Genomic DNA, 72089 nt, shown 5'->3' on the forward strand with positions numbered 1-72089 from the left:
TTGTAAGTAGTCCTTGAAGGCTATGCACATCAACCGTTGAAATCTTGCTGGGGCATTGGTGAGGTCAAAGGGCATAACCTTGTATGCAAATGGTCCCCATATTGTATTAAAAGCTGTCTTGTGCTGGTCCTCGGGTGCTATGGACACATGATTGTAACCAAAGAATCCATCCAAGAAGCTGTAAGCTTCTTCCCCAGCCACTCTTTCCGAAACATGTTCCATATAGGGCAGTGGATAATGCTCTTTCCTAGTGGCTGTGTTGACCTTTTAAAGATCAACACATTTTCGATTTCATAGATGAAATCTGCAGCAATGAGCTTGTCTATTTCCTCCTTTACAATTGCCACGTACTTAGGATTCATCTGGTATGGTTTTTTGGTCTCGACCCTTCCATGATTAGAATCGTATGTTGTACTACCTGAGGTGGTACCCCCTTCATCTCTTTGTAATTCCAGGTGAAACAGTACTTAAATTCCTTAAGAAGAAGATGATCTCATCTTCTTCAGCCAAAGTCAAGTCCTTAGCAATGTATACGGGTTGGGCTTCCTCCCCTAGTCCCGAAATATCCATTTCCTTGACTTCTGTCAGGCCATCGTATGATGTGGACATCCCATCCTCCTTAACCCTTGTTGCCGTCAATCGGACCACTTTCTATTCGCCAACAATATAGGTTTTGAAGTGGTCGGGTATTGAGAGCAAGTCTAGTTTGTCCTCATTTTCACTTTTGGTTTTAGCCATGATCTTTCTAGCCTCACATTCTGCTTCTGCCAAGGCTTTATTATGTTTTCGGCACCCAGCTTTTGTAAGCTTGGGTGTTTCTAGCTCTTGAAGGGTGACTTTCTCCTTGTGTCTTCCCTCCAGGGATATCTTACTCAACTCCTCACCCCAATCCTTGGAGAACTCATCATGTACCTTAGTGGCCTCAAGGTATCTCAACCACTGGTATTCGTGGGTTTTCTTCGTAGGGCATCTCATCGGGCTATATATCGTTTATGTTTTTGCCACCATCTGAGGCGTTGAGCATTGGTTACAGCCTTGTGCTATGGTCCCTTCTGTACTCGATGTCTCCTCGTCTGATGCTTCATTAATGGTTTGCTAATTAACCATACAGATAGAGGTCGTGGGGGGACGGTTCTAGATTCCACATACTGGGTCCCCTTGGGTTACATCACATTTATGGTGGCCAACACATGCATCCAGTTTTCACTGAAGTCCGGAGGAGGGAGTGACACATACATTTCCATTTCCTCTTCTTTCTTGGGATCTCCCACCGAGGGGCATATTTGTACAGAGGTGGTCTTTTCCATTGTGACCAAATCATTATCGAACAATTGCCCTTCCATGGGGTGTGCTTTCCAAGTTCTCAAATCAATCTTTAAGATTTGTGAATCCCTACGTACATACACGTGATCTAAGGCCCAATCATGCACCAATTTGGATTCCCTCATGAAGGGTCTCCCCAATATATTGTCATGTGAATCAGGTTGGCGCAGGAAGTCTATGACCACAAATGTATGATGGTAGTAGCGAAACGTAAAGAGTTTGAATTTCACATTCTTCAGAAGGCCAATGGGCCTCGAAGATGTTCCATCAGCCATTTTAATGATTAGATTTGCTTTTTTTAGATCAAGTTTCCCCCAGTTTTCCTAGCAATGTTTTGTGATGATGCTAACCCCTGACCCACCATCCAAGATAGCCAGTTCCTGGTGGTACCCATTATCATGAATCGAGATCGTAGCATTTATGTCATTGCTTTCATAGTAACGTCCCAGTTGATTAACCGGTATCTTAATGACTCGGGTTTTCCTTGTGTCTCAAGGTTCTTTCTACCAGAGGTGGCAGAGCCTCATCTATAGTATCGGCTGGCTTTAGTCCACCTTCTACCCATTCTTTTATATCTTTCCATAGGGTTGGTGACTTGCGTAACAATTGCCCTAATGGCATTTTTATGGGCGTGGACAACACAGCCCGCGAGACTTCCTATGTCTCTGGGTTCTTTGGAGATAGAGGGTTCTCCCCATGTATGTGCCTCATATTCCTCCATAGGAAAGGAATGGATGGACTCCCCCAATACATTTTCCTCAAATATTCTGGACAGTGTGTTTGCTTGGGACCCCTCTTCTGTTTCTTCTAGAATTGGGGTAGGCATGTCCAATTCCCTTTCCATGGTTGGTTCATTTCGTGGAGAAACTGTATCCTTGACCCGATTAGCCCTTAGCTTGGCTTCGACTAGGCCCTGGCGTCTTCGAGCTTTCTTATTTCCTAGTTGGCATTGGGGTATCCACCGACCCCTTTAGGAGTTGTTGGTTGCTCCCTTTGCTCTTCTTGGTCCGGCCCCTTGTGATTGATCCTTTGATCCCCCTCTTCCCTTGATTGGGTGGATCCGGTGTCGATTGTCTTCTTCGGATCCATCTTAGATTGTGATCCTTGTGTTACCCTTACCCACTTTTTTTCACTCTTCTCCTACGGCGGCCAGTTCTAGAAACAGTCACATCTACTCGGTTCTTTCCATTGTCTCCTAATTGAGCTTAAGCTCTTGTTTTTAGGACGTTGAGTGGTGTGATATTTCCAGGTTGTACACTAATGGTCCGGATGGTGGCCTGATTGGCAGTAGAAGTCAAACCACTTGTGTGGTATGAACAATCCTTAATCAAATGATCAATCCCAGATTTGGTATAGGTGAGTACTGGCATATGTCATTGGGTGTAGCCACCACTTGTTGAGGCTGGTGCGTATGAACCATATTCTTGTTTGGGCACTCGGTGCCTCAATGCGGCCCTCTGCCAGCCAAAACATTGTAGCGGTCCTCCGCCAGCCAAAACATTGTAGCGGCCCTCCGCCAGCCAAAACATTGTAGCGGTCCTCTTTTCAGGTTCGAGTTCATGTCCTTGCCCTTCCATTGTACCGTGGTTTGAAACACAGGTACTGGCGTGTTATTCTGTAGGATGTAATATTTAGGCGTGACCTCTACCGTTTCCTCGTAGTACTCTCCGCTAAGTTCTACTTCATGCACCATATCAACATCTTCTGACGGCTCTTCAATCAATACTTGATTGATTTTAGCCTGCAGTGGTTGTGGTGGTAGAACTGGTGGTGGCAGAGGTGAAGCGTCTTGTACCTAGAATATCCCCCTAGGTAAGTAGGAAGAGTTGGGTTGTCCAGCAATAGTGGTAATCTGTATAGGTGGCACAGGTAAAGCCAATGGGGCTCTAAGTGCTGGTAGCTATGCAACATTTTGAAATCTTGGATATCTACACATTGAAGTGTCACGATTTCCTAATTTTACACAGTTGTGGGCACAATAGAGTAATGGCCTTGCTCTTAACTGTGGACACTCGATGGTAGTGTGAATCAATCTACACATAGATCACCACACCAATTCCCTGTTGCGAAATGGCCTTGCTCTTAACTGTGGACACTCGATGGTAGTGTGAATCAATCTACACATAGATCACCACACCAATTCCCTGCTGCGAGGGTAAAGATGATTATTCCCATGCCCAGATGTTTCTCTTCCCTCCTTTACTTTCAATTTCTCTAATATGGCATTACTGAGCTCATCCACCGTCATGTTTCCAACTTGCTTGCACCAAGTTCCAATTTCTTGGTGACTCAAGACACGCAAAGTTATAGGGACTGAAGATGTTTTGACATCTTCTGGTTGCGGCAATTCCAGCATATTATCTCCATATTCAATTGCCAGTTTACAACATGCATCAAGAGTAGCAGGTTGGGCTAGTACCAAGTAATCATGCATTTTGTGGTCTCTAACCCCTCTCTGGAAGCAAGGCAATAACTAATCATCAATTAACCTCTCCCAAAGTTTGCACCTTGAATTTAAGTGCTTAAGACAAGACACATAGTCTCTCATTGACTCAACTTCCTTTTGTTTGATATTAAGTAACTGTGCCACAGGGCTCCATCTGTCACCACTTCAGGCAAAACTGGGCACAAAGAACGTTCTTGAGTCGTGAAGTTAACCATTGTCACATCACTTGACAAGCCCGCAGGTTTCACATGTGGATTCAAAAATCTCTACATGTTGGATAGGATCTCCGTCCCCAGAGAATTCTTGGACGAGTTTGGAAATGATATGTGGTTTCATCTGGGAGGGTCGGGATTCTAGAGCAATGCCTAGTTCTTTGACCATTCCTCGGCCCATCTCTGCTGCCATATTTAGCAGGTCTATCCTTGTGGTTGCATTAAGGTCCATGGTTGGATCCATCCTTGGCCTTTGAGGAATTACTTCCCCCCTTCCTAGACCTCATCCCCTTCCTGTATTGGCTCTTCTAGGTATTTCTGGTCCATATGGGATGGTCCTGTACCTTGGAGTGGCTCATCATTAGGCATCTCCGTACATCTTTGCAAAATCAGAAGTTCCATGTCTTGTAGGAACGTAGGGTGATTGATCATCTACTCAATATCCTTTTTGGTGTACAGACGGTCCTCTACTTCGCCCGCCACTCTTGCTAGGTTATCCTCCTCTTCTATGTTAGTAAAACCTTCCTCCGCTCTGGATTCCTCATTTATGGGTTCCAAGTTTGGAATTTCTCCCTCACTTCTTCCCATAGCCAATTCTGGTTCCTTACCTCGTGATTGGAGTGGGTACAAACTTCCCGTTTCCTTTTGCTTAGCTCTCTCCCTTCAAGTATCGAGCTCTTGTTTCCTTAAGCTCAATTCTTGTAGTTGTCGTTTCACCTCGCTCCTTCTGAGATCTAACTCTACTTCCTCGGAGGTGGGGAAGAATATTTGACTCGTTCTGGCTGCACTTTCCATGTCCCGTCTCATTTGGGGGGGGTGCCGATATTCGACAGCCTAGAATTCGACGTTTGGATAGGCACTTCTTGTCATGGACCGAGTCCAGCACTAGTTGATAGACCCATGTCCGCAGATTGCGCTTCTTTGTCATGATTGGTTTGGAGACCAAAAAATCCTCGGGCGATATCAATGATACCAGTGGACCTGGTTGGGAAGGGTGGTTTCTCCTCTTCCCCAAACCCAACGTATCTTAGCCCTTCTTCCATGGACTCTTCGCTCTACTAGTTTCAACGCTAGTTAGGTTTCTTAAGACACTCAGGTGTGTGCTTGTAGAATGTCCTGATTCCACACTTCTTTGATAGGAAGATCCTGGGTGATTCGATGCACTATCGTCAGGTGTAAGATCATCTCCGATGAGTTTTTCAGATCTTAAGTGCATGTATATACGATTTGATAAGCTACTTTGTCGACCCAATCTTGATTTTGCTTCCGATTCTATCACTCTGTTTCTAAATGAGTGAAACTGCAGAGCATTGCGTGAAGTGTAAGAAAAAGGTTCACGGCGTGAACGTTATTCTACACTTTCACGTGCTCAAAGATTTTTGTTTTTTGGGTTAGACCCCCTCTCTTTGCTATAGGCTTCTGCCCTCCCTTACCGACCTTTGTGACCTTGGCCTAACTATTCGTTGGATTAGACTAAACCATCAATCTGTAGAAAAAGTTCATCGTGAACACAAAAGGGTTCACGCCGTGAAGATTTTTCGAAAAAGTTCACGGCGTGAACGTTTTTCTGAACTTTCATGTGATCAACGTTTTTCTGAACTTTCATGTGATCAACAATTTTGTCAGACTTCACAGTGTCAGAAGTGTCAGGATAAGGTTACCTATTTTTGGCAAGGCAATCCCATGATTTGCGACATTAATTGTGGCACTCTCTCTCTCTCTCTCTCTCTCTCTCAAGACACAAGGAAGAGCTCTCTATAGCACAAAGGTGATTGTGTCTTTTCATTATGAGAAAATGCCTTATATACATTTGGCCCTTATTCACACTTGGGTGCCCAAAACTTACTTACTAGGCCTTGGGTGGCCAATATCTCATAATGTACAACTTTTATAGTGCCGTTTCATGACACTTATTAATGCCTCAATTGGAAGATTATGTTTGTTAATCCAAAAAGAGATTAACACCTAGTTTACTATCCAGTCCTACTTATTAATGCCGTTTCATGACACTTATTAATGCCTCAATTGGAAGATTATGTTTGTTAATCCAAAAAGAGATTAACACCTAGTTTACTATCCAGTCCTACTTTACTACACAGTCCTAGTTTACTACCTAGTCCTACTTTACTGCATACCCATAGTCTATTACATAGTCCTAGGCAATGAACCACATGCACTTCAAGATGAGATTAACACCTAGTTTACTATCCAGTCCTACTTTACTACACAATCCTAGTTTACTATCTAGTTCTTTACTGCATACACATAGTCTATTACATAGTCCTAGATAATGAACCACATGCCCTTCAAGAACCTAGCTTACCTCATAGTCTAAGACATCTTATTGCTTTCCTAAGGCTTTGTTGTAGTGTACCCCTTAGAAATTTTAATACATATGGACCATGCCATGAAATATTGTAATCTTTTACTCGTGGTAGCAAATTCTCAACCCATGCTTTCTTAGCATGGAACCAACATAGGATGACATGCATGCAACTTGTTGGTGAGTTCCTTGCTCTTGTTGAACCCAACAATGGGGATCTTCGTCAACCACCTTAAGCAATGGCTCTAGTTCTTGTGGACACTTGTCCATGGACTAGAGTTGTAGGACAAATATCTCCCATTCTTGAAAAAACCATTTTCATAGTAATCTCCAAGGCAATGCTCTCTTGATGAGAGCCTGGGTCATTAGTGCGCATCATACACCACACTGGAATGCCAAATCCAAGTTGGTTTGGTAATACAGCTTCATATAATGGTAGGCCAAATTTATTTGTCTTAAAAGTACTATCAATAGCCCATGAGTTATGTAAGGAGAATCAAAGTGCCATTTGTAACAGCCATGTATCTTGAATAATAAGAATGAATGGTTTGTCCTTGTCTTCCTTTGCTTGAGGATTATAGGGCTGATAATATAGCACCTATATCCACAAATCATGCAATTAAGAATGTATGGTACGAAATGAATACCTTGATTGCATACTTGGTATGACAACATGGAGACCTCTTTTGGGATCATGAAAAATCTAAAGATTGTGCGATCTAGGGCTGAAGATTGTTCCATATGCAATCTCTCTTTTGAGAGGGACATCCTTGCTACATGGTGAGAGCTACCAATGTCAAACAAATCCTCTATACAATGCTCAATGACAATAGGATGGACCGGCAAATGATATAGATCATTTCGAGTTCCAGGAACATGTCCCTTATGAGAAGCATATAATGAAATAATTGCTTTGTCTTTTGCATTCAAATACTCCACTTGTACCTTAAATGGACAATGACACTTATTTGAGGTCCTCAATCTCCTTAGTGTCCCCTTTTGACTAGGTTCTCCACCTCTATGGCAAATGTAATCAACAACCCTCTTTGATGGCTCTGGTTTTTTGTTGAGCGAACTTTCACAAGCCTCACTTTGTGCTCTATCATTATCTCTATCAAATGCCTCTCCACATAAGAGATATCAATATTCAAAATGTTCATGGGTTCCCTTTTTGGGTTCTTGTGAAGCCAATGTGGAATAGAATCTCTATCAACTCCTTTTACCATGTTTTTGCAAGCACAAGAATTGATGAAGTCCTTTACATAAGAAATAGGGATTCCATGTTGGTGAATGTCAACACACCATGTTTCTTTAATGGTTTCAAGGATTTCATTTATCCCTCTATGATCTCCACACGTTGGGGAGGGTTTCAAACAAAAAATAACACTCTACAATGCATGTGTATTAGACATGGCTCATGCTTTATTATAGAGTGCAAAGCAAAATTCATACATGATGGGCAAGCATATCAGAGTAGGTCCAAGTCTTGAAAAGCTCATTGAGAGGGCAAATGCGCATACTCCAAGCCTAGCACAAGTTGTAAGGATAGTAAAGAGTAACACTGCAGGCACACTATGTACAAGGCCCTAACACCTTTGGCAGGTGATCGGGAATCAGCCCGACACAAGAGACAACAATGTAATGTAATTGATGTGGATGATGATGCTAGTCATAGACCTGAGTACAACGTGCATGTGAGAGATAGGAAGGCTGCACGACGTTGTAGAAAAATAGCCTTTATGGATGAAGATGTGGACACAAGAAATGAATCGAGTGACAAAATCATAAAGGAAGCACCCATACACAAGACATTTGGGGTAATTAGGAGAACTCCAAAGGGCAACAGAGTAAAGTGTTTGGGTAATTAGGAGAACTCCAAAGGGCAACAGAGTAAAGTGTTTGGGTTATATAGGTAGTAGTAAGTGTGGTCGCATGATTGTAGGATGTGCAAAAGGAGTACCTGCACCATCTTTCTTTTCAACAAGGTCCCATGCTGTTGGGAAAACTAATCAAATGATGTGGTTTTGTAATAATGACATCATGCATATATGGGTTGTGGACTAGAACATTAACCATCCCCCACACAATTTGCCTACTATATGGCCAGTGGGCCTGAAGACACAAATCTGGTAGTTGAGGAGGTAAATGCATTGGTGCTTGTAGGGTATAGCTTACAGAGTAAGCCATTGGGAAGGGAGCAACAAACTCCATTGATCTCAAGTCAACCAGAAATGCCTAGAGGAGAGACAAACACATTAAAAAATGATATGTCACGAGATGGTCGTCGCACAAGATACATAACAGGCATTTCAGAAGAAGCTGCAAAAAGGATCAAGAAAGCACTAGACATAAATGCATAGGTTACACAAGTGCAGGTGTTTCAATCTTCCAAACATGAGGCTTTCGAGAAGGGTCTCATGGGGGAAGTTATGATGTGCATATCAAAATGCATCCATCATGCTCATGTCCAGATTTTTTGGCAAGGGTCAACCAACAAAAACCGTACTTGGCATGCAAGCACTTGTACTTTATGTACATGAGAGTCATGGGATTGAGCCAAAATGAAAATATGTTTATTCACCAACCAATTTTGACAGAAAGGGAGGTAACCGAATGTCTATGTAGAGAATGAACCTACCTTGAATTGGTTTAGTGGACAACTCATGTTCCTAATTTAACTTCAGAGATGTATGGGATGTGCAAAAATGTTTTGAGGTTTCATTTTATTGGAACAATTTTAATGGAGTAATGCTTATTTGAGTTTCTCTCATTTTATAAAGATGTATCATTTTATTTGAGTAAATTTATTTTGCTATTCACAAAAATAGAGAGAGAGAGAGGTATAAAGAGAAAGAGAGAGACGAGAGATAAAAGAGAGAGAGAAAGAGAAAGAGAGATAGATAGACAAAGACACAGAAAGAGAGAGAGAGAGAGAGAGAGAGAGAGAGAGAGAGAGAGAGAGAGAGAGAGGCACACAACTAGAGTCCTAGTTGAGCATGAATGAGTTAGTAGAGAATCCGTTAAACCGTCTAGGCCAGCAGTGAGACAGGGATAGCCCCATGGGTAACCTTAAGGCAAGCCCTAGCCAGTACCTCAAGGTAGACACCCACATTTATTCTCACAAAGCAATATGGTTTGGTGCATAATTTGTCTTAAAAATCATATATCTTTCCATGGATCAATCCTTGGTGATGACTAGCCTTGGTAATAAAGAGAGAAGGAGACAAGTGTGCAATAGAGATAGAGAGAGAGAGACATACAAAGAGAGAGAATAGACCGAGAGCTCCCCATTATTAAAAAATTGCTCACCATATTTGGGCTTATGCTCGCCTGTAATTGCTCGCCAAAAAAATCCCCCATATTTTCCCATTCCTCTATGCATGATATTTTTAAATTTGGAAATGACTTTAAGCAAAGCACAAGCGAGCCATCTTAATTTTGATCCAAGCAAAGGTTTTCCTTCATTCTCCTCCATTTCTTCAGATTAAGAATTCCTCTAGAATCGAAAGTTTTAAGACTCTCAAGGGTCATTGACACCTTCCTTTGAATAACACTTATCATCACATCATAACTTCTCCTATCAAAGGAGAAATATATAGGAGATAGATAAAGAAATGGATCGAGTGAATCTTTGGCACTTTCTTCCATTTCTTTGCTTTCAACTCTTTGTGCAAAGAAACCATGCTCATCGTCGTGATCCTCACTAGATTCTTGGCCACTTGTATAAGGCACCGAGTATTATTCGATCTCATTGACATCACTTGGGCCATCTTCAATCCACAAGCTCATCTTAGACACACATGAACATATTTAGAAAGTTATTACGTTTCAAAAGGGGAAAAAAATTCTAAATATAATGCTATTTATTTATCCCTTTGACCGTCGTAGTTTACTCACAGTCCTAGTTTACTACACAGACCTAGTTTTCCTAGTTTACTACGCAGACCTAGTTTTTCTAGATTCTAGAATAGGCTTTGGCCATTGATATCTTAGGTCATTTTTTAAGTCATTCTATACACATATTGCCATATTTAGATAGAGATTGTTCTTTTAAAATGTAGGAAATAGAGCTTATTAGTTTAGAAGTACTCCATCCAACTACTAATTGTGCATAGCCAATGTGAAAATTAGAAAAGCCACAATTATTAATTACTAATGGAAACATTTTCTCACCACATTCAAATAGACATTTGAGAGAGAGAGAGAGAGAGAGAGAGAGAGAGAGAGAGCAAATTACCTTCAATGATTGTACCACCAATGAAAACTTTAGCATCGTAGAGTTAGTTCTATATCAATGAAGATTTCTTGTTGTATTTGAGAGTGGTGAGTGCAAACTTCCTTGAGTCAAAGAGAAGTTGGAAGCAAGCATTTTTCAATCACAAAAATATAAAAATACTTAATGAGAATAGTTAATGAGAGGTGAAAGCAAGCATCTTTGAGTAAAAGAGGTGGTGGAAGCAAACATATGAGAAGGTGGAAGCGGGCATTTTGAATGACAATGAGAAAATGAAAGTAAGCATATTTCTTGCAGGTTCTAGTTTACGTTTTTTGCCTAGTTTACCTTGGGAAGATGCTCAAACCTCATTAATTGATCCATTACATGCAACCAATAGATTTCTTAAGAAGAATGTGTTGAAAAATGATTACGATTCAAAAATCTACCAACCCAACCCAAATGATTACCACACGACCTCCCGAATCTGCGATCCGCATGCCGCCGCCGTCCCTAGTTTACTTTTTATCCCTAGTTTACATTTTTTGACGGCCAGATCCTCTCGATTTGCCTTTTCACCCATGTCCGCTGTAGATCCCACTTGAACTCCCTCTTAAAGGCACCGTGCCATGTAGAGTCTGCAGAGGCCATACCATAGGGCCCACTTGGCAAGGTGCACGTGAATAAACATGCAGGCTGTCCGGACCACATGCCCCGTAGGCACACAGGTAGGTACTCTATCCAGATCTTTCCGGGCACGCCACGTCGGTTTCGCAGCGGAGGACAGTTCGTAGCTATCTTGTCCCTTGGAAAAACCCTACTTTGCGAAGCCCCATCCTCATTGTCCTTCTTCTCTTACGGCCTCATACCTTGAAGTTGTCATCTTGCATAACCTAGCTTCGCCCTGCCTAGATCCCATAACCCTAACTTGTGAAGCTCCATAGCTATCAATCCATATCCTGCACATCCCTCTGTTCCGTCACACGCTAGTTGTTCATCTCTTTTTCCCTCAGGTCTTCTCTTGCACCCTAATCATCCTTCTCTATGACTCTTTACAGCCCTATCCTTCGGCCATAGCCACCAAGCCCTAGCATTTCAACTCTGTTTGCCGTGCCCTATACTTCCCACTGTTCTACAATGACCAAGGCCCGCAGCAACCTGCTTGTGGTGCCTCCGTTCGAATGCGCCTGGCTGGTGGATGAGCGTCTGCGCTTCCCGGAAGCAGGTCGCGGCTGCATCGCCTTTGAAGCCTGTGCAGACAACGATGTTACAGTGGTCTTGAAGGAGAAGGCGGGATCCAAGCATTACCGCACGGATATGGATCCGAACTACGCTATCGTGCTGGGGAGCCATCGCAACCGTCGACTCAAGATCGAAGTCGACGGCAGCCCCGTCTTCGATGGCGCAGTTGTAATGGTTTCCCCTTCTCATTTTGAACGCTTCTGGATAAGTATCTGTGATGGACACATAACCGTGGGCAAAGGAGAGCCTGGAAAGGGTACTTTCTTTGAATGGACTCACTCTGATACCACTCGCAAAGTTCAATATGTTGGCTTAAGCAGCTGGGACAAGCATGTTGGATACAGAAACATTAGGGTTTTGCCGTATGCCGAAAGCCTCCCCCTTTCAGCCAGGCTTGCTCAGTATGCCCTCGCCTCAGGAGGGCTTGCACAGTTTCTCGAGAGCCCCGATTTTGCAGACTTGCATTTTTGTGTCGGATCGGAAGAACAACTGGTTCCTGCACACCGGCTTGTTCTTGCTTGCTGTTGCACCAAGTTTTCATCAAGTTCACTTTTCAAAGAGGATGTGGTCATGCTTCCTTTTGTTGAGTACCCCATCCTGCATGCCTTTCTCCAGTATATGTATACCGGCGAGACACAGGTGCTTCCTTTTTGTTCTTCAGAGAGTTCTTAGGTCTCTGATAGCTGTGATCTATCAAGTTTTTTCCAACCTTGAACATGGAATATGCTGCAGCTGTCGCTTTCGCAACTAGCTGCTGTACGACAGGTCTGTGAGGAGTTTGGTCTAGAGACCTTGGCCAGTCAATGCAAGAGAATGCAAGCAGAGATGGATGATAGCACATCTGAACGCTCAGTGCATTTTGCATGCACATGCGCAGTGAAGTCTAATGATTCCAGATCAGTCTTCTCAGATGTTTCTCCAATAGATCCTTTGAAGCTGGGGGAAATTTTCAGCAATGCAGAATTCACTGATGTGGAAATTTTTGTAGATGGACTTGATTATGCAGCACGGGCACACAAGCTGGTGCTAAGTGCATGGAGCATTCCTTTTGCGAAGGTACCTTTGCTTGTGAAGTAGTTTCTTACGTGGTGCTATTTGAGCTTGGCAAGTCGTCCAAGTTTGTCTTACAAACATTTGTACCTGTAAATGTAAATTAAAGGTGAATTGTTTGATTCTATAGCAGCTTATACAAGACGCAGGTTAGGATGATGCTTCTGAAGTTGAATAGACAGCAGGAGTTTAGTGAAACATATGCAGTCTAGTCAAACAGATGCAGAAAATTATAAAACTCATGGAAGGTTTGTGGTAGTGGAAGCTGTCAAGAACATAATGTATAATCTTAGGATGGTTGAAAGCATTTATGATACAATATTAGGCCAGCATTTATGATACAATATTAGGCCAAAGTTGATTCTTTGAAGTGAGTTGCTTACCCTGCCCATCGCTTTTTTGATGGTGCCTTGGTGTTAGTTGTCTCGGATTGGTGCCATCTTGCTATTTACGTTGCAGGGCCCTTAGTGATCGGTGATCTGGAGATGCCTGACTTCTAACTAATCCTATTCTCAAAGAAGTCAAACGTTGAGATCTTTTAAGGGTTTTGGTGCTTGCCTTCACTAACGTAGAGGCTTCCTTCTCGTCATTTCTGCTTGGCATGTGGATTCACATGGATTTGGCTGTGGATCTTGGTTAGCCCACAGCAAGGGAGAGCAAGATGTTTCAGAATATGCAGGAATGCATAGGTGGTTCAGAATATGTGAGTGGCTTTCAAACATTGCAGTACATGGTAGTCCTGCAGATCTATCCCACCTTTGTAGGGGACCTTCTTGTGTTTGTTGTAGCATCAACAATCATCTACCCTTGGTAAGAGCACTGCCCAATTGCTCATGCTTCCTCCAAGACATTTTACTACTCAGATGTTTACCTTTAGTCATTTTTAAAGAGTGTAATGAGCTTGTACAAGAAGAAATAAATAACTAATTAAGTGGGTTTTTTTCTTTTCGAACAGACCTAGAATTATATAGGTGTGAGCATCTATCATGTTCAATCTTATAATGGAGGAGTTAAGCTCATTTAAGTAGAGGGTAATAGCATCTAAGAAGCCAGACTTGTTACACATGTTACAAGCATCATCCCCAGATCAAGGTGCACATGGAATACTACTGCGTGTAGGTTGGAGTTTGGCATAGTGTTAGCCATGATGAGTGCTAATTGAGAAAGGGACTGGCTTCCAGTGCGCATCATATGCTTCCGATCTTGAGCCCTGGCCTCTATAACTTGTTCTTAGTCTAATAGCATCGTGGTTTGCAGAAAAATCAGAAGCACAATGAATTCCATCTGAATGTGGCCAGTGCTGTCCGTCTGTAGGTGATTTGGTTTACCTTTAGCAGGTTTTTCTCAGTTTTCAGCTCTCAGCCATTCTCTAGCAGGCTTGTAAGGAGAACATTTATGCACAGATACAGTAGTTTAGGTATCCGTGTGCTTGGAGATTTTGTTCAAGTCTTCTGTTGCTTCTTTCTCTGAGTTGTCCTTGCATTTATAAAGACAGGCCTTATCAGGGTAAAAATTAAGAGGCCAAATATCGTGATGTAAATATAGATAGTTTGGTGAATATATTTTTTCTATGAACTTAAGTAAAAGTGTCAAAACAATAGGCAGTTCTTAATGTGGTGTACAGACAATATGTGTATTATTGGCAATTTTGTCTTTATAACACACTCAAAACTAATGATTTTGAGCAATTTGGGAAAAACCTTTTAAAATAGCCAAACACTTTTTGGAGCACCTCGTAAAGTAGCCATTGGGCTAAAAATAGTCCATGTTTTTTAATTGGGCCTTAAAGTGAATTAGTGTCAACATTATAGAGACGGCATTTGAAGAAATCTGTTCAGCTTACAATCGCTGTTTTAAATGTTTCAGTGCAGAAATCTTGATCAAGAATAAAATGTTTCCATAAGAGTACCTTACAACATGTTAGACTATACTGTTTTCTGGATGATGCCAATAGATATTTATTGAGAGATGAAGAGGTGCTCTCGAGTTGCATCATGCCTTCCACTATGCCACGATTGGGTTTATATTTCAGAAACCTTGTTCTTGTGATGATTCTTGTGAAAACCAAACGGGTTTTCATTGTAGTGCTCCTTATGTTGTGATTATGCTAGCCGAGATGGAAGTGTAAGGGAAGATAAGCAAACACAATAATACACTAGAAACCATAACGCTAATATGTATTATTTACAATAGAAATGAATGTCCAAAAATGTTCCATCTTGTGATCTCAGCCCAAGTTACAATTTGACAGAGCTGTTCTAACGGAGATGCTTGTTGCTAGATTGTACATTTGCTTTTCCAAAAGCTTTGCTCTTGGGCGTTGAGTATCTGATGATTAATTAGGAATGATGGGGGTTATTAATAGGACCCTACTGTTGGTTATTTCCTTTTCGGGCCTAGATTGCCCGCTTGACCTTTGCCTTAGTTCACGTGTGGGTGGATTATCAATCTTCTCAGTGTTGGCCCCGTTGGTTGATGGTATGAAAGTGTGTGACATTCTCTCCCACTAGCATTTTGCAATTGTCCCCCATTGCATTACTTTCTGAGAAGCTCACGTGAGCCAATAAAAAGGTGGTTCATGGTGCCGTTATCCACACACCCAGTACCAAATCTGCATAAGGTTTTGCAATAGGCCTTTGAATTAACTCTCGCATGCTAGAGTCTAGGTCTAGGTAGATAGCTAGTAGATCTGTGTTTTCCCGATAAAGAAAATCTGTGTTTTCTTTACCCAAGGCATGGAGAATGATCACAAGAACCATGGACCTGATCTTGGTCAATTTGGCATCCATAATAAATGTGAGACTCCTCTCGAGGATCACCTAGTACATAGGCTTAAAGAAAATTAGAGAAACTAAATAAAAGGGGTGCAGGCAGGCCCACCACCCAATTGTAGGTTCGCGTTTGCAAACCTCTTCTGAGCTACAGGCTAAGGTTCCACTCCCACGAGCCCATCCAGTCAGCCTTGGCATCCCATACCACCACTGCTCGTCCACAGGAGCCCTTGGCAAGACTACTCGTGATCCGCCACGTCCATGGCAGGAGTAAGCCTCTTGGTCAAGGTCCAGGCTGAAACCGATAGGGCACCCGGAACAATTGAATAGACCAACACTTCAAACACAAAAGACAGAGCATCACAACACAGCGGAAAAACCTTAAATAATACAATAACATCGCATTGAGCCGGAACGGCTGCCCCCCCTAGGAACTTCTTTATTCACATAGAAGCTTTTACAAGATACCAAGGTGCGGGTGTGAACAACACCAGATCGTTCCACAATCTTCCTCAGCAAACACTTGCACAGGAATCAAAGCACAATCTTGTTTCTCCAAAAACGGTCCTTGATTTGGCCCAGTTGTTCTACCACTGCACAACCTGAGCCAAAAAGAGAAGTCCCGCTTGGCCATTGCACCACTGTACGGCCTGCCGCAGTACTTCGACAAGTCCACGGTCCTCAAAGATCTCCCAAGATCTGTGCAAAGATAGTTCAAAAACAGCCCTCAAAAACTGTCCTCAAAATTTGGTCCAAATCTGCCCTCGAGGCTGGCCGGTTAAGCTACACACGTGTGACTTGTACTGTCCATGTATGACTGTACGGACAGGCCCTGTCGGCGGCTGAATTTCTGTACGATCAGTGTAGAGGGAGTGGAGGGAGTAGGCAGTGTCACTTGCAGCCCCTTCTGCGGTGTACGGCCAACAAAAGAGAAGAGAGTCTGTCTGCTGCCCACTGTGTAGGGCCTGTGCCAGAGAAAGAAAAGGCTGCCCAGGCTAAACGACCAGCGAAAACAATTCCCAACAGCCCCTGCCCTGTCAGTGTACGGATGGTTCAGTGCATGAGAGAGAGAAAGAGAGCACCTGCAGCTGAAGGTCCTGTACGGCCAGCAAACCCTGAGAAAAGCACTGCTGTCCCCTTCTCTATGGATGCGCACACCCCCAAGAGAGAGAGAAGAGGGAGCAAAACTGCCCGCTGATTCCCAGAGGCGCATCCCTTCTCCCCCTTTTCATAGAGGATCCCCTCTATTTCTAGCATGTGCTTGCTTTTCCCTTAGCTAAAAGTGGCCTTCCCTCATAAAAATATCCAAATTTGTGCTTTATATAGCCAATCACTCTGTAAATGACCCAACTTGCCATCTTTAGAGTCCAAATTATAAAAAATACCTCATAAAAGGTAGGCGCTTGGCTTTTATTGACTTTTTGAGCCATGCCCAAATTCTAATATGTCCACCCCTTCTAGCGTCCCGACTCCCATACCACTAGAATATTTGTCACCAATTGGCCGACCATTTGGTCCATCTCCAGATTTGTGTCTCGTTCACTTGAGGCCAGGCCGGTGTCTCATGTGAAGAGGCCAGTATTTTTTTTTGCTTGACATGGACGGGAGCCAGACTGGTGCCACCTGTGTGTTAGCAGGATGGTGTTATATGGACGGGAGCCAGACTGGTGCCACCCGTGTATGACATGGACTGTGTTCTATCCATGGGATTGTCACGCTATGGAAGAGCCAGTATTCGTGCCGTGTCTTGCCTATGGGACTGTTACTCCATAGGAAGGCTCGTGCTTGGAACTGTGTTTTACCTATGGGACTGTCACTCCATAGGAAGACCAGGATTTATGTTTTATGTCGTGCCATTTTTGTGCCCGACAGATATATATATTTTTAAACTTGTTCCATGAACGGGAGATATGTCCATGATACTATTTGTCTGTTTGACGTGTCAGTTACTGAGCGGGGATGCCTGCCAGTGAGTCGTGAAGTTTGCTCTGTCTTCTGACGAGTTTTGTTGTGTGTGAACAGGTGGTAAGTGTATTGCACTTGTTGGTGTAATAGTTTTAATTCTAACCTTTTGTTTTATAAGGTTGTATGTTCACATTCACTTAAAAGTGGGCACCACACCACACCATGAAGCTTGCCGCCCACATGCAAACGTGGGGAGCCAGCCAGCTCTAATTGTTTACTCCACTCCAACCTTTACAAAAGAGAGCCACCACCTCTCTAGTAAAAAAAAAAAAGAAACCGACCATCATCTCCTCTGCTTCAGGCTGCGCCATCTTCACCCCCTCAGCTGACGGCGGCTCCCTCTATCCAACAGGCTGACGGCTGCCTTCGCTGTAGGCGGCTGTGCGCTTCATCCCTAGCGGCTGTGTGACCAACTTCAGCGGGCTGTTCTCTCTGTTCTACAGGCGGCGCAGGCTGCAGCCAGGCATCGCCTATCCATCAGGCGGCTACACCACATGCTGAAGGCGTTGCTTCTCCTACTCTGCAGGCAGCTGGCGGCCATCTCCATACAGGCTGCGCTGCCCCTTTTGTGTGTTCTCTCCAGCAAGCTGTACACTACAGGCTGGCAGCTGCACTACAGGCTGCCCTCTCGTCTCCACTGTTGTCTGGCAACCATACGGTTGTGTGTCCTCTCCAGTAGCTGTGCTCTGCAGCCAGGCGGCTCCTCTTCAGATAGGCTACTCCTCCTCCTCCTCCTCCTCCTCCACAAGAAGGCGGCTGTGTCCTGCATAGCAGGTGGTTGTTCTCCTTTGCAGGCGGTTGCGCCTCCTTTACATAGGGGGCATCTCCTTTCTTCAGGTGGCTACACCTTCTACATAGACAGCTACTCCTCTTTCTCCTCGACATGCTGCTGCACCTTGGTGTCCCTCTCAAGTAGCTGCACACAGACACCATGGGTATTGGTCTTCCATCTGCAAGCTACAAGTAAGTGAATTCAGATTTAAGTTAAGAACTGTGTTGTAAATCTGATAAAGGATTCTCTCTCTACGGCTAACACTCATTCGGAGCCGGGTAGGGCAAGCTTTTGGAGAACCACGGTCCAAAGGTGCTGAGATCGGGAGAGCCAGGTGTTAGTACGGGAGCGCTTGTTTGTGCGTGGTCCTGGAACACCAGTGGGGCGCTGTTCGCGGATTCCAGTGAAGGCATAGGACTGTAGAGACTCTTCGAACATCTACTTCGAGCCTCTTGTTTGGTACTGTATTCATTTGTACATGGACATCATCTGGTTCTTGGCTCCCATGGAGCATTGTATTTGTTAAATACTTCCAATAATATATTATATATTGAGGGGGGGTCGGCCCGTTCCGGCCCTAGTGTTGGTGTCCATCTATCTCATTTTATTTCATTTCAAATTTCATTTGTTATTAAGTTATCCATTTCAAATTGTGATATTAAGTTGTGCTATTACGCGTGTGGGTGTCCAACGGAGTCTATTCCCACTTGACGGGATTGGTTTCAATATTCCCCATATGAGATCCTTGTGTAGGCGACAATTCTAGCATCCGATACTGCTAGGAGCCTCCAATACACAAGACCAAAACCATAAACTATTTATTAAAATCATAGAAAAGCCTTTTCCAGAATCAGAAATGTTTTTCAACGCCTTTCTTATGGGTTTTGCAAGTGGTAAGTGCGTCCACACTCAATTTACAGCTTACTTCATTTACTACTAAAGTTTATTGGTTTGCAGGTCCACACTCATTAATAAGTGGCCGGACAACTTATAATGCGTTCGCATTTGGTTGGACCAAAATTAATGAAGTCCGGACAGCTTATGGCCATTTCCCATTTGGTTGGACCTAAACTTATAGAAACAGGACAAATGGAGCACTATGGGCTGGACACCTACTTGGACACCTTATGGGGACACATGTCAGCCAGCATGTGTACCCACCAGGCCCCTGAGGTGGCACCTGAAAAAGGCGCCTCCCTCAAGAGGCCCTTTTGGGCTGTTTTACTCATGATTCAACATATTGGTGAGCTGGTTGGAGCTTTGGGAGTTGCTACAGGGCTGGTTGCTTGCTTCCCGGACTCACACAAGCTTGGACAACGATCCCCACACTCTTCTAAAGGGCTGGTTGGTAAATTTCAGACCTGCAATTTCTGGTTATTGCGAGTTTTGGGCTGGTTACAGGTGTCCAAAGTCAACTTGGACAGTACAGGACAGCTCTAGGGACCTCCACAGGGCTGTAGGACCCTTTACAGGTGGATTTCTCGCGATAGAAAGTTGCTGTTTTGGACTGGTTATTGCACAAAACAGGCCGGACAGCAATGGAATATGTGAGCATGGATGTGTCTCAAGGATTCCTGGTATAGCAGGTGCTTAGGGCAAGCATTGGGGACACTTGCTCGCGGAGAACACAGGTTTCTGGGTTTCTGGATCAGTTTCTCGCGTGGAAACAGGGCCTAAAGATTCATTTACATCTTGTGTGCAGGGCGGAGTACCTGTGAGGATTGTGATACTCTTGTGCAGGGCGGATGTACCTGTGAAGAGGCTTGTGCAGGGCGGATGTACCTGTGTGTAGGGCGGATGTACCTACAGATTCTCTTGTTTGAAATGTATTCATTCATAATGTATTTGGAAGAATCAGGTGCAGGCTGGTGGTGAATCCCCTGGCACCCGTAATCTTGTACTTTGCAGACTCTTTTGGTAATATAACGTAAAGGGGGGGGGTCAGCCTATCATCGGCCCCTTTATGTGGTGTACTGTCATTTTCAGCTTTGTGGTTGTAATGCTCAAGTGTTAAGTGCTCAGAATCTTGTTCACATTTATACGATTCCAATACACGCGTCTGTCTCCCGTTACATTGGTATCGGAGCTCAGTTTTTTCCCTCGTTGGAAAACGGTCTGAGGCTTGGAATCATAACTGGTGACTTGATTTGAGTGTCATGGACAGCCACATTTCTGACAGTGTGAACACATAGGACCGTGAATTTCATGGTACAAGGGATGCAAGAGATGCTGCAGGCAATGATATCTATGGAGATGCAGGTACTCATCATGACACTATGCATTCTGATTTGGAATCTTTGAGGCGTCAAGTGCGACGCTATAGGGCTGAAACCGAAGAGCTCAGGTCATTGAAAAATGACCCGGATGTACAAAGGGTGTTGGTTGCGAAGGCAAAGGCTTTAGTCCATGAAGTCACTTTTGAAGCAATTGCAAAGGAAATGGATGTTGAGAAACCCCGAGAGCTTGCACTTGCATACCTAATGGTTAAGGGTGATGTATACACCGAAGCAGATGGTAGATTGGCTTTCAAGAAGCCACCCCTCATGGTTGCCCGTGGTGGTGCACATGATGCACAACAAGCAGGAAGAGCACAGCAAGTGCCAAATGCTGAAAGGACAAGAGTCCCTGGTGCTAGGTTTGATGCAGGTCAAGAGAAGAGTAAGGATGAGGGATCCTCTACTCATTCCCGCTTTGCTCCAAGAAGACATATCCGTTCTCGTGTTGAGCTTTCCACTCATTCGGAGAGTGTGGCTCAAGAGAGAACGAAGAGGGATCGTGAATCTTCATCGCGGCATCATCACCATGAAGATGAACAGGATGTACATAGGGATGCACATAGAAGGAAGAAGCCTCGAGAGTTCAAGTCCGGTGACAAGGATGTAAAGTTTAAAACTTTCAGGGACGGATGGACTCTACTAAAGCACTTGCTTTCATTAGACAGTTTAAGATAGCTTTTTGCAATGAAGACTTTTCGGAAAAGTCTATGCTCAGGCATGTGGGAATGCATCTCAAGGATACGCCAAGTGATTGGTGGCTTGCAAAAATACTTAATGGAAGTGCTGCCCCAACTTGGTCTTCTTTCAAAATTCAGTTTTATGATCAATTCTTACCACCAAACTTTGCAAAGGATGTACGCAAGGAGTGGGATTGGCTGTCCCAAGATGAGGGAGAGTCCGTTGCTTCATACATAGCAAAGTTTTGGAAAGTCCTTCTCAAGGTTACTTCCTTCATGAAGATTGGAGAGGACGAGAAGAAGAGAAAGTTTGAATCGGGGCTCCATCACATCATCCAACAAAGCTTGGGAGTGTACCCAAATAAGACCATACAAGAGCTTATACACTCAGCCATGATTGCGGAGAACTTGCACATGAAAGCACCCACAAATAAGCCATTTGCAGGTCAAAACAAGAGCAAATTCAGGGCTGGTTATGACCAAAAAAAAGGGTGGACAGCCACCTAAGAATGCTCCCAAAGATGGCCGAGATGCAAAGGATGACTCCGAAAAGAAGCCGGGAGGGTAAACGCCACAATTTTGGGCTCTCAAAACAGCAATTGGAAGAGTACAGGAAGGCTGGAAAATGCTTTAAGTGTGGCAGTAAAGATCATATATATCCTAAATGTCCACAGAATCCTAAGAATGCTGAGCCTAATGTGGAAAAGCCTCTCGTGAATGTTGTACCCGATGCGCAGGGTAATACAGGGCATGAGTCCAAGAGTAGAGTCCTATGCAAGGCTTGGGGCAAATTGAAGGATCAGTCCGCTTTGTTTCTTTTTGATGATGCTTCCACAGATAACTTTATATCCGTACAGATGGTTGCCGCCATAGGTCTCAATGTGGAAGACATGGGAATGCAAATGAATGCAGATGCCGCCTTTGAGGGCAAACAGGTTGATGTAACTCTGGTCATTGGTAAGCTCCGTGTACATATACAGGACTACCTCGACCATGAGAGCTTTTTAGTGGCTCCTCTTACAGGTTGTGATGTTTTGTTGGGGATGCCTTGGCATCACCGTTTAGAGCCTATTAAGGCTTACAAAGAGAAGAAAATCAGCTTTGTACATAGAGGCCGTGAGCACTCTATAGATGTTGGTACTACTGGAAGTACCATACCTCTTGTAAACCATGTACAAATTAATAAGGCAATAAAGAAATCAGCTTGTTCTTACTTGGTTTTTGTACGTGATACCATTGGACATTCTAGTGTTGATGTGAGTACATTAGATCAAGACAAGCTTAACTTTTTGAATGAGTTCAAAGATTGTTTTGCGAATGCTTTGCCAGCAAGGTTGCCACCCGAGAGGCCGGAAGATCATTGCATAGATCTAATTCTCGGTAGCTCTCCACCTAATAGGCCACCATATAGGGTGAGTGCTAGTCAACAAGAAGAGATTATGGCACAGGTGAATGAACTTTTGGAAAAGGGTTTGATTCGGCCTAGTTCCTCGCCATATTGCTCGTCGGTACTTCTTGTTCAAAAGAAGGATGGTACTTACATGATGTGTGTTGATTACCGTGCCCTCAATAAGATAACCATCAAGAATCAGTTTTCGATTCTGCGCATTGATGACATCTTCGACAAGCTTGAAGGTTTGGCATGTTTCAGCCGAATAGACCTCAAGAGTGGGTATCATCAAGTGAGAGTGGCACCTCAAGATGTACACAAGACTGCATTTAGGACAGCCTTTGGTCTTTATGAGTTTTATGTGGTGCCTTTTGGCCTTACAAATGCACCCGCTACCTTCAACAGGATGATGGACAGGGTGTTCAGAAAGCATAGAAAGGTCACGGGTATATTCTTTGATGACATTATTGTATTCTCAAAGAATGAAGCCCAACATCGTGAGCACCTGGCTATTGTGTTTAAAGAGCTTAAGGAAAATCAGCTCTACATAAATGCAAAAAAGAGTGAATTCTTTCTCCCAGAGATTCACTATCTTGGTCACATTGTATCAAAGGATGGTGTGCGCATGGATCCCGCAAAGATACAAGCCATGCAAGAATGGCCAGAGCTGAAATCAGTCCATGAAGTGAGGAGCTTCCTTGGTTTATGTGCTTACTACAGGAGGTTCGTCAAGCATTTTGCTTTCATTGCCGCTCCGTTACATGAGTTAACGAAGAAGAAAGCAATCTTTAAATGGACACAAGAAGAGAGAGATGCCTTTCAAAAGTTGAAGAGTGCAATCATCTCGGGACCGGTACTCATTATTTTGGATTTGCAAAAACCTTTTGTGGTGGAATGTGATGCATGTGGGGACTGCATAGGGGCTGTTTTGAACCAAGAAGGACATGCCATTGCCTATGAGAGCAGACGCTTACAACATGCAGAGCTTCACTTACAGGTTTATGAGGAGGAGTTGCTGGTTGTAATTCATGTCCTTACTATTTGGAAACACTATCTTTTAGGGGCTGATTTTATGGTCAAAACTGATCATCAAAGTTTGAGATAACTTTTTGACTCAAAGTAAGCTCTCAGAGAAGCATATGAGATGGGCAAATTTCCTCTCAATGTTTCATTTTCAGATTTTACACACTCCAGGGAAAAAGAATGTGGTGGCAGATGCCTTATCTAGACGACCACAGGTTCATGCTATTACAGTTGCATACCATGAGGACTTATCGGATATGCGTAATACTTATCATCTGGATGAGGATTTTGCACATGTATGGGTTGATTTGCAAGAGGGTATTGCTGTCCCATCTTATGTCATAAGAGATGGATATCTCATGATGCAAAATCGTATGTGTGTGGTAAAGAACCTTCGCCATAAGGTTATGGATGAGTGCCATGCTCCTCCATATGCAGGTCATAGAGGCATTTTGGCCACAGCACAAGCTTTGGAGAGGTATTTCTTTTGGCCAGATATTCGCAAGGATATTGAAGCATATTGAATGTATGGTATGTCAAAAGGTCAAGTTTGACCGACATAAAGCACCTGGATTGCTTCAGCCTTTGCCTATACCAAATGAACCATGGGAAAGCATTGCTATGGATTTCATTATGGATTTGCCAAGGACGCCACAGGGAAATGATGCTATTTGGACCATCATTGACAGGTTTAGCAAGCAGGCACATTTCATTCCCGTGCGCAAGACAATAAAGCCAAATCATATGGCTAGGATGTTTTTGGCACAGATATTCAAACACCATGGCATGCCTAAATCTATTGTGGGGGATAGAGATCCTAGAACCACAAGCTTATTTTGGCGCGCATTGTTTGACAATATGGGTACAAAGCTGAACTTCTCATCAGCTTACCATCCATAGACAGATGGGCAAAGTGAAATAGCAAATTCAGCCGTCCTCGACTTACTGAAATCTTATGTATCCGACCGCAAATCGGATTGGGAGAAGTATTTACCACTTGTGGAGTTTGCCTACAACAATACGGTACATACTTCTACGGGCAAGGCGCCCTTTGAGATTATCTATGGCAAGGTGGTAATACCACCCATCCTTCGTACAAAGGATGAGATTTTTGCAGCAGATGAGTATGTCAGAGACTTGGATACTGCATTTGCACAGGTACGGACAGCCATAGAGAGGTCTCAAACCAAGAATAAAAAGGCAGCTGATAAGCATAGAAGGGATGTACAATTCAAACAAGGTGATTGGGTCTTGTTGAAATTTGAAAAGGCACGCCTTCGGAAGAGGCCAGGGAAAGAGGGAAAGTATCCTAAACTTTCCAACAGGTACTATGGACCTTTTCAGATCTTGGAGAAGATCAATGATGTTGCATTTCGGCTTGTACTCCCAGATCATTGGAACATGCATAATGCTTTTCATGTGAGCCTATTGAGGCCTTATGTGGGACCAACACCGTTTGAGCCGGTTTTGGAAGACCCACCCGAGGTGGATGAGCTGGAAGAGATTCTTCAACCTGAACAGATTGTTTTTCACAAGGAACGAAAGCTTGCGGGAGGCAAACTTGTTCGTAGGTACCTTGTGAAGTTCAAGAATTATTCAGCTTTGGATGCGAAATGGATGGATGAGGCCTACTTGGAGGATTACCCATATCTTTTGAAGGCCTATCTGGAGGCTTTTCAGTTGCGGTCAACTGATTAGAAGCCGGGGGGAATGTCACAAACCCCTATATTCTAGGGACATGCGGATGCGTGTCAGGCCTAGAAACATGCGGATGCATGTATGTATTATACCTGGGCATGTGTATGGATCATATGAGTGGATGCATATGAGTCCAAGGACATGGCAGGACATTTGTGGACTTTCGGGCGGTGCCCGTGTGGATTCCGGCCATGCACACATGGTTTGTTATGATGGCAGGCGGAATATTTTCAAGTACAAGAATGATGATAGGTGGTTCTCCAAGTTTACATGTGCACAATGCATAAATGATGCATGCCATAACTTTATTTTACTTTGTGTGACATTGTCTTGCTGCCTCGACAATGCTTGTTATTTTGGCTTGTGAAGTCCAAAGCCGAGGGATCGGGGACGCCCGGCATAGTCACATGGGAACGCCGTTCCACTGGTGTGGAACGGGGGAACGTGGAGGAAGCCACCTTGGGAACGGTGGAACGTGGAGCAACGTTTTTTTTATTTTTATTTTCCTGATTCTCGAAACGACAACGTTAACGATTTTTTTTTCCCAGATTTGGCAGCAGCCGGCAGCGTATCCGTTTTTTTTTTAATAAAACGGGTGCCCAACGTTTTGGGCACCCTTTAAAAAAGGCCCAAAATTTGGGCCTTTTTTAAAGGCTGCTAAAGGCTGCCCAAAACGTTGGGCAGCCTTTTTTAAAGGGTGCCCAAAACGTTGGGCACCCGTTTTATTAAAAAAAAAAAACGGATACCTGCGTTGAGCGCCGCCGCCGATCCCTAAAAAAAACAAAACAAAAAACGAAATGATTATGCAACGTTAAAAAAAAACGTTGAAAGACGACATGCAGGCTGCCCTGCAACGTTCAAAAAAAAAACGTCAATATCAACGTTAAAAAAAAACGTACCTCTCTGAGAACTTATAAAATCTTGCACAGTGCAGCTGCAAGTACAGTGTGCATAGCCAAGTACAATCTCTCTCTCTCATAGCCAAGAACAATCTCTCTCTCTCTCTCTCTCTCTCTCTCATATAATGCCTCCTAAGCGAACCAAGACAGCTTTCTCTCTCTCATAGCCAAGTACAATCTCTCTCTCATAGCCAAGTACAATCTCTCTCTCTCTCTCTCTCATATAATGCCTCCTAAGGGAACCAAGAGAGCCAAGAAGAACGAAGCATGGTCATGGTGGGATGAGGTGGATATTCTTGAGGCCAATCAAGGCGGAGGAGCTAGGAAGTGGAAATGTCGCTATTGTGGCAGCACCAAACATGGGGGAGTCAACCGAGTTCGAGGTCACCTAATCCATGAGCCGGGACAAGAAATCCAACCAGGCTTGTCAATCTCAGCTGAGAAAAAGAGAGAGCTAGAAGCTAGGCATAATGAAGTGATTTTTCGTGCTCCTCCTCCAAGAGCTATGGCTGCGAACCCATCATTCTTTACAACTCCTTCAAGCAACTTCTCCACATCCGTAGGCTCTTCTTCCGTGCATCAACCGCCACCCCCCAAAGGCACGCAAAGAACTCTTGCGGGTTCTTGGAATCCACGCAAACGAGAAGCCGTGGATGCAGCTATTGCAAGGTTCTTCTACCATGACCACATCGCTTTCAATGTGGCAAGGTCCCCTTATTTTCGGGAAATGGTTCGTCTCATTGCTGAATTTGGACCAACCTACACTCCCCCTTCTTCGGAGAGCCTTCGAACCACGCTTTTGGCAAAGGAAAAGGAAACTGTTGAGCAAGCCATGCAAAACGTTAAGGAAGGGTGGCAACGCAACGGTGTCGCCATCATTAGTGATGGATGGAGTGATAGCCAATCGCGCTCCATCCATGGCATCATCGCATACTCTCGAGGGAACACGTTTTTTGTGTCTTCCCATGATGCCTCTCCAACGGGCAAGTATGCCGACGTCATCGTGGAGGAATGGGCAGAGGCAATTGAGCAAGTGGGTCCTCAAGATGTGATCCAGGTCATTGGTGATGTGGAGGCCTCAAATCGAGCTGCAGGCGACCTTCTTTTGGCAAGGTATCCACACATCACATTCACTCCATGCATTGCACATGGCTTGAATAATCTTCTGAAAGACATTGATGGTCTTTCATGGGTAGCACCATGCATAGCAAAGGGAAAAGACATAGTTTCATTCATCACTCGGCACACATTTAGCCTCTCCGAGTTTAGGAAAAGATCCCCAAACTTGGATCTTAAAAAATATTCGGAAACTCGTTTGGCATATAATTTTATTATGCTAGAGAGGCTAGTTGCACTCCATAACATTTTCAAGCAGCTTGTAGTGAGTGATGAGTGGAGCACGTGGCCCACTGCCTGTAGCACACAAGGAACAACTTGTTACACCCACATCATGGATGCTCCTTTGTGGGTGAAGATTGAGCATGTTGTCAACATTACGAAGCCCATTATCTACATGTTGCGTATGGTGGATGGGAAAAAACCTTGCATTGGCAAAGTTTATGAGGGCATGGACAAGATGGTGGAGCGTATCCTTTCTTTGGAGCCCGACACAACAAAGAAGGCAGAACTTCAAAGTTTGTGTCAAGCAAGGTGGGACCGATATCACTCACCAATGCATGCAGCTGCATTTGTGATTGATCCAGAGTTTCAAGGCAAAGGCCACGAATCGGATGAAGAAGTCACAAATGGTTGGGACAAAATCCTTGCCAGATTGGTGCCTGATGCTACGATGAGAAGCAAGATTAGAATTGATTTGGGAAAGTACAGAGCAAAGACAGGTAATTTTGATTCAGCAGATGCCCAGCAAGATAGGACACTTATGGGAGGTGCTCTTGGGTGGGAGAACTACGGATCGGGTACTCCAGAGCTACAACGGCTTGCAATGCGCATTCTCAGTCAGAATGCAAGTTCTTCTCCAATTGAGCAACTATGGAGTGTTTTTAGCCATGTTGCCTCGAAGAAGAGAAATCGGCTACTCACTACCAGAACAAATGACCTTGTGTATGTGTCAGCCAACTTGCGACTATTAGCCCAGGTTGCTATTGGTGACTTTGACCATGAGAGCTTCATAGATATGGAGCCACAGTCTGAGTCGGATGATGACGACCCTCCACCTCCACCTCCACCTCCACCTCCACCTGCATCGATGCATGATGCATCTATGGATGATCTAGCTGACATCTTTGCACCTATTTGATATCACCTAGGACTTTAGGTTTCTTTGTTCTTAGCTATCTAGCTTTCACTATGTGGCTGTACATTGTACAAGCTATTGTACTTCTCGTTTTCTAAATATGAACAAGGTCATTGAGTTTGCTATCAAATTCTTGTCTCTTTTTGTCTACTTTCAATTGTATATTTGTCTCTTTTTGCCTGCTTTTAATTGTATATTTGTCTACTCATGTGTATTGAAATATGATAACGTGTCGTTCCGGATCCCGTTCCGGATTGCAAGGGGTCCCGTTCCCGTTCCGGATTGGCCCCTCGTTCCCATATCCGTTACCGTTCCGTGGTGACTATGACGCCAGGGCACCTTGTGGACACGTGTGTGCACTCCTGTTTGGCCTAAAACTGTGGGCTTATGGGTTTTGCAGGTGGCAAGTGCGTCCACACTCAATTTACAGCTTACTTCATTTACTACTAAAGTTTATTGGTCTGCAAGTCCACACTCAATAGTAAGTGGCCGGACAACTTATAATACATTTGGTTGGACCAAAATTAATGAAGTCCGGACAGCTTATGGCCATTTCCCATTTGGTTGGACCTAAACTTATAGAAACAGGACAAATGGAGCACTATGGGCTGGACACCTACCTGGACACCTTATGGGGACACATGTCAGCCAGCATGTGTACCCACCAGGCCCCTGAGGTGGCACCTGAAAAAGGCGCCTCCCTCAAGAGGCCCTTTCGGGCTGTTTTACTCATGATTCAACATATTGGTGAGCTGGTTGGAGCTTTGGGAGTTGCTACAGGGCTGGTTGCTTGCTTCCCGGACTCACACAAGCTTGGACAACGATCCCCACACTCTTCTAAAGGGCTGGTTGGTAAATTTCAGACCTGCAATTTCTGGTTATTGCGAGTTTTGGGCTGGTTACAGGTGTCCAAAGTCAACTTGGACAGTACAGGACAGCTCTAGGGACCTCCACAGGGCTGTAGGACCCTTTACAGGTGGATTTCTCGCGACAGAAAGTTGCTGTTTTGGACTGGTTATTGCACAAAACAGGCCGGACAGCAATGGAATATGTGAGCATGGATGTGTCTCAAGGATTCCTGGTATAGCAGGTGCTTAGGGCAAGCATTGGGGACACTTGCTCGCGGAGAACACAGGTTTCTGGGTTTCTGGATCAGTTTCTCGCGTGGAAACAGGGCCTAAAGATTCATTTACATCTTGTGCAGGGCGGAGTACCTGTGAGGATTGTGATACTCTTGTGCAGGGCAGATGTACCTGTGAAGAGGCTTGTGCAGGGCGGATGTACTTGTGTGTAGGGCGGATGTACCTATAGTTTCTCTTGTTTGAAATGTATTCATTCATAATGTATTTGGAAGAATCAGGTGCAGGCTGGTGGTGAATCCCCAGGCACCCGTACTCTTGTACTTTGCAGACTCTTTTGGTAATATAACCTAAAGGGGGGGGGGGGGGTCAGCTTATCATCGGCCCCTTTATGTGGTGTATTGTCATTTTCAGCTTTGTGGTTGTAATGCTCAAGTGTTAAGTGCTCAGAATCTTGTTCACATTTATACGATTCCAATACACGCGTCCGCCTCCCGTTACAAAAACTCAAAGTATACTTAGTTTTTCTTTGCTAGGTTCGTCGTGAAGCCAAAATAAATATCTCCTCAGCATACACATAAGATACGTTGAGATATAGCTCCATATAACTTGCTTGAACAAAATTTAATTTAAAATCTAGAATAGTCCATATGGAACGGCTACTGAACACGGGCACATAAAACCAAGTCCATACTTCGAGGATCCATAAATCCTTATGCCAAGCTGTCTACTGCTCATGCTCTAGACACATGACTGCTTCCATAAGCCCAATAGCCAAGCTGTTGATCATTGAAGTCCCCACTTCTGAACTTTTCTCTTTCTCATTGTTGGAAGGAAGCCTTTGCTCCGAGAAAGCCTAAGCTCTGATACCAATGAAATCGATAGGGGACCCGGAACAATTGAATAGACCAACACTTCAAATACGAAAGACAGAGCATCACAACACAGTGGAAGAACCTTAAATAATACAATAACACCGTACTGAGCCAGAACGGCTGGCCCCTGTAGGAACTTCTTTATTCACATAGAAGCTTTTACAGGATACCAAGGTGCGGGTGTGAACAACACCAGATCTTTCCACAATTTTCCTCAGCAAACACTTGCACAAGAATTAAAGCACAACCTTGTTTCTCCAGAAACAGTCCTTGATTTGGCCCAGTTGTTGTACCACTGCACAACTTGAGCCAAAAAGAGAGAGAAGTCCTCCGTGGCCACTGTACCACTGTACGGCCTGCCACAGTACTTCGACAAGTCCACGGTCCACAAAGATCTCCCAAGACCTGTGCAAAGATAGTTCAAAAACAGCCCTAAAAAACTGTCCTCAAAATTTGGTCCAAATCTGCCCTCAAGGCTGGCCGGTTAAGTTCCACACGTGTGACTTGTACTGTCCATGTACGACTGTACGGACAGGCCCTGTCGGCGGCTGAATTTCTGTACGATCAGTGTAGAGGGAGTGGAGGGAGTAGGCAGTGTCACTTGCAGCCCCTTCTGCTGTGTACGGCCAACAAAAGAGAAGAGAGTCTGTCTGCTGCCCACTGTGTAGGGCCTGCGCCAGAGAAAGAAAAGGCTGCCCAGGCTGAAGGACCAGCGAAAACAAATCCCAACAGCACCTGCCCTGTCAGTGTACGGATGGTTCAGTGCATGAGAGAGAGAGAAAGAGAGAGCGCCTGCAGCTGAAGGTCCTGTACGGCCAGCAAACCCTGAGAAAAGCACTGCTGTCCCCTTCTCTATGGATGCACACACTCCCAAGAGATAGAAAAGAGGGAGCAAAACTGCCCAACTGTGGATCCCTCAGAGGCGCATCCCTTCTCCCCCTTTTCATAGAGTTGATCCCCTCTATTTTTAGCATGTGCTTGCTTTTCCCTTAGCTAAAAGTGGCCTTCCCTCATAAAAATATCCAAATTTGTGCTTTATATAGCCAATCACTCTATAAATGACCCAACTTGCCATCTTTAGAGTCCAGATTATAAAAAATACCTCATAAAAGGTAGGCGCCTGGCTTTTATTGACTTTTTGAGCCATGCCCAAATACTAATATGTCCACCCCTTGTTAATAGTGTATGAGAACACTAACTCATCACTTTAACGATGAAAATCCCATGCCATCTTTGTCCAGATGCCATCTTCCAGGCCAAAACCTTTCAAGTGAATGCTTCCGCTTTCTTTTGTGGAAAGATCTCCGTTCACACCTTGGTTCCACCTAGTGTATAAAACACTGGTCAAGACGGGTGAGGGACCAAATGGTGACACATACCACGGTGAATCAATAATAATCCAAGACTCACTTATATAGGGCTTATTGTGGCCATAAATAACAGTCCAATCATAAATAGCCAATAACCTTGGATTTATTAAATCTAAATTCTAGCCACCTGAATCTGCTTGCATTCTCGAATCCCAGGGCTCTTCTAAGCTTGTTGGATTAGTCCCTAAACCCAAGGGTTAGTGCTAGGTACACAACATTTCTCCCCACTTAGGACATTTCCACTCTTGGAAATAAATGAACGAGAAACCAACTACTTACATCAATTGTTTTTGAAATCAGGATTATACTTGGTTGTTAAATCCACATAGCCACGCATCAAGGAACCAATCAACTGAAGTTGTTGTTCCTCCAACATATGACCGCGGAAACAAGACAAAAAAATAGAGCTTTTTTTGGTCTGTGAAGAATATAAACCATCCTTCAATCCTCCAACACCTCATGGAATTGGAAACCTGAAATTGTCGAGACAAATATCTGCTAGCTTCAACATGTTATATCATACCCATCCTTTCCAGGATTTGGTAAATCCCTGTACCTAGGGGATATCATACCTCCCTCTTAGAGACTCCTAAAACTATGAGGCACCACAACTGTGTCTCAAACATATCAAAGTCTGAGGGAATTTGGGTTTTAACCCAACTCCTATCAAACATATTCTAGCTATTGCGAGAGACATATGCTCGGTAGCTTCATAGGCAAACTCGATCATAGGGATGTAAACCCTCACTTGATCTAGAATGGTCGGTCGAAGGTGTATGTACAAATCAGAACCTCTAGAACCTAATCCCACTCTCTCCATCCGCCTTTGAGATTGAGGATGATCAGAAAGACACAAGTCTGTTGAATTTCTGGATGACTTGCCGGAGGAGCGTAATGACAATCATAAGGAATTCCTCTTTTAAACCCATCACAATCCGGTGCATGAACTCTATCATCTCGGAACAACAACGGTTCCGAATATGATACACTCACCCAAACAAGTGGTAGACCCCAAAATAATATAATGGAAGTCATTAATCTATTCATACTGTGCTCATCTTGTGATTGCATGAGAACACTAAATATTAAATGTAACTCAGATAGTGAATTCAAAAGAAGATTCATACCTCACCAAGCTTGCCATAGCATCCTATTAAATGATGCGCATGACAACTTGTCCAACAAGACGGAGAAGCAGCCACCATCGTGTTTGCATTCATGATGCCTGAAGATCCTCAAACTGTTTTTTTTTTCAAACCTTAAAAAATTCTCTTGATCTTTTTTTCCCCACAAGAGAAAGTCCTTTCATTAGTTAACGAAAAAACCTGCCAGAGTGGCAGAGTACAAACACTGCAAAAAATCAGTTAATATATACAAAAGACACGAAAGGGGGAGCTCCCTACATGGCTGGCTCCTCTCGGAGGAATGTTCACTTGATCTAACCCTACTCAGGTAGGCAGCACACGCAAGATGTTAGAAAAGAAAGTGAAGGGGACCGGGGCGGAGCATGCACATAGGGGAGAGAGAGAGAGAGAGAGAGAGAGAGAGAGAGAGAGAGAGAGAGAGAGAGAGAGACACGATATGGTGGGGAGAGTACCAAAGTAGTCCGGTAGTGGTACTGTGAGCCCTCCCCTTATTCACTATATGTAATGAATAATTGTATACACATGTGGGCGCCCGGACACGGGAGACCGCCCGGACGGCACAGGGGCCTTTAACCCCAACAACCTCCCACTTAAAGGCCAATGTGCCTTCAAGTGAGAACCCTCTACCTGCTAGCCTACAACTAGTATGTACAAGATGGACGAGATACGACGGATCTCATCCCACACCTCATAGTCACCAGGGAACGGGAACGGATATGGGAACGAGGGGCCAATCCGAAACGGAAACGGGACCCCTTGCAATCCGGAACGGGATCCGGAACGACACGTTATCATATTTCAATACACATGAGTAGACAAATATACAATTAAAAGCAGGCAAAAAGAGACAAATATACAATTGAAAGTAGACAAAAAGAGACAAGAATTTGATAGCAAACTCAATGACCTTGTTCATATTTAGAAAACGAGAAGTACAATAGCTTGTACAATGTACAGCCACATAGTGAAAGCTAGATAGCTAAGAACAAAGAAACCTAAAGTCCTAGGTGATATCAAATAGGTACAAAGATGTCAGCTAGATCATCCATAGATGCATCATGCATCGATGCAGGTGGAGGTGGAGGTGGAGGGTCGTCATCATCCGACTCAAACGGTGGCTCCATATCTATGAAGCTCTCATGGTCAAAGTCACCACTAGCAACCTAGGCTAATAGTCGCAAGTTGGCTGACACATACACAAGGTCATTTGTTCTGGTAGTGAGTAGCCGATTTCTCTTCTTCGAGGCAACATGGCTAAAAACACTCCATAGTTGCTCTATTGGAGAAGAACTTGCATTCTGACTGAGAATGCGCATTGCAAGCCGTTGTAGCTTTGGAGTACCCGATCCGTAGTTCTCCCACCAAAGAGCACCTCCCATAAGTGTCCTATCTTGCTGGGCATCTGCCGAACCAAAATTACCTGTCTTTGCTCTGTACTTTCCCAAATCAATTCTAATCTTGCTTCTCATCGTAGCATCAGGCACCAATCTGGCAAGGATTTTGTCCCAGCCATTTGTGACTTCTTCATCCGATTCATGGCCTTTGCCTTGAAACTCTGGATCAATCACAAATGCAGCTGCATGCATTGGTGAGTGATATCGGTTCCACCTTGCTTGACACAAACTTTGAAGTTCTGCCTTCTTTGTTGTGTCGGGCTCCAAAGAAAGGATACGCTCCACCATCTTGTCCATGCCCTCATAAACTTTGCCAATGCAAGGTTTTTTCCCATCCACCATACGCAGCATGTAGATAATGGGCTTCGTAATGTTGACAACATGCTCAATCTTCACCCACAAAGGAGCATCCATGATGTGGGTGTAACAAGTTGTTCCTTGTGTGCTACGGGTAGTGGGCCACGTGCTCCACTCATCACTCACTACAAGCTGCTTGAGAATGTTATGGAGTGCAACTAGCCTCTCCAGCATAATAAAATTATATGCAAAACGAGTTTCCGAATATTTTTTAAGATCCAAGTTTGGGGATCTTTTCCTGAACTCGGAGAGGCTAAATGTGTGCCGAGTGATGAATGAAACTATGTCTTTTCCCTTTGCTATGCATGGTGCTACCCATGTCTTTCAGAAGATTATTCAAGCCATGTGCAATGCATGGAGTGAATGTGATGTGTGGATACCTTGCCAAAAGAAGGTCGCCTGCAGCTCGATTTGAGGCCTCCACATCACCAATGATCTGGATCACATCTTGAGGACCCACTTGCTCAATTGCCTCTGCCCATTCCTCCACGATGACGTCGGCATACTTGCCCGTTGGAGAGGCATCATGGGAAGACACAAAAAACGTGTTCCCTCGAGAGTATGCGATGATGCCATGGATGGAGCGAGATTGGCTATCACTCTATCCATCACTAATGATGGAGACACCGTTGCGTTGCCACCCTTCCTTGATGTTTTGCATGGCTTGCTCAACAGCTTCCTTTTCCTTTGCCAAAAGCGTGGTTGGAAGGCCCTCCGAAGAAGGGGGAGTGTAGGTTGGTCCAAATTCAGCAATGAGACGAACCATTTCCCGAAAATAAGGGGACCTTGCCACATTGAAAGCGATGTGGTCATGGTAGAAGAACCTTGCAATAGCTGCATCCACGGCTTCTCGTTTGCGTGGATTCCAAGAACCCGCAAGAGTTCTTTGCGTGCCATTGGGGAGTGGCGGTTGATGCACGGAAGAAGAGCCTACGGATGTGGAGAAGTTGCTTGAAGGAGTTGTAAAGAATGATGGGTTCGCAGCCATAGCTCTTGGAGGAGGAGCACGAAAAATCACTTCATTATGCCTAGCTTCTAGCTCTCTCTTTTTCTCAGCTGAGATTGACAAGCCTGGTTGGATTTCTTGTCCCGGCTCATGGATTAGGTGACCTAGAACTCGGTTGACTCCCCCATGTTTGGTGCTGCCACAATAGCGACATTTCCACTTCCTAGCTCCTCCGCCTTGATTGGCCTCAAGAATATCCACCTCATCCCACCATGACCATGCTTCGTTCTTCTTGGCTCTCTTGGTTCCCTTAGGAGGCATTATATGAGAGAGAGAGAGAGAGAGAGAGAGAGAGAGAGAGATTGTACTTGGCTATGAGAGAGAGATTGTACTTGAATGGGAGAGTTAATTAGGGTTAGAAATTCATGTGGGAGACATACACAGAGAAGCATAGAGAGAGAGAGAGTTGTGGGGATAAGTCAACTCATCAAGATGAGTGTGTGACTCCCCTATCACACATGTATATTGCACTAGTACACATAGTGCACTTAGTACATTAAAAGTACTAAGTGTACTATGTACTATAACTTATGGGCTTGTACACACTATAAGGGTGGGCATAATGCCTTTACCCCAACAACCTCCCACTTAAAGGCAAAGTGCCCTTAAATGAAAGAAAAGAAAAAACAGCATGTACATGATAATATACAAGGCCATATCAAGGCTGAAACTGGCCTCATCCAATGCCCATCAAGTGTCTGCAGTGAGCAAACCGCTCCGGAGGCAAGCTCTTTGTGAACAAATCAGCCGGGTTGTCATCCGTATGAATCTTAACAAGCTGAATTTGCTTGTTCTCTATCACCTCTCTGATGAAGTGATACTTCACATCCACATGCTTCGTCTTTGCATGAAAGACAGGGTTCTTTGCCAACTGGATGGCACTCTGACTGTCACAATGCAACAATGGAATATCCCCTGTATATCCCAAATCAACCATTAACCGAGATAGCCATAATGCCTCCTTGCAAGCCTCTGTGGCTGCAATATACTTGGCCTCTGTAGTAGATAGGACAGTGCACTTCTGCATCCTGGATATCCATGACACAGCACCTCCTGTGAATGTAAACACATAACCGGTAGTAGACTTCCGGTTATCTGGATGACCGGCATAATCCGAATCCGTGTAACCATGCACTAATGCATCCTGTTTGCCAAAGCAAATGCACATATCCTGTGTGTCCTTCAGGTATCTCATGACACCTTTCACTGCTTCCCAATGCTTCTTGCCAGGTTTAGCCATGTATCGAGAAACTACTCCCACTGCAAATGCAATGTCCGGCCTAGTAGCAACCATGGCATACATGAGACTGCCACAAACTGAAGCATACGGAATCTTGGCCATATCAGCCTTGCCACTATCTGACTGTGGGCTGTCCATAGCACTGAGTTTCACATATGGAAGCAAAGGAGTACTAGTCTTCTTTCCCCCGTCCATATTGAACCTCTGCAAAACTTTGCCAATGTATTCCTTCTGAGACAAATACAACACATGCTGATTTCTGTCCCGAAGTATCCGCATACCCAAAATGTGATTTGCATCACCTAAATCCTTCATATCAAAGGTTTGATGCAGCCTCTGCTTCAAGGCATCCATCTGGAGAGAGAAGATCTCATCAAAGTCCACACCATATTCCTGCTTGAAGCCTTTAGCCACTAACCTGGCTTTGTATCTTGGCTTTGCATTAGGTGCAACTTTGAGCCTGTAAACCCACTTGCATGGCAAAACCTTCTTGCCTGCAGGCAAATGCACCAACTTCCATGTTCCATTTTTGTGCAGAGAATCCATCTCTGACTTCATGGCACGCTCCCAAAGAGCCTCGTCTGCCCTCTGTAAGGCCTCCTTATAACATGAGGGCTCCCCACAGTCAGTGAGCATCAAGTAGTCAACCCCTGGAACAAACCTGTCAGGGGCTCTGGAGGGTCTTGTGGACCTCCGTACCCAATGACCATCATTTGCAGGTTGCTGTCCAGCCTGCATATCACCAATTGGTGGCTCCTGTTCCATGCCATAAGGCTGAAATATCATGCCCGGTATTTCCTCTAACTGTGGTATATCCATAGGGATATCTTCTGCCATCTCTGGCTGTCCATTTGGACCATTTTCAGCACCATTTAAGGGCTGGTTTTGCTGCTGTAAAGGCTGATTTATAGCCCTTGGTTGTTGTCCATGATGTCCATCATCATCAAAGATGACTCTGCTAGGCTCCTGTTGCCTTGCAGGCTCCTTATACAAGCATGTTTCATCAAAAATGACATCATTGCTGGGTATAATCTTTCTATTCATGGGATCCCAAAGTCTATACCCCATTTCACCTTTGTCACCATATCCTAGGAATATGCATTTGTGAGACTTAGGATCAAGTTTGGTGCGCATTTCCCTGCGTATGTGCACGTACGCAACGCAACCAAACACTCTCAAGTGCTTGTATGACGGAGGCTTCCCTGTCCTTGCTTCTTCTGGCACTTTCCCACCAAGCCTCGTGTTAGGTGACCTGTTTATAAGACGAACGGCTGTCATAACAGCTTCAGCCCAAAAACCATGAGGTAACGCAGCATGTGACAACATAGAACGGACCTTCTCCTGAATGGTCCTGTTCATCCTCTCTGCTGTCCCGTTTTGTGGAGGATCATAAGGAGTAGAGAGCTCCCTCTTGATGCCTTTAGCATCACAAAAGTCCTGAAACTGTTTGGACATATACTCTCCACCATTGTCGGAACGCAAAGCCTTCAGTGTTTTGCCAGTTTGATTCTCAACATGAGCAACAAACTTCTGAAACACTAAGAATGTATCACTCTTCAAACGAAGAGGATAGACCCACACCTTGCGTGTGGCATCATCAATAAAAGACAAAGTATTTTGCCCCTCCCAAAGAAAGCTGAGGCATCTCACATACATCTGTATGCACAAGCTCTAACTGAGCATCTTTCTGTCCAAGAGCTTTCTTGTGGGGGCACTGCAGTTGCTTGCCATATATACAATGCTCACAAAACTGAAAACTTAAAAAGTTTAGAGAAGGCAAGTAACCCAAACGAGACAAGTGCTCCATTCCTTTGACACTCATGTGTCCCAACCGGCTATGCCACATAGCGATTTCCGGCAGCTCGGTTGCATTTACATTAGCATGGTGACAAACACCTGCATGCATAAAGTAAAGAGTGTCCACCTTAGAGCCTCTGGCAACAACCAGTGAGCCCTTACTAATTTTCCACTTTCCACGACCAAATGTGGTAACATAATCAGCATCATCAAGCTGTCCAGTAGAAAGCAGGTTCTTCTTGATCTCAGGCACATGCCTGACATCATGGAGCATAAGCTGTGAGCCATCTGAAAATACAAGCCTCACATCACCTCTGCCAAGAATCTTGCATGCATGGTTATCACCCAAATAAACCACTCCTTCATTGCCAGCAGTATACCTGACAAACAAGTCTCTGCAACCTTTGACATGAAAGGAGGCACCTGAATCAATGATCCATGAGTGCATACCATGACCACCTGTAAGAAGTGAATGGGCATCAAGTGAAGACGTGAATAGGACCTCATCCTCACTGTCACCTGTAACTCGCAGCGGCGGTGCCCGGGGGACTAGGGCCTTTGACACACTTGTTGATACCATCAATGCATATTAAAACATTTAAACATGGCCACAGCCTTAACACATATCCATCATCACTTTGCATAAATCATAAAGCTGGACAAAACATCCACAAATGCTGAAAATGGATCTTGCACATGTGACACCACATAGAGGCCGGAATGGGCCGACCCCCCCCCTTGGAGTATTTTATTACCCAAGGAGAATAATATCATGTACAAGCTTTGAGGGCCTTACTCTCCCCACGGGAGATGCCGGATTATCCAAATACAAATGCCATAACACAGCCCAACACGAGGCAACCAAGCCGGAACATAGGCTGTAGAAATGCCGAGCCAACAATATAATCCATATACCTCCGTGTGGGTACTGATTCTTCCCCAAAAACCACGGGTCTTCATGCAATAGAAAGGGTACAACAAGTACAACTCCCATTCAGCCGGTACAGCAGGTACAATGGCTGGTACAGCCGGTACAGTGGCTGGTACAGCAGGTACAGTAAGTACAAATGTTGGTACAGTAGGTACAGTGGCTGGAACAGCAAGTATAGTGGCTGGTACAGCCGGTACGGTGGCTGGTACAGCTGGTACAGCAAGTACGGTGGCTGGTACAGCCGGTACGGTGGCTGGTACAGCAGGTACAGCAAGTACAAATGTTGGTACAACACATACAATGGCTAGAAATCATAATAAATGATTGAATACTCTTGCCTTCAGTATTTCTTCGTGATGGAAGCCTCCAAAACAGTCCCCAACAGCCGGTATTCTTCATGGGCAGCCTTCAAGAGAGAGAGAAAGAGAGTAGCCATCATTAGGGAAGCCTTCAACGGTGGTAGAGGCTAGTGTGCAGCAAGAGAGCCTCCATTAATGAAGAGAGAGGGCTCCAATTTATAGATTTGGGCCTCCCATGAGCTAAAATGGCAAGAGAAGGCTACAATGACAAGTGGAGAGCCACACAATAGCTGAAGTGACAAGTGTGAGGCCACTTGTCTCATTTTGATCCATTTTCTAACAAGTGTCAGGCCACTTGTCTCACTTTGATCCACTTTCTTGCCACATGTCCCAATCTAAGAGATGGATTCTCCCATAATCTTTAGCTCTAAAAATATCCCAACTAGTAGACATTCTGTCATAGGCACTTTGCCAACTCTTGGTATTTGCTCAATTCCAGATGTAATGACGCGAACAGAATTTCCATCGGAGTCGGGCCAAAAATAGCAACTCTCCTAAATTTTAGGAGTGTGGTCCTTTGTATTCTAGGATAATCCCCCATTCCCAAAGCTTGTACTTTCCAAATATTTAAACATCCTGGAGTCCACCAGACCCCTTTCAGACTGGGAAATGTCCAGGCTGGTGACATCCTCCCCAACTTCTTAAAAGTTGTCCGCAACTTTAAGCTTCAAGCCATATATTCAAGATATAATCATGTCCCATCGATTGGGCGAGACGAGATAGTCTCGAAAAATCCAATATAACTGAAGAATCCATGTCCCAAAGAAATGGGCGAGACTAAATAAGTCTCCATAATACCAATATCAAAATCATGTCCCAAGATAAATGGGTGAGACAAAACAGTCCCATAAGTCCAGATAGCATAATCCATGTCCCAAGTAAATGGGCGGAACAAATCAATCCCATAAGTCCAGATATCATAATCCATGTCCCAAGTAAATGGGCGAGATAAAATAAGTCTCTTGCCAACAAGACATCGGTCCACATGACCCTTGGCATAGACATAAGTCTCGTCATGTCCACTTTACCACTTGCACTCCGTGTTGGTACTCTGACCACACACCTTGGATGAGAGGTGGACTTACAAGAGACACACAATGAGCCAAAACGGCCGACCCCTCCCTTGAGTAAATTGTATTAGTATTGGAGAAATTCAATACATAGCTTCACGGGCATCCATTGCCAAATCCTCCATGCCAATGCATATGAAATTCAGCATTTAGAAAACAATGGTATGTCGATGTAGATCACCAAGGAGCTGCCTTGACGCCCGGCCCGACTTCAGTGCCCATATTCTCTACCATTGGCTCTATGTTATACCAAGGAAGGTAGCAACATCTTGAAGAGCACTTAGGAAAAGAGAAATACTACACAGGGCGGCTAAACAAGGAGTCCTGAAAACAATCACTCGCAGGCATAGTTAACCTGGTGTTCCATAAGCATTTCTGCTACACATAGTTTATAGGCATTTCGGCCACCAACTCACACTACCCTCTCAAGTGTCCATGTTCCCTTCCATCTGCTCTCTATTGTTCCACCCACACATGGTAGAAACAATCTTCAAGAGAGCACGTAGGACAAGAGAACACTACACAAGGTATGTGAACCATGAGTTTCATAAGTCCAATGCATCCCAAATAAAGGGAGCCAAAAAGAATAATCCATCCCAGTAAAAGGGAGCCATAAACATAATCCATAAACGTGAGGATGGATCCAAATTCCTAGAAAAGAAGTCTAGGAATCCATACACCTGTATACCATAATCCTTGTATACCATAACTCTTACCACATACTCCGTGCAAACCACACACCTTGGAGTAGAGGTGGACTTTATCCATAAAAGTATCATATCGATGAGATATCCAAAGATTTCTTCTCTATAAACTCGGACAGATTCGTCCATAGAAATTGCTTGTGAAGCCCAATATCTATATAAATCTCGTCCAAGAAAGAAATCTCCATAGATATAATCCATCCCAATAAAGGGAGCCATGAAAAGAATTCATCCCATTAAAGGGAGCCATAAACAATGTTTCCCTGAAACCATCTCAAGGCAAACAACAACACCTTTCTCCTTGCATAGCTATACAAGGGTTAGTGAACATGAAAAACACTTCATAGCAAAAGCACTAACTTTGCAAACTCAAAGTATACTTCGCTTTTCTTTTCCAGGTTGGTCATGAAGCCAAAAGAAATATCTCGTCACCATATCCTTAAGATATCCTGAGATATATCTCCATATAGCTTGCCTGTAAGCTTGATAATATAATCCACAATATCCATATGGAAAGAGTGCTAAACGTGTGCACATAAAGCCAACTTCACCCTTCCACAATAAAATTCTGTGAATTCATAAATCCTTAGATCAACAAGCTGTCTACTGCTCATGCTCTTGCTTCATAAGCTATGAAGCGGCTGGCCATGCTTAACAGCAATGATGGTAAGTGTGGTCCCCACTTGAGATCTTTTCTCTTCCTTATTGATAGAAGGAAGCCTCCGCTTCCAAGAAAGCCTATGCTCTGATACCAATGTAACTCGCAGCGGCGGTGCCCGGGGGACTAGGGCCTTTGACACACTTGTTGATACCATCAATGCATATTAAAACATTTAAACATGGCCACAGCCTTAACACATATCCATCATCACTTTGCATAAATCATAAAGCTGGACAAAACATCCACAAATGCTGAAAATGGATCTTGCACATGTGACACCACATAGAGGCCGGAATGGGCCGACCCCCCCCCTTGGAGTATTTTATTACCCAAGGAGAATAATATCATGTACAAGCTTTGAGGGCCTTACTCTCCCCACGGGAGATGCCGGATTATCCAAATACAAATGCCATAACACAGCCCAACACGAGGCAACCAAGCTGGAACATAGGCTGTAGAAATGCCGAGCCAACAATATAATCCATATACCTCCGTGTGGGTACTGATTCTTCCCCAAAAACCACGGGTCTTCATGCAATAGAAAGGGTACAACAAGTACAACTCCCATTCAGCCGGTACAGCAGGTACAATGGTTGGTACAACCGGTACAGTGGCTGGTACAGCAGGTACAGTAAGTACAAATGCTGGTACAGTAGGTACAGTGGCTGGAACAGCAAGTATAGTGGCTGGTACAGCCGGTACGGTGGCTGGTACAGCCGGTACGGTGGCTGGTACAGCAGGTACAGCAAGTACAAATGCTGGTACAACACATACAATGGCTAGAAATCATAATAAATGATTGAATACCCTTGCCTTCAGTATTTCTTCGCGATGGAAGCCTCCAAAACAGTCCCCAACAGCCGGTATTCTTCATGGGCAGCCTTCAAGAGAGAGAGAAAGAGAGTAGCCATCATTAGGGAAGCCTTCAACGGTGGTAGAGGCTAGTGTGCAGCAAGAGAGCCTCCATTAATGAAGAGAGAGGGCTCCAATTTATAGATTTGGGCCTCCCATGAGCTAAAATGGCAAGAGAAGGCTACAATGACAAGTGGAGAGCCACACAATAGCTGAAGTGACAAGTGTGAGGCCACTTGTCTCATTTTGATCCATTTTCTAACAAGTGTCAGGCCACTTGTCTCACTTTGATCCACTTTCTTGCCACATGTCCCAATCTAAGAGATGGATTCTCCCATAATCTTTAGCTCTAAAAATATCCCAACTAGTAGACATTCTGTCATAGGCACTTTGCCAACTCTCGGTATTTGCTCAATTCCAGATGTAATGACGCGAACAGAATTTCCATCGGAGTCAGGCCAAAAATAGCAACTCTCCTAAATTTTAGGAGTGTGGTCCTTTGTATTCTAGGATAATCCCCCATTCCCAAAGCTTGTACTTTCCAAATATTTAAACATCCTGAAGTCCACCAGACCCCTTTCAGACTGGGAAATGTCCAGGCTGGTGACATCCTGCATGTGACACATTGATTTCTTCAATCTTGACTCCACTTTTGCCCTTTGGCTTTACATCTTTGGCTTCATCTTTGTCTTTGTCTTTGCCTTTTCCCTTTTCCTTTTGATCATTTTTCCATTTGTAGCATTGCTTTTTGATGTGTCCCTTCTTGCCACAATAATGGCATTCCAAGTCCTTTTTGGAGCGAGACTTGCTCCTTCCCCGTTCTTGGCTTTTACCCCTTTGCTGGGATCTCCCACGTGCATTCATTGCATTGGACTTTCCAACAGAGTTGTTTTTCCTGTTCATCTCCTCTTGAAGAAGAGCACCCTCAACATCTGCATATGACAGCATAGCATTCGAATTGCTAGTGGCTGTCCTGAATGTGTCCCAACTCTCTGGCAAAGTGCATAAAAGAAAAGTGGCTTTGAACTCATCGTCCATTGCCAACTTTTGATTAATAACTTGGCTGACAATACCATTAAACTCATTTAGATGGGCTGTCATAGACGCCCCTTCCTTCATCTGAAGACCTATGAGTTTCTTCAACCAATACACTTTGCTTGAGGCACTTTGCTGGGCATACAAGTCCTGCAATCTTTGCCACATTCCCCAAGCTGTCTTCTCTTCACGAATGCTGAAAAGTAAAGAGTCTGACACAGATAACATGATAGTAGATCTTGCCAGCTCATCCATATCTTCCCACTCTTCAGCAGTAAGAGAAGCGGGCATTACACCCCTTTCTTTGATAGGCTTGTGCTGCTTCTTCTGGAGCAACACATTATAGCACTGGGTTTGCCAAATATCATAGTTATGTGAGCCTTCAAGCTTCTTGATGTGAAGCAATGAAGAGCTCTCACCTGTGGTTGCCATAGCAATATGCAACCTGTCAATGCCTGACTCCCTGCAAGTGTGCAAACACTGCACCAAAAGCACACAAAGTGCTCACAGTTGTTCTCCCAAGCTTTATCTCCCACTGCGGAAGCACAAATGCAGCTCTACTCCCACTGTATGTGATGAAATCAGCAAAATCTGGTTGCTGCAGATTTAGGACAGCACCTTAAATGTGCTCTATTGCCCTTCCAAAGTACTGTACAGCAGTACTAAGTGCTCACCAATGATGTGCCAAACCTGTACCGGCAAGTACAGCAGCTGAAATTGAACCTTTTCCTCACTCAAATCAGTGTACAGCCATGTCAAAACTTGTACAAAGCTGTACCAAATCTGTACCAGCAGGTACAGTAGCAATAAATGCTCTCCTGGCTGTTTAAATGAGTGAAAATCAGACTTTTACAGTCCCGAACACTGCATACAACAGTTCCGAACAGAAATTGGGCAAAAGCCCCTTGACTGCAAGCTGATTTCTGAGGATTCAAGGCATAAATGTCTTGCCTGCTGCTTTGCCAAGCTCAACAAGCATACGATCTTGAAAAGCCCCTTGATTTAAGATCAATTGCTGATCATACATGGTACATTGAAGCACATGAAGGCATCCAGAGTCTTCGTGATGCTTCCCCCTGGCCACATATACATCCAATACATGAAAGCCCCTTGATTTACAGGCACATTGAGTGCTTGTAAGACATCAACACATTGCCCAAAGCATCAAATGCGATTGCCTGCATGCAAATCAACCCAATCGGCACAAAAGCCCCTTGATTTGCACTGCAATTTGTTGCAATTTTGCCCGAATGTGCGATTTCTCACATCATACAGCATGTATGACTGCTTAATTGCACAATTACATCAAAAGCCCCAAATTTCGACATCCAATTTCCTGCAAATTGATCCTGATTGTGACCAATGTCACCCAATTTTGCCAATTTTGCTCAGAAATTGAGCAATTTGGCACCTGTACCTGCTCAATTGATTGAATTGATAAGAAATTCCCAAAATTGAAGGCAAATACCTCTTAATTTTTGAATTTCTCTGAGATTTGCAGGTTGAATTTCTTTGTGTTGATGCTGTTGTAGAAAATCTGATGCTGTTGCAGAAGGGGGGTGATGAATCTGCTGTAGCTTTAGCTGATGCTGCTGTAGCTGTAGCTGATGTACGGATGGCTGGCTGCGTAGCTCTCCTCAGCAGGCAGCGCAATAGACGGCACCTTGGAGAAGGTGACGTGGAGCTAAATTCTTGCCGAAGATGCCAGCGGGGTTCAAGGGGGGGGGGGGGGGTTGGCCACAACGCGCTCGCCTTCGTAGAACAGGAAGACCACGGAACCATGGGTCAGACCGAGCGAGGCCAGCGGAGCCGAGGCGTCGGTCAGGTCCTGTAAGGCGGAGGCGGACGAGGCGTCCTTGGCCAGGAGCAGGGCCTGATTCCGCGAGATGATCTGCGCGGCCACCGATTGAATGCGTTGGCCTCCTCGCTACCCCAGCTATCCTATGCTGTCGATCGACGGAGCTCTTACGGTATTTGCTTCATCACCATCGGCTGTCGCCCGTCAACGCCCTCTGCCTACGTGTCCGCCTGAATTGGACGCCTGGCTGCTCAGCGCTGACACGCCTGGCTGCACGTTGACTCTTCGCCTTCTGCCTGGCTGTTGGCTATGGCGCTCCTATCGCGTATCAGCCCGAGCTTCTTACTCGTCCCAGATATGCCACCACGGCCTCTGCACCTGATAGCGCTACACGCTTCTTGGACCAACGCCTCTTACTGTGCTATCTGGCGGCGCTGCTGCTGCTGCTGCTGTAGGCGCTTGGTTGGCAGGTACAGTAGCGCTTTAGGCTTGTACATCAGCAGAGATGCACAAAGAATACGAGCCGAGTGTGCTGCACCGGAAAATGGCAAGCTTTAGGGCAAAGGGGGAGGATCAAGACAGCACTGGCTCTGATACCAGTTGAATGGGAGAGTTAATTAGGGTTAGAAATTCATGTGGGAGACATACACAGAGAAGCAGGGAGAGAGAGAGAGTTGTGGGGATAAGTCAACTCATCAAGATGAGTGTGTGACTCCCCTATCCCACATGTATATTGCACTAGTACACATAGTGCACTTAGTACATTAAAAGTACTAAGTGTACAATGTACTATAACTTATGGGCTTGTACACACTATAAGGGTGGGCATAATGCCTTTACCCCAACAGTACTTGGCTATGAGAGAGAGAAAGCTGTCTTGGTTCCCTTAGGGGGCATTATATGAGAGAGAGAGAGAGAGAGAGAGAGAGAGATTGTACTTGGCTATGAGAGAGAGAGATTGTACTTGGCTATGCACACTGTACTTGGAGCTGCACTGTGCAGGATTTTATAAGTTCTCAGAGAGGTACGTTTTTTTTTAACGTTGATATTGACGTTTTTTTTTTGAACGTTGTAGGGCAGCAGCCTGCAGGTCGTCTTTCAACGTTTTTTTTTTTAACGTTGCATAATCTTTTCATTTTTTGTTTTGTTTTTTTTTAAGGGGTCGGCGGTGGCGCTCAACGCAGGTATCCGTTTAAAAAAATAAAAATAAAACGGGTGCCCAACGTTTTGGGCACCCTTTAAAAAAGGCCCAAAATTTGGGCCTTTTTTAAAGGGTGCCCAAAACGTTGGGCACCCGTTTTATAAAAAAAAAAACCGGATACGCTGCCGGCTGCCAAATCTGGGAAAAAAAATCGTTAAGCTGCCGTTTCGCGAATCAGGGGAAAAAAAAACGTTGCTCCACGTTCCACCGTTCCCAAGGTGGCTTCCTCCCCGTTCCCCCGTTCCACACCAGTGGAACGGCGTTCCCATGTGACTGCCACACCTACGGGCTCACTGTGTCGTAGTGCATCCGGCTCTCCGAGCAGACCAATGCGCGGTGGAAGCCATGCAGAGATATCACCCATCTCTGCATCCTGTCTGCGAGAGCTCATGCACTCATGCAGGTATGTAGCAATGACCTGCATCTCTCCCCCATGCTGAATGTCCGTGGAGTCAGCCACTGCATGGCTCACAACTCCCACTGCAAATGCGCCCACTGCAAATGCAAGCTCGGGTCTCGACATGAGTATCTCATACATGAGACTCCCGAACGCTGATGCTACTGTGGCTATCTCGCATAGCCTCACCATGTCAGCCATAGAGCTGATGCATCAGGACTGGACTCTGCCACATATGAATGTGCTAGCTCCGGGGTACTGGCCAGTGTCCCCGTATCCACGTGTCTTGGAACCATGTCAGAAGCATCGTCATGCTCTGACTGTAGCATCTCGTCTGACATCAGCATGTCAAGAAATGACTGCACTACCGAAGCATCATCGGCATCTAAACCAGTCATCTCCGCCATCGCACATGATGGCTCGCCTTGTGCATCCATAGAGGACAGATGCTCCACATGTCCGTCAATAGACATCTCATGCACTGGCTCCTGTGTCACATCTCGTGACTGCTGCCCGTGTAGTGCATCTCTAGAGCAAGCACTGCTCTCAACATGTCCCATGTTGGACAAACCATGCACCTCGGGCTCTGTATGCTCGACCACTGTCTGAGCATCACCATGCAACTCATCTGCAAAAGAAATGCGTCTAGAGTCGCGCTGTCTGCATGAAAGGAGTATTACGGAGACCAGACCATCTCGTATCTGAGTGACATGCAAAGGGTATACTAGGTGACTCCTCGCACCTCTCGCTATGACTAGCGAGCCACATTGCATCCGAAATGAATGCTCATCGAGTAAAACTTTGCATCCTTGGTCACTCAACTGTGAGACTGAGATGAGACTCTGCATGAGTCCCGGCACATAACGCACATGACGAAGCGTATACGATGCACCACTAGGCAAAGACATGCATACATCTCCAGCACCCTCAATGTCATACACTGAGCCATCTGCCAGCTGCACACAACCAAGTCTCCCACTAGAAAAACTACTAAGCCAGTCACGTTGCGGAGTGACATGAAAAGTAGCATGCGTATGTAGTAACCATCGTGGAGATAATGTGCAATCGATAGGCTCAAAATACGATGAAGGAACACTAGTGAGAAAGGTGACCTGACCGTCACACTGATACTCAACCGCCGCTGAGTCAATCTCACTGTCAACTGCTGTCAATGCCAAACTAGCATCACGACTCCGTCGTCTCTGCTGCCTCATACGCCTGAAGCAACTACGTCTAATATGCCCCATATGACCACAATGCCAACATCTCTGCTGTCGACGTGATCTAGATCTCTGTCTCTCATGAGTATGAGACCTGCCTCTCACATGAGGCGTCTCAACCACAGCCATCCCTGTACCTGTAGCATCTGTACCATCTAAACGGGCAACAGCATGGTGGGCAATCTCCGAAGCCATGACTGTCCACAAACAAGATAGACAAACTGCTCGAGTACAATATACTCTCCTACCCGAGAGTAGTGTGGCTGTCAATGTCTCCCACCTGAACCAAACGCGTCCAAATGTATAGAGACAACTGTAAGATGCTCTCAACTAGCGTGTGCTAGCTCAACCGAGCATCCAATGCACATGCACGGATTTTGCAAAAAATCCGGTAGAGTCTCCCCTGTATCTAGGAGAAACCCCCAACTTGTCTACACGACGAACTAGATGCAAATGTGCATCCAACAATGCCAATATGGCTCCAACAAAGCTCACACACTTTGTTTACATGTACAGATGTCACACTTTCTTTACATGCAAGAGGCGGTCATGCAACCAACAATGCATACATGGCATCCAATAAATGCATACGAGGCAACCGTGCATAGCATCCAAGCGAGGGCATAAACGAGGATCAAATTCCTCTCACAAGCAGCACCACATATAAGTATACATGTAACAATCTCTGTGTCGAACCTGAGCTAAACCAAGCTCACAAGCTGCTCACAAGCTGTGTCCTGCAAGAGGTCAAAACACTCTCTGCCAAAACACTCTCACCAAAGAGCAAACATGTGCGGAATCCTCAACGCACAACCAAATCCGGCAGCAAGGTGGACTCTGCGAATTTCCTTAGCACCTGCGAACTGCCTCTTGTATGAGCTGCTCACGGTTTTGCTCCTGGCTGCCCACGCCATAGTCACCAGGGAACGGGAACGGATATGGGAACGAGGGGCCAATCCGGAACGGGAACGGGACCCCTTGCAATCCGGAACGGGATCCGGAACGACACGTTATCATATTTCAGAGAGGTACGTTTTTTTTAAAACGTTGATATTGACGTTTTTTTTTGAACGTTGCAGGGCAGCCTGGCAGGTCTTCTTTCAACGTTTAAAAACAACGTTGCATAATTTTCTTTTTTTTTCCCATGTTTTTTTTAGGGGTCGGCGGCGGCGCTACTTGCAGGTATCTGTTTTTTTTTTTAATATTAAGGGTGCCCAAAACGTTTTGGGCACCCTTTAAAAAAGGCCCAAATTTTGGGCCTTTTTTAGAGGGTGCCCAAAACGTTTTGGGCACCCGTAACCCTTCTATTCAAAAAAAAAGAAAGAAGGATGCGCTATTACGCTGCCGGCGGATTTGTGACGTGGAAAAAAAAAACGTAAGGGGTGCCGCTTCGCGAATCATGGAAAAAAAAATTAAAAAAGCGTTCCTCCACGTTCCGCCGTTCCCATGTTCCATTACTCCACGTTCCCCCGTTCCACACCAATGGAACGGCGTTCCCATGTGACTATGGCCCACGCACACTATCCACTTGTCTCAAATCTGCACCTGCGAACACTGGGACACTGCGGGCACTGCGGACACACTGCGGACACTGCTTGCACGCCCCACAATGTTGACCCGAGCCCACGGCTCTGCCCTGCACACTGTGGTTGACCTCCACGCCTCCTGCAAGCTCCTCACCAGATCTGCAAATCAGATCTGTGTCTCCTTCCTCCTTGCTGAGACCCAAACTCAAAGCAAGTTCTTCTCCTCCTCCTGCCAAGCTCAAGACTCCATAGTCGAGCTTCTTCTTCGCGACGATGAAGACGACTCCGCACACCCGCAAGCGCACATGCGCGCACGCGACACACCGGGCTCTGATACCAGTTGAAGGGGACCGGGGCGGAGCACGCTCATAGGAGAGAGAGAGAGAGAGAGAGAGAGAGAGAGAGAGAGAGAGAGAGACGATATGGTGGGAAGAGTACCAAAGTAGTCCGGTAGTGGTACTGTGAGCCCTCCCCGTATTCACTATATGTAATGAATAAGTGTATACACATGTGGGCGCCCGGACACGGGAGACCGCCCGGACGGCACAGGGGCCTTTAACCTCAACAGAAAGTATGTAGGTATCATAGGCTCTGGTACGGATTGTAGAGCTTCTAATGCTATGATTGAATTAACAGAGATAAAAGTGCAACAGAAGACCAGCAATCTCATCCCTAACATAAATTTGTATTATGTGCAACAAATGAAAAAATACAACTGTATGTTCAAAACATTAAATCTTCTAATCTCAATACAAGTTGCAGTTTGATGGAGCAGTCCTGACACAAACACTGGCTGCCAGATGGTGCCCCTGCTCTTTCAATTGTTTTGCTTCTGTGCGTTGAAGACCTACAGGCTGCAGAATTAATAGACCGGTTGGGATTCCTATTTTAGGCCCTTATGAATGTTGGCTGGCCATCTGAATGGGTTAGCCTGTCTGTCACAGACAACCTGACCTGTAAATTTTTTGGATTGGGCCTGGTTGGCATGCCCAAGTTCACATGTGGGCAAGCTGTCAATTCCTTGGGCGCCCTTCTGGTTGGCTGAGCTGTTTTGATGGCATACATGTGTCTTGACGGTTAGATTTCTCAAGTGAGGGTGTGTTTCTTCTCGGAGCGGTAAGGATAAGGAACCGTAGCAGAATCAAACGCTTTTGCATGTATACTTATATTGGTGGCTGTGCAAAATGTGTCGTAGCTGAATGTGGTGTCTTGATTAGAATTTCCCAGTAAATAAGTTCTTGGGAATTTTGACAGGTTTAAAACAAGCCCTTGCTATTACTTTAATGTATGTGTGTGTGTGTGTGAGAGAGAGAGAGAGAGAGAGAGAGAGAGAGAGAGAGAGAGTAGGAGGTTTTAACGTGCCAGCAGACCATATATGATCCGTGTGTTGTCACCTAGTGGGGAGAGAGAGAGAGAGAGAGAGAGAGAGAGAGAGAGAGGTGGGGGCATTATTATATCTTCTGCTCTGAAGCCCTAATCTCTGTTCTGAAAACCTAATGCCTGACGTGTTGCCCTAATCTGTACTTCCCACCCTTTTCCTGTGCATGTAATTGTTTTGAATGAAGGACTCGGTTTAGGCGGTTTTGTATAATATGTTCATTTTTATTGCCACTTTTGACACATTGACATCTCTTCGCATTGAATATGTTTCATGCAGATGTTTTTAAATGGAATGTGCGAAAGCACCATGACGAAAATCAACATAAGGGATGTAAGACATGACGTGTTCTTGGCCATGCTCAAGTTCATGTACACTGCTCATCTGGATTTGGATAGCAGTAATGACATGGAGTCGTTTCTTCTATCAGTTCTGCTACTGGCTGATCAATTTGGCATTCCTCTGCTTCAGCATGCATGCAGTCTAAAACTTATTGAAGTTCTCTCAGAGGTACGTTACATGGATACGCGAGCCATGTAATCTCATGAACTTGAAATCTTCTCAGCCCTTTTGCATGCTGCCATCCATTTTATAGCCTTTTTCCCATCTAAGAAATTGAAGGAATGTTTCTAAGGCTAAAAGCTGTTATTCGTCTGGCCTTGGCCAAATGCAGAGAATATGAGCTAAGCTTGCGGAGGAGGAGAAATTTCTCTTTAGTGTGGGGCTCTATGCTCCATGTCTCTCTATCAAAGCTAGGGTTATTCTCATTATTTAAAGAAGACTCTAGCTCGTAGCCGTTACCTGCTGTTAGAACGTTACTTGTGATTTAGTAGGGCAGGTTAAGGTTTTTTTGCCCAATATGAATCCTCAAGAAGCAGAAAGGTACACCTTTTGGTTGCTAGTGTTTAACTGGATGCACTTTACATAACCTGCAGGGTTTGCTGTTGTGGTCATCTGGAAGCAGCGTCTTCAACAACTTTTTTTGCGTGCACATTTGGTTGAGGAGATTTTGGAGCCACACAAAATGGCGAACTGCTCCACTGTTGACTGCCGTGTTGATTTGAATGGGGGGAGGCTTGGCCGCTAAGCATTTCTTCTGTGCTTGCAGGAATCGGTCTGTCTCATTCTGCAGGTTGCTGCATCCTTGCCATGTTGTGAGCTACTGCAAGATGCATGTGTGGAGTTTTTCGCCAAGCATTTTGAACCCTGTCTTTGTCATGCATCTGATTTAAAGGAGCTGGACCTTTTTTCCTTGAAGAAAATTCTACAGGTGCACAGGAAATTTTGTGAAAAGATGATGCTTCTGCTACTTTGGGACTGTTAACTTATCTTCTTGTTCTCAAATGATGTTGTTTGAACTTGTGTATATTGCAGAGCTCAGATCTCTGTGTAGCAACAGAAGAAAGGGTACTAAATGCAACTATCCTGTGGGCTTCTGCGGCCAGCCACATTCATGACTGGAGAGAGGCACATGATTACCTTAGGGAGCACAGCCTGGATGAATTGTTTGGAGAGAAGCTTAGTGCCTTAAATGAAGTGCTTCCCTATGTTCGCTTTGCTCTCATGCCAATACTTCTGCTACAAGAGGTGATGCATGGGCTGCTTGGCCATTCTAGCATGTTGATTTCTAGCATCTTCTTTGACGTGAAGATACGATTTTGCTGACCCTATGATGTGTTCCTTTGTAGCTGGAGTCATGCTATCTTGGTGCTTGTCTTCCAAGATTGAAGGACATGGTGAGAGTGCCTTTATGTTGCTACAAGCCCTACCTTTTTTTTCCCGGGTAGAGAACCTGCTAATCAGTTGATGGTGCTACTTCTCTCCAAGCTCAACCCACTGGGAGCAGGGAGAGGCCATGGTTCACCTGTAGGTGATGAAGGACCTTGGTGTCGATCGGCTGAGGCGAGTGGGATTTGAACTTGAGACCCCTTGCTCAAGAGTTCAAACACTTACCACCTCACCTATGAAGCTGTGGACAACATGCCCTACTTTAAGACAATGTTGCAGCCTTCAAGTTAAGACTATTCTACTCGGTGTGGTATGGTTTGCAGGCTAGTGAAGCATTGGAGTACCTTTCACCTGACAAAGAGAATGGTTGGTGTGAGAAGTAAGTTAATGCTTTTGAGAATTGCGTAACTGGTGCCAAGCATTGTGCTCCGATTGCATTGAATCACACATGGCAGGGGGTTCTCTATGTCTCACAGTATCAACAATCGAGACAGGCTCGTACAGCTCTCAGAGAACAGTATCCGATTCAGTCATCGCTCATCCAATCTGAAAGAGCTTCTGTATATCTGTGATGGTGATAGCAATGGAGTAATATATTTTGCAGGAACTTCATACGGTGCTCATGCATGGATGAATCCTGCCCTAACAAAGGTATCATATGTCTTTGTACTGTATATTGCTTGATTTTGTATGATTACAAACAGCAGTTATGTGCCTTGTATTGGTTATCACTGCAGAAAATCTCTGTTATTGCGAGCAGTCCGCCTTCTAGGTTTACTGATGCCAAGTCCTTGGTCTCAAGGCAGTACCAGGTTGGTTCTGCTTTCTCCCGTGTGTTTGGAACAAAAAATGCTTGCTTGTGCAGTAATGAGGAGTAATAATGTACGTCTCTTTGCAGGGTACCTCTTTTGCGGGACCGTGCTTTGAAGGGGGCCGCCCATCTTCTTGGTGGAAAGTCGACCTTGGAGAGGATCATCAGGTAGCCGTTGAGCTTTAGTTTTAATCTTTGATGCATTATGGTAACAAAGTGATGTTGAAGAGACTTTTTTTGTTGCAGCTCATGTGCAATCATTACACTCTAAGGCAAGATGGTTCTGTGAACTACATACGGTCCTGGTGTCTACAGGTATACATTTGTGTCTCAAATTGTTGTGTTTAGTGCTGGGTAATATGTTTTTTCTCATGGGCATTTGCCTGTTAATTCTTGTAGGGATCTGTTGATGACAAAAATTGGCTGGATTTGAGAATCCATCATGAAGAGAAAACTCTCTCACGTGCTGGGCAGTTTGCATCTTGGCCTATCCATGCGGCAAATGCTCATATACCTTTCAGATACTTTCGAATTATTCTCATAGGGCCAACATCAAGCAGCTCACACCCATGGAACCTGTGTATATGCTATATAGAATTGTATGGATATTTTAGTAGCCATGAACCTCTTGCCTAATGTCTCCAACTAGGCCCATGGCCACCCTCTTGGCCCCTTCATCATAATGCATGTGCATTGGTTAAGCTTGGATTTTGTCATGCATGCATGCTGGATAGAGATCTGAGATAGCTCGTAATGGCAACAGAAGGGGCAGTTTTCTGTGATGTAGCTACGTAGAGTAGCTTCTTTACCTACGTTGTTGTAAGATGGTTGACAGAAGGCAATTCTTGGTGCTACAAAGCAACATAGAATCATAATCATAATAGCCTTATAAGCTGATGGAAGTTGTACATAATAGTAGACTGACAAACCAACAGAGCTTGTTTTTCTGTAGTTGAACTTTTTTTTTGCCATGTGTTTTTCATACTGGTTTTCAATGTGAGGTGAAGTACTAATGGATCATTCCCTGCATCTTGGACAAGGTAGAATGAGTGTTGGGCTGACCACCCTTTTTGTTATTAAAACAGTTTAAAAAATTCTGTTCCGAGCTTTGTGGTTCAAATGAAGTTTTTATTTTGCTTCTGCCTGTTCTATTTGTTTGACCAGATTGCTTATTGCACCAGGCAGTGCACTTTTACAGCCTCGAGAACAAGACTACAAAATGTAACTCTCATTACTAGACAAAATAGAGAGGCAGGTAGGGTGATCCGTCAACAATGGCTCCCATAAAAGAAAACAGACGAAGTGGGAATTATTTGTAGTGATGACACGGCAGATTCCCCTCCAAGCTGTTAGGATCAGCTTGAGGTTTTGTTATAACTGTGGGCACTGGTGAATGAAAAAACAGTCATAGGAAGGAATCTGATGGCCTTGTCCTATGATTTTGGTAGGAAGGTGGGAGTTACTTGTTATGTCGTGTGTTTGCGAGGAGGGAGCACGTGGGACCCGACGGTGCTAGTGTCAGCTATGCAGGTTTTAGACCCGACCGGGCGAAACCAGTCACATAAGACATCGTGTTACATTGTTGCTTTGTAGATTTTTGTAAAGCTTTTCAAAAAGTCCATAGTTGGCTGCTCTCATGTCCATAAAAGAACATAAAAAGAAAAAGAGCGTATGCTCCCTCCATGGTTGGCTGCTCTCATGTCCATAGCTTAATTTATCAATGTGGATTTTCATATAACCTTTTGACATTGTCTGAATTGCTCAATTTATTGGTAGAATGAGGTAGCTAGAAGTAGAGGAGCTACCACGATTCATGAGCACGTCCATAACAGAGTGCAACACAGTTGAGAAACTACTCGCTCCCCCTACACCAATAGGGGCCTACAATGAGTAAAAAATGAAATCATTTAATTAATTGTAGGCCATTGTATTGTTTAAAGGACAATGTTTTTATGAGTTAAAACCACAAAAATTCAAAACTTTGTTTGTCCCAGTAGTGATATAAAATGTACCTATTCACGAAATTGTGTTATCCCCATTAATTAATGCCTTATCAGGCATTTATTAATGGGCGCAACTAAGGTTCTTCCTCCTCTCTGTTAGCCTCTCTGTGCGCGCATGCCCCCCCCCCCCCCCCCCTCTCTCTCTCTCTCTCTCTCTCATTCACACAGCCTCCTTGTGTGCACGTCCCTCTCTCTCTCATTCACACAGCCTCCTCGTGTGCATGTCCCTCTCTCTCTCTCTCTCCATCTCTCCCCCCTCCCCCCCCCCCCCCCCCCCAACTCTCTCCTTGTGCGTGGGTACCTCTCAGCGTCCTTGTGTGCCCGTCCCTCTTCTTTCTCTGTCTGTCTCTCCCGTCGCCTCCCTCTCTCCCCCCCTTCTTGTGCACGGGTCTCTCTCCCGTCTCTCCTTGTGCGTGTCCCTCTGTGTGCGTGTGTGCGTGCGTGTGTGTGTGTGTACCTTCTAGCATTCCAACAAGGAAGGATCTTTGTGGTTATCCACCTCTTGAACTTCCTAAAATTAGAAGGGCATGGGCACGTGCTTATCCTCTCTCAAACTCCTTGAAAATTACTAAAGAAACCTTAGAATTGGTAACATCGTGTGGGGTTTTTATTTAATTAAATGCAAGAAAAGATTTTGGTCGCATATTGATATAAAATATATCATTATTTTGAGTAGTGTGTGAGGATAGACCATGTGGTGCGTGCAAGATAGCTCACAAGAACTAGGATCTCTATTTCAAAAGGAGGATCCCCATATAGTTGAAGCCCAAGTTAGTCAAGTTGAAGAAGAGGCTCTTCTAAGACAACTCCTCAAAGGCTATAGACCTAACCAAAGGTAAAGAGTCCTTGGATACCTGCATTTCAAATCCCAGCTTGGCAATCTTAGGTTGGAGATATGTAGTCCCTAGTGCTAGTTGAAAAGAAGCCCTTGAGTAGACACCCCCCCCTCCCAAAAAAAATAGAAAAGGAAATGAGTGAGCTCCCATAACACCGAAGTCCTTACAAACAGATGTAGGGCCAACATAATTAAGGAATGAATTAAATGATTAGTGGCCTCACCCGATTTCATATTCCTTTAAGAGATCAAAGCCTTGACAAATGACACTTTTCATAAAAATTTACAAGGGATTTCTAAGAACCACATGGTTTGGCACAGCCCATGAGGGAGGAAGTGTTGGCACTGCTATAGGGGCTAGGGAAAATTGGTGTCCTAGAATCCAAAAAGTTCATCTTGACTTGAATCACAAGTGGATAGCTGTCTCGATTGATACATGACTAGAAAAGTTGCCTCGAGATTGTCTTCTTCCTTCGTTGAGTTGTGGCACACTCACCTTTTGGGATAGAAGGTTGATGATAGTGGTGTGAGACTTCAACAAGGTAGAGTTGCCCATGGATAGGCTAAAAGGGATGGGACGAACTCTTAGGGGCTTAGAGAAAAAGGAACGCCAAAAGATGAAGACTAAACATGACCTTGAAGACGTGGCCATGAACTTGAAGTTCACTTGGAGCAATGGTCGAAGAGGCTCTTGTTGAGGAATGCTAGACTTGACAGATGCTACTTGTCAGCGCCAATCATACAGTCGTACATGAATATTAGTGTTAAAGTATATATGGATATTGTCCTTTTAGACCACTACTCCCTTCTCATGAAATTGTTTAGATCTTCCCAACAAGGTTAAGGCAGGATGGTTCCATATTGACCCCAAACTCATTTCTCAGTTGCCTAAAGTAAAAGAAGCCATTCACAGGATCTAGGGCCATGCCTACAATTGTCATATCTCCCTACCCAAGGCCTTAAAAAAGGCGATAGTAGATGCTCAAAAACTTGTAATAGGGCTTGAAAAAGAGAGGTTACCAAAATAAGGAGGGAAAGAAGAGCTAGGAAATATGAGTGTTTAAAGGAAATTGAAGCTATGATTGATCAAGGTAGAACTAATCTGCAAGAAAGGCTAATTGCTAATAAAAGAAGATTTGAGACGAACAAAGATAATTGAGTGCCAACACGTAACCTTAGAGAATGGTGGGCTTGAAAGGAGGATAAATCTTCCAAGGAAATCTTTTCCAGTCTCAGAAAAAAGTCCAAAAAAGACTTGATTCCCCCCCCCTCAAAACAAAAATGATTGGTTGGAAGAGACACCAGAGGAGAATTTGAATATTATATATGGCCACTTTTCCTCCTTGTTCACGAAATTGAACATGCTACCTTGCATAAGAGAGGGAGAGAAGAAGAGAAAGAGGATCATGCAAGGGTCGGTTCGGGGACTAGCACTTAGCCAACCCTAACAAGGGTTAACTCCGCTAGGGACTCACTCCACCTCCACTTGTGTCATTAAAATGGAGCTTCCACAAGCTAGGTAGTGAGCAAAGGGAAAGGGAGTTATGCAGAGCTCAATGTGTAAGAGTGATATGAGGGAGAAGATAAGGAGAGGGAGAAGAAGAAGCAAGACAAGAAGCCATCACCTAAATGCACACAACAACAATTAAGTAAGCAAGCATAAACCTACACAAGCCTACCACCATAGCCACAAGAGAGTGAGAGAGAGAGAGAAGAAAAACTTAATTGTGATAATGGGATTGTCCCTTTTTCATATTTCATAAGTCACTTATATACATGAGGTCTCTTTTTACAATGGCCAGCCGCCCATTTAACAATCGGGAGCCCAAAATTGATTTCCTAGCTGTACGTACACCTAGGCTTATTCTTGTGGTCGACATTACATAAATCGTATGCTCGATTATCCCATACATCTTTTACACGAAGTGCTTAGCGTGGTTACATAAAAATGAGTTATAGGAAGCGTAACTACGCTTAGAATTAATGTCAGTGTGGTTAACATACCCGCCTCCCTATTTTATATCTGTCCTCGGAGCTGGCAAGGATACTTAGTGGTAGTATATGGAGTATGTTCTGATGAAGTTGTACCACGATTTGGGATGCGGGAGGGATCGGTGGAAGACTTTGTATAGCTGGTCTAGAATGTAGTCTCCATTATGTCTTCAAAAGTATGCAGTTGCCAAGTGGACATCCATTGGATGCACTCGTAATAGCCAAACAATTGCTTCAAGGTCGGGCCTTTTTTGAGATTGAAGGTAAGGGCTTGATTTCCCTCGTGGTAGTGGTTCCATTTTGGAAAGGCTTCCAGGAGCATGATGATCAGGTTGAAGAAGGAGATGGTTGCCACAATGGCGGGGTCGAGGCTTGATCATAGGTGGCCGGTGAAAGCATGCATCTTTGTCATTATGGTGGTCTCTGTTTATGGGCTTTGGGACATTGGTGGGGCGAACCAAGGGAAGTTGTACTGTAATTTGGGGTTTGCTGTCTTCTCCTTGAACAAGTCCGTAGCCCAGCATTTGCGGATAGGCAGGAACGCGGGATTGATCCGCAGGTTGCGGGGTGCCTTGCAGTATTTCTCCCAAATGTAGAGCTTTAGTAAAAAGGGCCGACGCGAAATGGGCTACTCGCCCATGAGCTCAAAGGTGATGGGGCGAGCATTGGAGGGGGGCTGTTGGTAACCGTCGCACTGTCGATGTGGATGTTGGTGCTTCCAAGCGTTGTGTTTGGCGTCAAGATAAGGCCATAGGACATGTATGTCCAGATGGTTTGTAAATTTGTTGATAGGGGTGTGTTGGAGTTTTCAATCGAGCAGGATATTGATGGCTTGCTTGAACTCCATATGATCTAGTAGGTCACGCCAGTTGAGGGGGTTAAGTGGTGGGTCCACCTCTTCGTGCACTTGTGGGGGTGGCGGGGGAATCTCACCTTCCTCTAAGGGTGTGGGGGAAGGGAGGTCAGTCGATGATTGAGGGGTGGAGGAGAAGTCGAAGGAGAGGCAGTGGTGGTGGCGAGGGTGGCGTCGAGGAAAGGTGGGGGACTTGCTGATGTAGAAGGTATATTCGTAAAGTGCTTGGGGAGGCCCATGTGAAGATTGAGGGTGGGAGGTGGTGAAGGAGGTGTGGGTGATAGAGAAGGAGAGGGAATGTGAGGGGGTGTAGAGGATAGTAAGGGGAAAAGGAGTAGAGTTTGCAGTGGAAGTGGTGGGGAGTGTCAAGGTGCAATAATGTGTACCTGGGGGTGGTGGGGGGTGTGAGCTTGGTCTAGGGAGAGGGGGTGGGATTGGTGAGGGGGTGGAGGTTGGTGAGGAGGGAACTGGGGGGAAAGGGGATCAGTAGGGGGCTCGCTGGGGCCAGCTCCGCCATCGTCGTCGTCCTCGGAGCTGCGGTTGGGGCGCTTGGACTAGAAGAAGGTGCGGGCTTCTTCATCCTCCTAGGGGGAGATGTCACGGGGGAATGCCACATGGGAATCATCAAATTGGATGATCCCAACAAGGATAACTTGTAGCTGGAGGTAGCAGTGGTGGTAGAGGACGAGGAGCCCATAGGGGGAGTAGGGTGGGAGCTCCCATGGAGGGATTTGTAAGCCCAATAAATTGTCTCCCACCCTTCGTGCTCAAGGAGATGGAGGGCTTCTGTGGTTTTGGAAGAGGGGTAAGGGTATGGGCAAAGGCCATGGGGAATGATGAGATCGATGGGGGGGTCATCGGTTGTGGGATGCCCATATCGGATAAGGTTAGCCCAGTTGAGGAGGTTGGTGGTAAGAGGGTGGATGTGGAGGGTGAAGAGGGATGTGGGTTCGGAGAAGGAGATTTGGGATTGGAAAAAGAGGGTGACGAGGAGGGAGATGGAGGTGGGAGGGAAGTTTGGTCAGGATATAAGAAAGGGTGGCGGGGGAGATGTGGTCATCGAGGAAGATGTCATGCTATAGGAGGTTGAGGTCGAGGAGTTGGTTAGGGTTTTGTGGAGGGGTGGCGAGGCAAGGTAGCTATGTGGTCCAGCCCATTAAGGCATTGACCTTGCACTCGACAGCGCTAGGTACGAACCGAGGGTGTGGGTTAAGGTTGAATTGCGCGGGCTTCGTGGCTTGCAGTTGTGCATCCTTCTAGGGCGAAGGGCGTCTTCCGCCGCCACTTGTTGTCGGTACTTGCAAAAGGAGAGTTGGAGGCAGTTGCCTTCGTCCACATTGTGTGCAGCTCTCCATTTGAGCTCTTGGGCTTTGTTGTGGGTGAGGGCAAGGGCTTGGGTTGGTTGTTGTTCAGCCTCTTGGCGGCTTGGAATCTTTGCTGGAGCTCGCTGTGTGATGGTGGCGAGAGTGGTGGCAAGGGTGGCCCCGTGGTCCTCCAGGGCCGTATGAAGCTACTCCTTTTGGGAGAGGGTAGCTTTGTGGAGGTTGTCTTAGGTTTGCTGGTCGGCAAGGAGCATTTGATGTTGGGCTACTGTGACCTATTCTTGCTGTCTTTGCATGCAATCCGTCATGGATGAGACCAACTCGGCGGGCGAGGTTGGAGAATCCTTGGGCAAAATCTAGGACAGTGTCATGTGTTGAGAGGATGCCTTCGAAGTAGGTAGCGTGGGAACGAAAATGGTCCGCATGGGTCCATCACAGCGTATCCATTGTGTGCCTCTAAGAGGAGGATGGGGATGATGAACCTTCTTCAGGAAAGGTCGAGGCGGAGAGGGGAAATAATGACCATCGGGGCTAGGGGTTTTGATAAGGTTCTTGTCAAAAAATAAGATGGTGCACCGGATATCCTCCTCTTCTTGAGCCTTCCTTTGGGATTTTTCCTCCTATTCCGCTTTGAGTTGAGCCTTAGCCCCACAACAACATCTTGGTGGTGGGCGGCCTCCTATTCTTGGGTCTCTATGTGATGGCGTTTGGGGGGTGGAGAGGTTGGAGAGGGTCTGGGTTTGAAGAGAGGAGTGGGAATGGGGGTTGTGCTCTAGAGGCGAATGGGCTGTGATGGTAGCTCTGGCCAGTGGCGTGGTAGATTACCTTGGTGAGAAGGGAGGAGGCGGCAAGATTGCCTTGGGGGTTGGTGCAGATGGAATGGAGCTCTTTATGAATGTATTCCACCCAATTCTCCTAGACCCCTTGGTGGACGCGGGCTAGGGTGGATAGGTTGATCCGGTTAAACTTGTTTGTACAGCAGGTGGTGAGGAGGAGAGAGAGGGCTCAGGTTGGCATGACAAGCCCCACCCGGCGAGAGATGCTCTTCCACTCCATGCCATCCTTTGTTGTTGCCCCCTGGTAAGTATCTCATACGTGGAGCATTACATTTGCCAGCCAGACGTAGGGCTGTTCCATATGCAGGGGAGATGTAGTGCCTCCCGAACGAGGTCGAGACTAAGGTGGAGAGTCTGTTGTCAATGACCTACCCTGTCGCTTGGTTGGAATTGTAAGTCTCCATGAAGTATGGGCAATTAAGGAGATCTGGTCCCCAGGGCTGAACAGTGGGTAAAATGCCTACTATCTACTCCACGTGGGCCACAATGGCAAGATCGGCGATGGCCCTGTAATAACAAGGTGTGATATAGGAGAGCAGCTTGTGCTCAACCTTGTGGGTGTTCTCTTCATGAGACCGTGGACGGTGTGGCCATTGATTTTCTTCATGAGGGGCTAGGTGGGAGAGCTGAGTAGGGTGCTTCTTGTACTCCTCAAAAGGATGATCGAGACATGTCTCTTGTTCTTCTGGGGGGTATGAGGTAAGACCTCATAGGAGGAGTCGGAGTGTGCAGGGGACTGCCATGATGCTGAGGACATAAAGTTGGCCGGAGAGTGTGAAAGCCCGGGATAAAAAATGGCAAGAGTTTGGCTAGAGAAAGGGAGAAGAGTGGGTGGAATGAAGGTGGTGGAACCTTTATGGATTTCCTAGGAAGGTACGGTCGTGGCTTTCTGAGTGAACGGCTATGGCTTAATGAGTGAACGGACATGGCTTAGGAGAGTGAACAGACGTGGCTAAGCAGGAGTGAAAGGCCGTGGCTTAGTTGAGTGAACGGTCATGGATTAGCCTTTTGAAAGGGAACGGCCATGGCTAATAAGCGGACGAGGAGTGAATGGCCATGGCTTAGCATTTTGAAAGGGAACAACCATGGCTAAGCAAATGAGGAGTGAACGGCTGTGGATTCCTGAATGGATTTTTTTTTGAGCATCTTGTGAATAGGTTTTGTACCCTAAGGCTATATAGCTAGCACTCCATTGCGGGTTTTGTACTGACTCCTTGCCCAATTTGCAAGAGTGAGAAGGCAGCTCCAATTAGGTTTTAGTGAGGTTGATAGCTCCGTTGTTGGGAGCTTGGAGGCTTCATCGGAGGGAGCAGCTAGGTAAAGGGGAGTTGGAGAAGCGAAGGGTTGAGTGGGGGTGCACTGAGGGAGTCGGATCATAAGGGTCGGTGGAGTAGCCGAGGTTGAAGGTACATCACTATCAGAGAAAGTGGGACGAGGGTTGTATGGTCGTGGCTTCCTCAGGAATCTTTGCTTTCCCTTTATCCTACGTGGTAGTATTGGTGTTAATAGTGGTCGTGGCTTCCTCAGGAATCTTTGCTTTCCCTTTATCCTACGTGGTAGTATTGGTGTTAATAGTGGAGGCTATCTTGGGCCACCATTGAATTTTTTGTGGTGCTGGGATCACGGGAGTAGGAACAGTGCACATCGGTTATCTCGCGGTACCCAGATGTGCTGATTGCCTTCATAGAATTGTTGATATTGTAGGAGAAGTTTAGGGATCCACTTGTTGGTAGTCGTAGTGTGAGAGCGAGGTTGGTGGTGATGACAGTTTTGCTGCGTTGAAAGTCTTTGCCTGAGGTTCTCCAATATCATGTGGGCTTGTGGCTGTCTTTTTGGAGGTCGGTGCGCGCGAGGTACGACTAATTGGGTTTGCGAGGGTGTGAATAGCAGAAGTGGATCATTGGGGAATCCACATAGTTGTAGTGCCCTCATAATAGCCTGGGGCTGCAACAAGGATCTTCTTGGGCACCCAAGAGTGAGGATTATTGGGTTGGGTGCAACGGGTGGAATGTTTACTTGCAGTTTGTTAGTTGTGCTAGTGGGGTTAGCAGTGGTAGCAGCTTGGGCTTGAGTTGCTGCAACGCTTGTTATGTAGATGAGGTTTGGTGAGAGGATTGGGTACTCGGGAGGTGGATAGGCCTCTTCTTGGGTGGCATAGTTTTATGTTGGTCAAGGAGTATGGCTATTGGGTTTAGTGGAAGAGAGTGGTCGACTTGGGGTGGGTATTTGGGTGCGACAAGGGCTCTTCGTCTATCATCAAGACTGTAACCTACCTCGAGGCCAGTTGCAAGGTTGCCATCCTTGTATCCTAATAAATTTGACATCGGTTGTGTCCCATCCATCCACGCCCTAGAAGGATCTATTCTTGCATTGTTCCTGTAAGCATAACATAAAAATTTCCTTCCAAAGGGTTGAAACAGAATCGTAATCATGCCTAAACATTAGACCGATTGTGAAGCAAGAATAGTCCGTGGCTAGGGTGTTCATTGATGTTAGCCTCCCAAGGAAGTGCCATGTGTCATAAGACATCGGATGATGATTAGCTCCTGTAAGCACTAATTTTTGTGTGAAACTCATAGGGGTGATCATGCCTAACCACAACCATACGGGTTTCACTTTCCAGTCCTCGTCTTCGAGGTCCACTACTCGGGCCATGTTTACTATGATGTGTTTGCCACTACTTGGGCCATTCATGCTTTCGGCTTGGCCATTGGCTTGGGGGTAGTAGGGGGAGGATTTCCTGTTTTAGTGACCAAGAATTCTTGTAGAAAGAATTGTATCACTTCATTGAGGAAGTGTGTGCCATTCACCAGCTCAAGAGGGTATCCAAAATAAGTGATTACACACTCGTAATAGAATTTTGCAATGGATCTTGCATCAGTTTTGCGGGTGGCTCTAGTTTCAGCCCATTTTGGTGCAATATTCCATGGCCGCTATGATATATCATGCATGAGTTTGTCAAGCCACTGGACTAATGGGTCCTACAAAATCAATGTCCCACTTCTCAAATGGTTGTAAGGACATGACTGGGTTTAGGGGCATTCTGTCCTTAGTTCAGGGAATTGCCATGTGTTGGCATTCATCATCGCATCATTTGATATATTCCCCAATGTCTCCAAATAAAGTATGCCACCACAGTTGTAATAGGATTTTTCGAGCAGTGATGTCTACTGCAAAGTGTCCACTTGTGCTTCTTTTAGAGTGGGCTTGCTCTAGAAGAAAGATATATTCATCTTCTCAGACACAGCGTCTCATGATTTTGTCTTTTCCTTGCTTGTAAAGTTGCCTTGTAATCAACTGATAGGGGACAACCTTTTTAATGAGGGGTCTCGCTTGGCCTTTGTTAAGAGGTAGGCCATTAGCGAGGAAGTGTGTAATTTCCTCTCCCCATTCAAGAATTAAGCATAGCTGAAACAAGGGGGCATCGGGCAAGTCATCATTAACACCCACCTGTAGCTCACCATTGGGGATGCATAACATATGGTCAGCCAAGACATGCTATGAGCCTTTCCACACCGTGAACAGTAAAGTTGAATTCTAGCAACATTAGCAGCCATTTGGTGATTTTGCCAGTGGTACAGGGTTTATTTTCAAGGTAAAGAAGAGCTTGATGGTCCACAAAGAAAATGAACTTAGTCGCCACCACCAAAAGATAATAGAAACTTTTTAACCATGTAGACCATGGCTAACCCTTCCCTTTCTATGGTGGTATAGTTTTGTTCTGCCTCGTTTAGTTAGCAACTAGCAAAGCTAATACATGAAGACTTCAAAAAATTTTCAAAGATATTCCTTATAGGCATGCACATTAGGCGCGTTGGAAGGTGCATGGGGCGTTGGTTAGCCCAAATGGCATGACTCATTACACACACATGCCCCATTCAGTAGCAAAAACTGTTTTATATTGATCCTTTGGACCGATCAACACTTGATTGTACCTGAAAAATCCGTCAAGGAGCGTGTAGGCTTCCTTTCCCACCACAACTCTCTCACGCACATGCTCTGTGAAAGGCAGTGGATAGTGATCCCGTATTGTGGTGGCATTGATCTTTTTAAGGTCCACAACACTCGCACTTTACCATTCTTTTGGGGCATTATCATTATGGGTGAAACCTATTCTGTGTGCTCTATCATGTAGATGAATTGAACATCTAAAAGTGGTTTGATTGCCTCTCGGACCATCTTGGAATATTTGGAGTTCATAGGGTAAGCCTTTTGCTTTGCTGGTCTTACTCCCTCTACGTTTGACTACTTCGGCATGTACATCCTTCATGTCCATATACTTCCATGCGAAGAAATCTTGGAATTCCATAAGAAGAGAGACCAAGTCTTTTTCTTCTTCTGTAGAGATGTCTTTCCCTATGTAGATGGGTCTTGGATCTTTGCTTGGACTTGCCAGGTTAATTTCTCTAGCTTTGGCCAGACCATCATAAGATGTTCCTGGCTCCCCATCATGGATTTTTTGGGCTGTATCACGTTGTGCAAAATGATCAGCGACCTTGAAGGCCTTGAAGTGTTTGGGGACTTGTTTAGTCTCCTTAGCTTTAGCACTTTCTTCTTCCATCAAATTTTTGGCCTGTTTTTCCATCACGAGCCCTAACTTTTTGTTTTGTGCTTGCACACAGAGCGGCAAAGCTTTTGAAATTCAGGTTGGGAATTAGCGGGCTCCTTCAGTTTTGAGGTGACTATATTGACCGGAATGGGGACACCGACGAGCTCCTTTTGCCAAACTTGGTAAAAGTAAAGCATGTGTCGACAACCCCGATATATTTTAGCCAATGTTCTTCTGACTTAATTGGGAAGACGTATGCTTCTTTTTCGATAAAACCGTTGGGTTTACGAGTTTTGTGCAAATAGTTTCCCCATAATGGTTCTTCCTTACCACCACCACCGCTCCTAGGCTCATAGCTTGTGGCATCGAACATGCAAGTAGCACTTAGCATGTAGAGGGATGGGATTTCTTGCCCGTCAGCTGTAGAAAATCTGGTACCCATGTATCTTAGAAGTATGTCCAAGGTAGCCAGGATGTGCATCCAATTCTCAGAGTCTTCTGGCTCTGGAAGGGGCGCAAATTCTTTGCTCTCCCGCTCCTCATCAATCATCTGATGGCATGTTTGGCACAAGTGGACTGCAGTGGATCGGGCCGTTGTTACTGAATCTTTTGCAAAAGGTGGCCACTCATAGGATGGACTTTCCAAGTGCACAAGTTGATCTTTCTTTAGGATGTAGATATGATCCGTGTCCCAATCGTGGATCATTTTGGTTTCTCTCATGAAAGGACGTTGATAGGATTTTTTTGAGCACCTCATGGATGTGCATGGATGGAGCTGACGGTGCGGGAGCTTGTGAATGGCTAATCGGACCAAGCAAGTCTAGCAAGAGGTGTGACAAGCGCGTGTGTAAACCGTGTCTTATGGAGGCCCCAAGCCTAAGCCATTTTTGTCAAACCATGCAAACAAGGTAGATTTTGCAAGAAAGAGGAGGGTGATTAGCATGAAAGGGAGGAAAGATCTGAAGCCATGGGGCAAGAAAAGCTTGGAACAGTAATGTGGAAGGCCGCTAGTACCTACTGAGTTTGGGCATGTCAAAGAGCAGTGAGAGCTGAATGGTGCTGCGGTCTGACGAAGGGAGTTGTAGCGGGGTCTGAAGGGAGGAGAGACTGATGCTGTGACATGTTGGTCGCTTATCGCCATGAAGACCTTAACACTCTCATCATGAGCTTGCCGGTGGATAGATCAAAAGCTGGCCGCGCTACCGTATGGTCTTGGGTCTCTATTAATTGTAGAAGGTTAGGAGTTTTTTTCTCATGTAAGTTCTACCCTGTATATGACAAGGTTTTGTGGGGGCTGCTATTGTGCCATGCTTTTGATAAATTTTATAGAGATGCTTTTGTAATCAGCCACGTCTGACAGGCTTCTAGCTTGGTATTGTTAAAAGACTGGATTAGAATGTATTAGTGGATCCATGAGATATGTTTTGGTGACACCAGCACGGTTCTGTGCGGGTGATGATGCCTTGTATTCGTGGTTTGGTTAGAGGTGGTTTATGAAGTGTGTTTTGCCGGTGTTGTGTTAGTATATAGTGTCCTCCTCACGATGGTGTGTTTGGACAGGCTATAGAGGCAGTCTCCCCCAATGCATCATTGTTTTGGTGCCCCCACTAAGGAGGGCTCTGAAGCACCATTTAGTTTATAGCAGTTGTGGATGCATATGGGTGGTGAAGCCATGAGAAGTCTCACTGATGCAGTGATAAGAATGAATAACCAAATGCTAAGGCAATTGCAGTTGGACAGGATGCACAAGAGGAGAAGTTATTGTTCATTGGAACCTTACCAGGGAGCCTTGGATGGTGGCATGTCAAGAACTACTTGATGTCAAAAGTATGGTGCAGTATCTGATGCGGGAACATGAGAGGTTCAAGAGTTTACATGTAGCTATGTGTGACATTGTCTATTTTGCTAATGATGAGGATGGCTACACCTCAATTATGGAATCTATTGATGAGTCTACTGATGCTGACTCTTGTGATGTGATGAAGGAGCAAGGTCTCTTTTGCAAGGAGTGAAAGAAGAGTAGGTTTGGAGAACATGTTTTTTGGCATGCTTGGCAGATATGAGTGTGTTATTGAGGACTCCCTTGAGGATGCCATGCATGATGAAGAAAACAACTAAATTCTTTTTTTGACGAAATTGCCAGAGATGAGCTTGCAGATTGTTGAAGGACGCTGTGATGGTGATGTGGAGCATGAGGAGGATTCTTGGGCCAAGTTCATGCACTTGGTGTGCCAGGTTGAGGAAGATCACTACTTGGCGGGTATTAAGGAGCTTTCTGCTTGTCAAGAGAATGTCATGGACATGTGTGAACAAGACCTGGCTAGTGGTGTAGAGGTGCATGAAAATGCCTTTGATTGGGGCTTCGATGAGCCCATGATGATAGAAATGGATGCAGCCATGCAAGTCTATGTGAGGAGGGCCAATCACGGTTGCAAACATTGAAAAGAAAAAGGGATGCTAGTCAAAGATGTTTTGCTCTTCATGCTTTAGTGCTTGGATGTACTATGTAGGTTCTTGGAACATCTTTCTGACTCCATATCTTGGGGAGGTTGGGCACGATAGGCATGGTGATGAGATGCAGTGCATGTGTGGATTCAAATGTAACAAAGGATCTTGATAGGGTCCTAGATTGGCACACTCAAGAGGATGTATGGCATAAAAAGATGTTGTAAATGATGTGTTTGATGGTGGCAACTTGGCCATAATGCATGCTGGGAAAAGGTGGCCATTTGATAGAGGAAAAAGAGGTGTGTGGGTGTACATTGCAAATGATATGAAAGTCTTTGATCCTGGTGGCCATAAAGTTCATGGTCACAAAACATGGAAGCATGGTTTTTATCCATTTGATCCAGAAGGGGTGGAGAATGTACAGATGCATAGTTTGCATCCCCGCCTCACGTTTGATCCAGGTGGAAGAACACATTGATGTGGTAGTGGCATGAATAAGCTAGGTAGGTGTTTGAGCTAGCTGATGCTTGAATAAGCTTTTTGCTAGAATAAGTGGTTGAGCATGAATGCTCTAACCAAGGGAGGGCAACGAATAATGCTAGGATTTTTTTGGGAACCTCATGAATGTGCATGGATGGAGCTTAGGTGTCACTGGGACCTCGTGAATGGCTAATCAGACCAAGAACATCTAGCAAGAGGTGTGGAAGATGCTTGGACAAGTGAGTGTGTGAACCGAAACCTAAGCTATTTTTGTCAAACCATGTAAACAAGGTAGATTTTACGAGCCATGCAAGAACAAAAAAAGAAAGAGGAGGGTGATTATCATGTAAGGAAGGAAAGATCTCGATGCACAAGGATGAGCATGATTGTAGGGAGGGGAACCCATCATGCTATGTGGGCTTGAAGAGCCATGCAAAAAGGGGCTATGAGGCTGGGATGAAGCAATGGGGCAAGAAAAGCCTGGCACAGTAGCGTGGAAGGCTGCTAGTACCTACTACTGAGTCTAGGCATGTCAAAGAGCACTGAGAGTTGCATCAAACTTGGGTGCTGCAGTCTGACAAAGAGAGTTGTAGCACGGGGTCTGGTTTCAAGGCTCAAGTGTGGTTGGCTACAACAGGGTCATAGGTGCAAACTTGCACAGCTCCAAGCACCAGTGGAAGAATGAGGCACAATAGTCAAAGCACGGGTACCAGGCTATCGTGCCAGTAAGCGAGAGTTTGAAGGCAGATTGATCGAGAAGTTTATATCTTTGTCGGAAGGGGTGATCTTGAGAAAAGGTGGCTGGGAGCTAGGTAAGGCGGGGTGTGCTTGGCCTTGGGCAAGGAGCAGCGTGGGCTGTGAGGGTTGGCCATATCATAGGGCACCGATAGCAGCAAGTGGGGTTGGGCAAAGGTTAATTAGCACACAAGTGGCCGCCATCACGGTAGCGTTTCATGGAGCCGACAACCCACAACAAAGGGAGGAGAGGCTGATGTTGTGACATGTTGGTCACTAATTGCCATAAAGACCTTAACACTCTAGTCATGAGCTTGCCAGATAGATCAAAAGCTGGCCTGGTTGCATGTGTTGGTGGTGGTCTATAGGAGTTTTTTTCTCATGTAAGGTCTATGTCATGTGCACAGTGTGTATCTACCGTGTGCTACATGCACGCAAGACTAGCTTCGAGGTTTGGGGAAGCTTGGAGCTAGGCAGTTGGAGCTAGGCAGGCTGATTGGCGAGCTGAGTTAGGGGTAGACTAACGGGCGGGCACCCAAGTATGGATGAACGGGCGCCCAAGTGTGGATGCTTGATGATCGGCCAAGAGCATATAAAAGAGTGGCCAAGGTTAGTCATTAGTCATATAGAGTCTCGCGTGATTTGTGAGAGCTCTATGGTCTGGAGCCTGGATCTAGTGCAGACGTGCATCTACTTTACGCAGCCGCCGAGGTCGGCAGCAATCTCGAGGCCCGCGAGGGTAGCTTCGTTGCGGTATGGAACGTCGCGAGGTGGAGATTGGTCGGTACGTCAACCTTAGCTCAGCTCGTGGCTCGGTGGGGACAGCTAAGACTGTGAGCTTGCCCATGGTTGTCATGGTTGGGAGGTGAGTCAGGCCTGCACCCCCTTCTTGTTTATTTGTTTGTTTGCAGGTCCGAGTCTCGAACCAGGAGCGTTCCACGAGGAGATTCGGTGGGGATTTGACAATGGTATCAGAGCGTGCCTCATGAACGAGAAAGTCGGTAGTAGGTAGAGAAGATGAGATCGAAGAAAGGTATGTGTTCAAGAAGCTTGCTGTTTTGTTTATGCATGCTGCTGTCTTTTTTAGATAGTATGTGCTTTTTCATCAAAGAACCCGTGATGGAGAAGGTGGTCTAGTAGGTTGATTTGTTTGCAAGAAGAAGGCTAGATTTGTGTTTGTGCAGTCGCATGAACTGTTGAGAGAGAAAAAAGAAAAAAGCATATTCGCTTTTTGTTGAACGAGAGAGAGGAAGAGAGAGAAGTTTGCTAGCTGTGTATGTGCAGTTGGATGCTGGCCGGCGGGTGTTGCTGGCCAGGTGCTGCTGGGTGCTACCGATTGATGTGGGCGCAGGCGTACATGCTAGCATCACCTGTGCGCAGGCTGGCAGGCGGCCAGGCCTACGTACGCCGCCGTGCGGCGCAGGTGGCCACACCTATGCATCGGCGGCCACGTCTATGCACCGACGGGAAAGCACACGTGCGCAGGCAGCAAAGATTTCAGGCCACGCAGGCGTTTGATGGCACTAAATTCAGGTGGGCACAGAAAAAAGAAGAAGCGTAAAAGCATT

General features: G+C 45.2%; 1 protein-coding gene across 1 annotated transcript; it reads left to right on the forward strand.

The window, feature by feature from the left end:
* The first annotated feature begins 11270 nt into the window (after positions 1-11270).
* Positions 11271-55435, forward strand: LOC147609622 (BTB/POZ domain-containing protein). Its single transcript, XM_086787478.1, has 12 exons — positions 11271-12398; positions 12492-12815; positions 52209-52439; positions 53038-53199; positions 53304-53516; positions 53618-53665; positions 53981-54036; positions 54134-54308; positions 54395-54469; positions 54556-54636; positions 54715-54783; positions 54868-55435. Exons 1-12 carry the CDS (start codon positions 11655-11657, stop codon positions 55102-55104), a joined length of 2415 nt encoding a protein of 804 aa, XP_086643604.1. The 5' UTR covers positions 11271-11654; the 3' UTR covers positions 55105-55435.
* The last annotated feature ends 16654 nt before the right edge of the window (positions 55436-72089 follow it).

This window comes from Cibotium barometz, chromosome 51, assembly GCF_041138505.1.
Source record: "Cibotium barometz isolate CiBa-2024 chromosome 51, ASM4113850v1, whole genome shotgun sequence".
In the NCBI taxonomy this organism is placed as follows: Eukaryota; Viridiplantae; Streptophyta; class Polypodiopsida; order Cyatheales; family Cibotiaceae; genus Cibotium; species Cibotium barometz.

Bases quoted from the DNA above. Each gene is read 5' to 3' on its own strand.
- LOC147609622 (XM_086787478.1), top strand. From the start codon at position 11,655: ATGACCAAGGCCCGCAGCAACCTGCTTGTGGTGCCTCCGTTCGAATGC. The intron at 12,816-52,208 runs GTACCTTTGCTT...TGTTTCATGCAG, and splicing joins GGAGCATTCCTTTTGCGAAG to ATGTTTTTAAATGGAATGTG. The intron at 54,637-54,714 runs GTAGCCGTTGAG...TTTTTGTTGCAG, and splicing joins ACCTTGGAGAGGATCATCAG to CTCATGTGCAATCATTACAC.